Source organism: Triticum aestivum, chromosome 5A, assembly GCF_018294505.1.
Source record: "Triticum aestivum cultivar Chinese Spring chromosome 5A, IWGSC CS RefSeq v2.1, whole genome shotgun sequence".
NCBI lineage: Eukaryota > Viridiplantae > Streptophyta > Magnoliopsida > Poales > Poaceae > Triticum > Triticum aestivum.
Window position 1 is genome coordinate 311,800,513 of NC_057806.1, and position 70,655 is coordinate 311,871,167.

At 43.8% G+C, this 70,655-nt stretch overlaps 1 protein-coding gene across 1 annotated transcript; it reads left to right on the top strand.

The window, feature by feature from the left end:
• Nucleotides 1-33,443: 33,443 nt before the first annotated feature.
• Nucleotides 33,444-36,576, top strand: LOC123103094 (scarecrow-like protein 9). The gene is made up of 3 exons (XM_044524584.1): nucleotides 33,444-33,782; nucleotides 33,976-36,236; nucleotides 36,414-36,576. The coding sequence occupies exons 1-2, from the start codon at nucleotides 33,644-33,646 to the stop codon at nucleotides 36,165-36,167; spliced, it is 2,331 nt and encodes a 776-aa protein (XP_044380519.1). The 5' UTR covers nucleotides 33,444-33,643; the 3' UTR covers nucleotides 36,168-36,236; nucleotides 36,414-36,576.
• Nucleotides 36,577-70,655: the final 34,079 nt, after the last annotated feature.

Below are 70,655 nucleotides of genomic sequence, written 5' to 3' on the forward strand. Positions count from 1 at the left end.
TAGACTCCTGCAGATATTATTTGATCCTCTATTCGGCTTTTCTTTGTGAACACCAAACAAAGCATAAGGGGCTACTGTCTATGTGGTAATATTTTTCCTATATTTTAAATACTTACCTCAAAGCCTGTTAGAAGGTTGGCACAGGCTTCAGTCAGTCCGCTCTTGGCGGACTGAACCTTCTTTATCACTGCACTCATAATAGTGCGGTGCTCTTTGTCAATGGAAGTGCTGCGAAGTGCTCCCAGCAGGTTGTCCGGTGCCTCTGGATGGACAGAGGTCACTGGCATGGGCGTCTTGCCCCTTTGGGAAGGGAGCCGCCTGCCCGAGTCCGGAACCACTAGAGGTTCCGGCACGGTGTTCGGCTGTGAGCCGAACTTGGAGCCCCAGGGAGCCTTGCTCCCTTTGCTCCTGGAGTCCGGAAGGTCGCCTTGAGGCGCCTCCGGGACTGTCTCCCCCCGGCTCGGTGCCCCTTGAGACAATACCTCGGCATTGTCCGCGGGGCAAGGGGAGGAGGCGGTCGGAACTGGATCGATATCCATATCCGACGAATCCAAGGAGCCGTCCGACGAGGATACGTCGATACGGGCTTGGGGCGGTCTGCATAATCATATTCGGCGTCAGGAGAAGCAGTGCGACAAAGGTATGCTATGAGTTACTCTGGTATTCGAATACTTACGACTTTGCCAGGGGCTTGGCCCTGAGCAGCCACACGTCTTCGCCTTCGGCGGCGGTGGTGGAGCAGTCCGGAAGGAGAGTCCTTCCTTTTTTGGACCCTTCAGCCTCCCCGGTTGGGGCGGCCTTCCTTTTCTTGTCTCCCCTGGCTGGAGGGGGAGCATCTTCATCTTCCTCCTCGTCTTCATGGGAGGAGTGCATCACAGAGTTATCGGACGATGAGTCTGATACCACCTGGCGCCGGGAACTCTTTCGGATTTCCTTGGCCTTCTTCTTGGTCTTCTCCGGCACCTTATAAGGAGCCGGAGTCAGCATCTCCGTCAGGAGAGCATCCGCAGTGTCTTCGGGCAGAGGGGCCAGATAGTCGATCTGCTCTGATGCCTCCACCCAGTCCTGTCAAAGGCATGGGAGCTCAGCCCCCGTGCATGGTTAAGCTATGGGAAGTAAATATCCTACCAGATGTACAGAACTTACCGGATTCACAGGGCGCTTCACGCTTAGCCCGCGCTCCTCGGTGAGAAAGGGAGGGACCTCGGCGCCCTTGAACAGCACCCTCCAGACGTCTTTGTGCGTTGTGTCGAAGAGCTCGCTTAGAGTCTGGTCCCGGGCCGGGTCGAACTCCCATAAGTTGAAATCACGTTGTTGACACGGGAGGATCCGGCGGAAGAGCATGACCTGGAATATGTTGACAAGCTTAAGTTTCTTGCTTGTCATGTTCCGGATACACTTCTGGAGTCCGTCCAGCTCCACCGATGAACCCCAGGACAAACCCTTCTCCTTCCAGGAAGTGAGCCGCGTGGGGATTCCGGATCGAAACTCGGGGGCCGCCACCCAGTTGGTGTCGCGCGGCTCGGTGATGTAGAACCACCCCGATTGCCACCCCTTTACGGTCTCCACGAAGGAGCCCTCGAGCCATGCAACGTTGGGCATTTTGCCCAACATGGCTCCGCCGCATTCCGCTTGTTGGCTGACCACCACCTTCGGCTTGATATTGAAGGTCTTTAGCCACAGGCCGAAGTGGGGCCGGATGCGGAGGAAGGCCTCGCACACGACGATGAACGCCGAGATGTTGAGGATGAAGTTTGGGACCAGATCATGAAAGTCCAGCCCATAATAGAACATGAGGCCGCGGACAAATGGATGAAGGGGAAACCCCAGTCCGCGGACGAAGTGGGGGAGGAAGACCACCCTCTCGTGAGGTTCTGGGGTAGGGATGACCTGCCCCGTGGCTGGCAGCCGGTGCGCGATGTCCGCGGCTAAGTATCCGGCTCCACTCAACTTTTTGATGTGCCCCTCCATGACAGAGGAGGCCATCCACTTGCCTCCCGCTCGGGACATGTTTTGGAGAGAGTTGAGGAGGAGGATGCAGACTTGGGCGCTGGAGCTCGAGTGCGCGAGAATGGATGAGCAAGAAGGACGAAGGCGTGGGTAGAAAAAGGTGAGATCTTATCCCTTTATAAGGGCGGACTAAACTATGCGCCCCCAGTAGCTTGGTAAAACTCGCTTATCCACCAAGCGTCGTAATTGATGGCGCGGTTGGGTTACCCACATCCATATTGATGAGAATCTCGTAATAAGGGGAACACGATCTCTGCTTTGACAAGACGTGTCAAGAAACCGCCTCGAGTTATGTGCGGGGCTGGTTGAAGAAAAACGGTTCAGATAATTACCGGGCCGTGGCGTGATGTCATGCTGCTAAAATGTGTCAGTAAATTAGATTTGTGGAAATATTATTCTCTCTACGGTGGTATGTGGAACTTATTTTGCAGGGTCGGACACTATCCTTGTATTCAAAGTCTTCTGTGGTGTATTCGGAGGAGGAACCCGCCTTGCAATGCCGAAGACAACACTGCGCGCCAGACTCATTGTCATTGAAGCCTGGTTCATGGGCTACTGAGGGAGTCCTGGATTAGGGGGTCTCCGGACAGCCGGACTATATCCTTTGGCCGTATTGTTGGACTATGAAGAAACAAGATTGAAGACTTCGTCCCGTGTCCGGATGGGACTCTACTTGGTGTGGAAGGCAAGCTAGGCAATACGGATATGTATATCTCCTCCTTTGTAACCGACCTTGTGTAACCCTAGCCCCCTCCAGTGTCTATATAAACCAGAGGGTTTTAGTCCGTAGGACAACATACAATCATACCATAGGCTAGCTTCTAGGGTTTAGCCTCTCCGATCTCGTGGTAGATCAACTCTTGTACTACTCATATCATCAAGAATAATCAAGCAGGACGTAGGGTTTTTACCTCCATCAAGAGGGCCCGAACCTAGGTAAAACATCGTGTCCCCTGCCTCCTGTTACCATCCGCCTTAGACGCATAGTTCGGGACCCCCTACCCGAGATCCGCCGGTTTTGACACCGACAGTTACTGTCTCGCATAGTGGCGCGCCCTCGTGATCCGTAGATCGATCTTGCGTGATTTGCTTTGTCCTCCAATACGTCTCACAGGTCTAGCGTGTTTCCCCGTGCCTTGACATTTTCATTTGAGTGGCGTCGGGGTGCGGGCTGAGCTTTTGGCTGAAATGCCTCTCTGCCGCGGCCACGAGGTGGCCGATCAGCCACGTCACACGCTGGACATGTAGGTTTTAATGCTTCCTCCTCCAGTCGGGGTAGCAACCTGCGCTTTGGGTAACTCTTGGAGGGGCGTTCGAGTTCATATTCATCAGCCGCAAGGACTTTAGTCCATCTGTCAGCTAGCAAATCTTGATCAGCTCGAAGCTGTTGTTGCTTTTTCTTAAGGCTATTTGCCATGGCTATAAGCCGGCGCTTGAAGCGCTCTTGCTCGACGGGATCCTCAGGCACGACAAATTCGTCATCGTCGAGGCTTGCCTCATCTTCGGAGGGAGGCATGTAATTATCATCCTCCACCTCTCCATCTGCCGCTCTCTCGGGAGGGTTGGCTTCTCCATCCTCCTGCTCTAAATCTTGCTGGAGGGGATTGTCGTCATCTTCGGCACTGTCCGTAGTGCTATTATCTCCTGTCCCGATATCACCGCTTTTGCCTTGGCGAGACTTAGAGCAGCGCCGCTGACGTTGGCGCTTGCGTTGCTTCTTGGAGGGGTCATCCTCAGCTGTCCCGTCGTCATTGCCTTCTTTGGGTGTGTCCACCATATATATATCATATGATGAGGTGGCTGTCCAGTGCCCTGTGGGCAGTGGTTCTTGTTCGTCTCCTGCATCGCGTCCATACTGTCGATGTCTTCGAAGTCAAAGTCGAGCATGTCGGTCAAATTGTCGACAGTGGATACTAAGTGGGTGGTGGGTGGGCGGCGAATTTCTTCGTCATCCGCATCCCAATCCTGCCGGACATAGTTTGGCCAGGACTCTCCTGACAGGGAGAGAGACCTTAATGAGTTCAGTATGTCGCCGAATGGCGAGTGCTAGAAGATATCTGTGGAGGTTAACTCCATGATCGGCGCCCAGTCGGATTCGATAGGCACGGGCGCAGGCGGTTCGGAGTCTGTGGCCGGGGAAGAATCCGGCAGTTTGGCATCACGGCTCTCGTGAAGGGTAAGGTCGATACTCGGCTCGATCGCCGTTGAGAATGCGGCCTCCGTGGCGGGGTCTATCCACCCATCCATGGATGGCGCAATTGGCTCCGAATTGAGGGTCGGAGCGGTTGTCGGTGCGGTCTCCTGAACACTGTCCGATGGTAGAGCTAAATCATGCTCATCGTGACCGTGCGGCGCACTCGGCCGGGGCTCAAATCCGTCGAAGATCAAGTCTCCGCGGATGTCGGCCGTGTAGTTTAAGCTTCCAAACCTGACCTGGTGGCCAGGGGCGTAACTCTCAATCTGCTCCAGATGGCCAAGCGAGTTGGCCCGCGGTGCGAAGCCGCCGAATACGAAGATCTGTCCGGGGAGAAAATTCTCACCCTGGACTGCATTGCTATCGATGATCGAAGGAGCCGTCAAGCCTGACGATGACGACACAAAGGAACTCTCAATGAAAGCACCAATGTCGGTGTCAAAACCGGCGGATCTCGGGTAGGGGGTCCCGAACTGTGCGTCTAGGCGGATGGTAACAGGAGGCGGGTGACACGATGTTTACCCAGGTTCGGGCCCTCTTGGTGGAGGTAATACCCTACGTCTTGCTTGATTGTTCTTGATAATATGAGTAGTACAAGAGTTGATCTACCACAAGATCGAAGAGGCTAAACCCTAGAAGCTAGCCTATGGTATGATTGTGTGTTGTTGGTCCTACGGACTAAACCCTCCGGTTTATATAGACACCGGAGGGGGCTAGTGTTACAAAGAGTCGGTTACAAGGAAGGATATCTACATATCCGTATTGCCAAGCTTGCCTTCCACGCCAAGGAGAGTCCCATCCGGACACGGGACGAAGTCTTCAATCTTGTATCTTCAAAGTCTAACAGTCCGGCCAAAGGATATAATCTAGCTGTCCGGATACCCCCTAATCCAGGACTCCCTCACCTACCATAATCTCTTCATTTGTTCTCCGCTATTAGTGACTTTGGAGTGACTTTTTGTTGCATGTTGAGGGATAGTTATGTGATCCAATTATGTTATTATTGTTGAGAGGACTTGCACTAGTGAAAGTATGAACCCTAGGCCTTGTTTCAACGCATTGCAATACCGTTTGTGCTCACTTTTATCATTAGTTACCTTGCTGTTTTTATATTTTCAGATTACAAAAACCTTTATCTACTATCCATATACCACTTGTATCACCATCTCTTCGCCGAACTAGTGCACCTATACAATTTACCATTGTATTGGGTGTGTTGGGGACACAAGAGACTCTTTGTTATTTGGTTGCAGGGTTGCTTGAGAGAGACCATCTTCATCCTACGCCTCCTACAGATTGATAAACCTTAGGTCATCCACTTGAGGGAAATTTGCTACTGTCCTACAAACCTCTGCACTTGGAGGCCCAACAACGTCTACAAGAAGAAGGTTGTGTAGTAGACATCAAGCTCTTTTCTGGCGCCGTTGCTGGGGAGGTTAGTGCTTGAAGGTATATCTTTAGATCTTGCAATCGAATCTTTTTGTTTCTTGTTTTATCACTAGTTTAGTTTATAAAAGAAAACTATAAAAAATGGAATTAAGAGTACCTCATATGCTTCATCTTTTTAATATCTATCATGAAAATAAGGATTCCGATAATTGTGCTCAAGTGCTATAAGAAGAATGCATTAGAATGTTTGGCACTAAATTTTTGAATGATGAGCATGATTGCAATGTTGTTAGTATGAATTCCTTGAATATCCATGATGCTAATGATATGCAAAGCCACAAGCTTGGGGAAGCTATGTTTAATGAAGATGATATTTGTATTCCCCCAAGTTTTGATGAGCAAATTTATTATGATGAAAGCGTGCCTCCTATTTATGATGATTATATTGATGAAAGTGAATTTGGAGAGGTCATGACTTTATTTAGTAATGATTCCACTATTTGAGAAGAGGTTCCAGTTGATTATGAGAACAAAGTTGCTATCTATGATGATTATTGTGATGACTTGTATGCTATTAAGAATAATTATAACCATGAAACTTGTCATCATTATTTTAATTTTCAATTGGATTATGCCTCACATGATAGTTATTTTGTTGAGTTTGCTCCCACTATTATGAATGAGAAGAATATTGCTTATGTGGAGAGTAGTAAATTTTCTATGCTTGTAGATCATGAAAAGAATGCTTTATGTGATAGTTATATTGTTGAATTCATTCATGATGCTACTGAAAATTATTATGAGGGAGGAATATATGCTTGTAGGAATTGCAATAATATCAAGTTTCCTCTCTACATGTTGAAAATTTTGGAGTTATGGTTGTTTTACCTTCCTATGCAAGTTGATTCTTGTTCCCACAAGTTGTTTGCTCACAAAATTCCTATGCATAGGAAGTGGGTTAGACTTAAATATGCTAGTCATATTCTTCATGATGCTCTCTTTATGTTTCAATTCTTATCTTTTATGTGAGCATCGTTGAAATCATCATGCCTAACTAGGGGCGTTAAACGTTAGCGCTTGTTGGGAGGCAACCCAATTTTATTTTTGTTCCTTGCTTTTTGTTACTGTTTAGTAATAAATAATTCATCTAGCCTCTGTTTAGATGTAGTTTTATGTTTTAATTAGTGTTTGTGCCAAGAAGAACCGTTGGGAAGACTTGGGGAAAGTCTTGTTGATCTTGCTGTAAAAAACAGAAACTTTAGCGCTCACGAGAATTGCTGCCATTTTTTATTGGAAAGTGATATTTAGTTAATTCTTTTTGCAGATGATTAATAGATAAATTCCTCACGTCCAGAAATTTATTTTAGAATTTTTGGGGTTCTATAAGTTTGCGTTAGTTACAGATTACTACAGACTGTTCTGTTTTTGACAGATTCTATTTTCGTGTGTTGTTTGCTTATTTTAATGAATCTATGGCTAGTAAAGAGTTTATAAACCATAGAGAAGTTGGAATACATTAGGTTTAATACCAATATAAATCAAGAATGAGTTCATTACAGTACCTTGAAGTGGTGTTTTGTTTTCTTTCGCTAACGGAGCTCATGAGTTTTCTGTTAAGTTTTGTGTTGTGAAGTTTTCAAGTTTTGCGTAAAGATTCGATGGACTACGGAATAAGGAGTGGAAAGAGCCTAAGCTTGGGGATGCCCAAGGCACCCCGAGGTAACATTCAAGGACAACCAAAAGCCTAAGCTTGGGGATGCCCCGGAAGGCATCCCCTCTTTCGTCTTCGTTCATCGGTAACTTTACTTGGAGCTATATTTTTTCGCCACATGATATGTGTTTTGCTTGGAGCGTCATTTTATTTACTTTTGTTTTGCTTGCTGTTTGAATAAAATACCAAGATCTGAAATTCTTAAATGTTAGAGAGTCTTCATATAGTTGCATAATCATTCGACTACTCATTGATCTTCACTTATATCTTTCGGAGTAGTTTGTCATTTGCTCTAGTGCTTCACTTATATCTTTTTAGAGCACGGTGGTGGTTGTATTTTATAGAAACTATTGATCTCTCATGCTTCACTTAGATTATTTTGAGAGTCTTAAATAGCATCGCAATTTGCTTAAATAATCCTAATATGCTAGGTATTCAAGATTAGTAAAAAAATTCTTATGAGTGTTTTGAATACTAAGAGAAGTTTGATGCTTGATGATTGTTTTGAGATATGGAGGTAATAATATCAAAGTCGTGCTAGTTGAGTAGTTGTGAATTTGAGAAATGCTTGTGTTGAAGTTTGCAAGTCCCGTAGCATGCACGTATGGTAAATGTTATGTAACAAATTTGAAACATGAGGTGTTCTTTGATTGTCCTCCTTATGAGTGGCGGTCGGGGACGAGCGATGGTCTTTTCCTACCAATCTATCCCCCTAGGATCATGCGCATAGTGCTTGGTTTTTGATGACTTGTAGATCTTTGCAATAAGTATGTGAGTTCTTTATTACTAATGTTGAGTCCATGGATTATACGCACTCTCACCCTTCCATCATTGCTAGCCTCTTCGGTACCGTGCATTGCCCTTTCTCACATTGAGAGTTGGTGCAAACTTCGCCGGTGCATCCAAACCCCGTGATATGATACGCTCTCCTTATATGTTCCTCAAAATAGCCACCATACCTACCTATTATGGCATTTCCATAGCCATTCCGAGATATATTGCCATGCAACTTTCCACCATCCCGTTTATCATGACACATTCATCATTGTCATATTGCTTAGCATGATTATGTAGTTGACATAGTATTTGTGCCAAAGCCACCATTCATAATTCTTTCATACATGTCACTCTTGGTTCATTGCATATCCCGGTACACCGCCGGAGGCATTCATATAGGGTCATCTTTTGTTCTAGCATCGAGTTGTAATCATTGAGTTGTAAATAAATAGAAGTGTGATGATCATCATTTTATAGAGCATTGTCCCAAGTGAGGAATTAAAAAAATTGGAGAGAAAGGCCATAAAAAAGAGAAGGCCCCCAAAAAAGGGAGAGAAAAAGAGAGAAGGGACAATGCTACTATCCTTTGCCACACTTGTCTTCAAAGTAGCACCATAATTTTCATGATAGAGAGTCTTTTGTTTTGTCACTTTCATATACTAGTGGGAATTTTTCATTATAGAACTTGGCTTGTATATTCCAACAATGGGCCTCCTCAAGTGCCCTAGGTCTTCGTGAGCAAGCAAGTTGGATGCACACCCACTTAGTTTCTTTTGTTGAGCTTTCATACATTTATAGCTCTAGTGCATCTGTTGCATGGCAATCCCTACTCCTTGCATTAACATCAATCGATGGGCATCTCCATAGCCCATTGATTAGCCTCTTTGATGTGAGACCTTCTCCTTTTTTGTCTTCTCCACATAACCCCCATCATCATATTCTATTCCACCCATAGTGCTATGTCCATGGCTCGCGCTCATATATTGCGTGAAAGTTTATAGGTTTGAGATTACTAAAGTATGAAACAATTGCTTGGCTTGTCATCGGGGTTGTGCATGATGAGAGCATTCTTGTGTGACGAAAATTGAGCATGACCAAACTATATGATTTTGTAGGGATGAACTTTCTTTGGCCATGTTATTTTGAGAAGACATGATTGCTTAGTTAGTATGCTTGAAGTATTATTATTTTTATGTCAATATTAAAATTTTGTCTTGAATCTTATGGATCTAAACATTCATGCCAAAATGAAGAGAATTACTTAGAGAAATATGTTAAGTAGCACTCCGCATCAAAAATTCTGTTTTTATCATTTACCTACTCGAGGACGAGCAGGAATTAAGCTTGGGAATGCTGATACGTCTCCAACGTATCTATAATTTTTGATTGCTTCATGCTATATTATCTTCTGTTTTGGACATTATTGGGCTTTATTATCCACTTTTATATTATTTTTGGGACTAACCTATTGACGCAGAGCCCAGTGCCAGTTCCTGTTTTTTCCCTTGTTTCAGTGTTTCGAACAAAAGGAATATCAAACGGAGTCGAAACGGAATGAAACCTTCTGGAGAAGTTATTTTTGGAAGGAAACCAACCTGATAGACTTGGAGTGCACGTCATGAAAGAAGCGAGGGAGACACAAGGTAGGGGGCGCGCCCTCCACCCTCGTGGGTCCCTCGTGGCTCCCCTGACGTACTTCTTCCTCCTATATATACCCGTATACCCTAAAACGATCGGGGAGCACAATAGATCGGGAGTTCCGCCGCCAGAAGCCTCCATAGCCACCGAAAACCAATCTAGACCCGTTCCGGCACCCTGCCGGAGGGGGCAATCCCTCACCGGTGGCCATCTTCATCATCCCGGTGCTCTCCATGACGAGGAGGGAGTAGTTCACCCTCGGGGCTGAGGGTATGTACCAGTAGCTTTGTGTTTGATCTCTCTCTCTCTCTCTCTCTCTCTCTCTCTCTCGTGTTCTTGAGGTCGTACGATCTTGATGTATCGCGAGCTTTGCTATTATAGTTGGATCTTATGATGTTTCTCCCCCTCTACTCTCTTGTAATGGATTGAGTTTCCCCTTTGAAGTTATCTTATCGGATTGAGTCTTTAAAGATTTGAGAACACTTGATGTATGTCTTGCCGTGCGTATCTGTGGTGACAATGGGATATCACGTGATTCACTTGATGTATGCTTTGGTGATCAACTTGCGGGTTCCGCCGATGAACCTATGCATAGGTGTTGGCACACGTTTTTGTTGTGATTCTCCGGTAGAAACTTTGGGGCACTCTTTGAGGTTCAATGTGTTGGTTGAATAGAAGAATCTGAGATTGTGTGATGCATATCGTATAATCATACCCACGGATACTTGAGGTGACATTGAAGTATCTAGGTGACAGTAGGGTTTTGGTTGATTTGTGTCTTAAGGTGTTATTTAGTACGAACTCTAGGGCTGTTTGTGACACTTATAGGAATAGCCAAACAGATTGATTGGAAAGAATAACTTTGAGGTGGTTTCGTACCCTACCATAATCTCTTCGTTTGTTCTCCGCTATTAGTGACTTTGGAGTGACTTTTTGTTGCATGTTGAGGGATAGTTATGTGATCCAATTATGTTATTATTGTTGAGAGGACTTGCACTAGTGAAAGTATGAACCCTAGGCCTTGTTTCAACGCATTGCAATACTGTTTGTGCTCACTTTTATCATTAGTTACCTTGCTGTTTTTATATTTTCAGATTACAAAAACCTTTATCTACTATCCATATACCACTTGTATCACCATCTCTTCACCGAACTAGTGCACCTATACAATTTACCATTGTATTGGGTGTGTTGGGGACACAAGAGACTCTTTGTTATTTAGTTGTAGGGTTGCTTGAGAGAGACTATCTTCATCCTATGCCTCCTACGGATTGATAAACCTTAGGTCACCCACTTGAGGGAAATTTGCTACTGTCCTACAAACCTCTGCACTTGGAGGCCCAACAACGTCTACAAGAAGAAGGTTGTGTGGTAGACATCAATGATCAAGTTTATCTATGAACAAAATTTGAATCTTCTCTGAATTCTTTTATGTATGATTGGTTATCTTTGCAAGTCTCTTCGAATTATCAGTTTGGTTTGGCCTACTAGATTGATCTTTCTTGCAATGGGAGAAGTGCTTAGCTTTGGGTTCAATCTTGCGGTGTCCTTTCCCAGTGACAGTAGGGGCAGCAAGGCACGTATTGTACTATTGCCATCGAGGATAACAAGATGGGGTTTATATCATATTGCATGAGTTTATCCCTCTACATCATGTCATCTTACTTAAAGCGTTACTCTGTTCTTTTGAACTTAATAATCTGGATTCATGCTGGATAGCGGTCGATGTGTGGAGTAATAGTAGTAGATGCAGGCAGGAGTCGGTCTACTTGTCTCGGACGTGATGCCTATATACATGATCATACCTAGATATTCTCATAACTATGCTCAATTCTGTCAATTGCTCAACAGTAATTGTTTACCCACTATGATACTTATGCTCTCGAGAGAAGCCACTAATGAAACCTATGGCCCTCGGGTCTATTTTCCATCATATTGATCTCCCGTTAACAAGCTATTTCTGTGTCGTTTTTATTTTGCTTTATTTAATTTGCATCTTTATCATAAAAATACCCAAAATATTATCTTATCATATCTATCAGATCTCACTTCGTAAGTGACCCTGAAGGAATTGACAACCCCTTTGTTGCGTTGGTTGCGAGGATTTTATTTGTTTGTGTAGGTGCGAGGGACTCGTGCGTGGCACCCTACTGGATTGATACCTTGGTTCTCAAAAACTGAGGGAAATACTTACGCTACTTTGCTGCATCACCCTTTCCTCTTCAAGAGAAAACCAACGCAGTGCTCAAGAGGTAGCAAGAAGGATTTCTGGCGCCGTTGCGGGGGAGTCTACGCAAAAGCCAACATACCAAGTACCCATCACAAACCCTTATCTCCCGCATTACATTATTTGTCATTTGCCTCTCATTCCCCCCCCCCCCACTTCACCCTTGTCATTTTATTTGCCCTCTCTCTCCGCCCTCCTTCTCTTTCCCTATTTGCCTCTTTTTGTCCGTTTCTTGTTTGCTTGTGTGTTGGATTGCTTGCCTGTCACGATGGCTCAAGATAATACCAAATTGTGTGACTTTACTAATACCAACAACAATGATTTTATTAGCACTCCGATTGCTCCTCTTACCGATGCTGAATCTTGTGAAATTTATGCTGCTTTGCTGAATCTTGTCATGAAAGATCCATTTTCCGGCCTTCCTAGTGAAGATGCCGCTACCCATCTAAACAACTTTGTTGATTTGTGTGATATGCATCATATGCAAAAGAAGAAAGATGTGGATAATGATATTGTTAAATTGAAGCTATTCCCGTTTTCGCTTAGAGATCGTGCTAAAGCTTGGTTTTCATCTTTGCCTAAAAATAGTATTGATTCTTGGAATAAGCGCAAAGATGCTTTTATCTCTAAGTATTTTCCTCCCGCTAAGATCATCTCTCTTAGAAACGATATTATGAATTTTAAGCAACTTGATCATGAACATGTTGCACAATCTTGGGAGAGGATGAAATTAATGATACGTAATTGCCCTACACATGGTTTGAATTTGTAGATGATTATACAAAATTTTTATGCCGGATTGAATTTTGCTTCTAGAAATCTTTTAGATTCGGCCGCGGGAGGCACTTTTATGGAAATCACTTTAGGAGAAGCTACCAAACTCCTAGATAATATTATGGTTAATTATTCTCAATGGCACACCGAAAGATCTACTAATAAAAAAGTGCATGCAATTGAAGAGATTAATGTTTTGAGTGGAAAGATGGATGAACTTATGAAATTGTTTGCTAATAAGAGTGCTCCTACTGATCCTAATGATATGCCTTTCTCTACCTTGATTGAGAATAATAATGAATCTATGGATGTGAATTTTGTTGGTAGGAACAATTTTGGTAATAACGCGTATAGAGGTAATTTTAATTCTAGGTCGTTCCCAAGTAATTCCTCTAATAATTATGGTAATTCCTACAAAAATTCCTATGGAAATTATAATAAGATGCCCTCTCATCTTGAATCTAATATTAAAGAATTTATTACCTTGCAAAAGAGTTTCAATGCTTTGGTTGAAGAAAAATTGCTTAAGATTGATGAGTTGGCTAGGAACATTGGTAGAATTTCTCTTGATGTTGATTCTTTGAAACTTAGATCTATTCCACCTAAGCATGATATCAATGAGTCTCTCAAAGCCATGAGAATTTCCATTGATGAGTGCAAAGAAAGAACCGCTAGGATGCGTGCTAAGAAAGATTGTTTTATAAAAGCACCTTCTTCTAGTTTTCATGATAATAAAGATGAAGATCTAAAAGTTATTGATGTGTCCCCTATTAAATCTTTGTTTTGCAATATGAATCTTGATAATGATGGGACTGAATATGATCCACCTTTACCTAGAAGGCATTCCAAAAATTCGGAGTCTCTAGATCCTGATGCTAAAATTGTTAAAAGTGGGATTGAAGAGGTCAAAACTTTAAATATCAATGAACCCACTATTTTGGATTTCAAGTAATTTAATTATGATAATTGCTCTTTGATAGATTGTATTTCCTTGTTGCAATCCTTGATAAATTATCCACATACTTATAGTCAAAAATAAGCCTTTACCAAACATATCGTTGATGCTTTGATGCAATCTTATGAAGAAAAACTTGAGTTGGAAGTTTCTATCCCTAGAAAACTTTATGATAAGTGGGAACCTACTATTAGAATTAAAATTAAAGATCATGAATGCTATGCTTTGTGTGATTTGGGTGCTAGTGTTTCCACGATTCCAAAGACTTTGTGTGATTTGCTAGGTTTCCGTGATTTTGATGATTGTTCTTTAAATTTACACCTTGCGGATTCCACTATTAAGAAACCTATGGGAAGAATGAATGATGTTCTTATTGTTGCAAATAGGAATTATGTGCCCGTAGATTTTATTGTTCTTGATATAGATTGCAATCCTTCATGTCCTATTATTCTTGGTATACCTTTCCTTAGAACGATTGGTGCAATTATTGATATGAAGGAAGGGAATATTAGATTCCAATTTCCGTTAAGGAAAGGCATGGAACACTTCCCTAGAAAGAAAATTAAATTACCATGTGAATCTATTATGAGAGCCACTTATGGATTGCCTACCAAAGATGGCAATACCTAGATCTATCTTCGCTTTTATGCCTAGCTAGGGGCGTTAAACGATGGCGCTTGTTGGGAGGCAACCCAATTTTATTTTTGTTCCTTGTTTTTTATTCCTGTTTAGTAATAAATAATTCATCTAGCCTCTGTTTAGATGTAGTTTTATGTTTTAATTAGTGTTTGTGCCAAGTAGAACCGTTGGGAAGACTTGGGGAAAGTCTTTTTGATCTTGCTGTAAAAAACAGAAACTTTAGCGCCCACGAGAATTGCTGCCATTTTTATTTGGAAAGTGCTATTTAGTTAATTCTTTTTGCAGATGATTAATAGATAAATTCCTCACGTACAGAAATTTATTTTAGAATGTTTGGGGTTCCAGAAGTTTGCGTTAGCTATAGATTACTACAGACTATTTTTGATAGATTCTATTTTTCGTGTGTTGTTTGCTTATTTTGATGAATCTATGGCTAGTAAAATAGTTTATAAACCATAGAGAAGTTGGAATACAGTAGGTTTAACACCGATATAAATAAAGAATGAGTTCATTACAGTACCTTGAAGTGGTATTTTGTTTTCTTTCGCTAACGGAGCTCACGAGATTTTCTATTTTGAGTTTTGTGTTGTGAAGTTTTCAAGTTTTGGGTTAAGTTTTGATGGATTATGGAACAAGGAGTGGAAAGAGCCTAAGCTTGGGGATGCCCATGGCACCCCAAGGTAAAATTCAAGGACACCCAAAAGCCTAAGCTTGGGGATGCCCCGGAAGGCATCCCCTCTTTCGTCTTCGTCTATCGGTAACTTTACTTGGAGCTATATTTTTATTCACCACGTGATATGTGTTTTGCTTGGAGCGTCTTGTATTATTTGAGTCTTTATTTGTTAGTTTGTCACAATCATCCTTGCTGTACACACCTTTTGAGAGAGACTCACATGATTTGAAAATTATTAGAATACTCTATGTGCTTCACTTATATCTTTTGAGTTATATAGTTTTTGCTCTAGTGCCTCACTTATATCTTTTAGAGCACGGTGGTGGATTTGTTTTATAGAAACTATTGTTCTCTCATGCTTCACTTAGATTATTTTGAGAGTCCTACAAAACAGCATGGTAATTTGCTTTAATTATGATAGGCATTTAAGATTAGTAAAAAAATCTTATGAGTGTGTTGAATACTATGAGAAGTTTGATGCTTGATAATTGTTTTGAGATATGGAGATGGTGATATTAGAGTCATGCTAGTTGAGTAGTTGTGAATTTGAGGAATACTTGTGTTGACATTTGTGATTCCCGTAGCATGCACGTATGGTGAACCGTTATGTGATGAAGTCGGAGCATGGTTTATTTATTGATTGCCTTCCTTATGAGTGGCAGTCGGGGATGAGCGATGGTCTTTTCCTACCAATCTATCCCCCTAGGAGCATGCGCGTAATACCTTGTTTCGATAACTAATAGATTTTTGCAATAAGTATGTGAGTTCTTTATGACTAATGTCGAGTCCATGGATTATACACACTCTCACCCTTCCACCATTGCTAGCCTCTCTAATACCGCGCACTTTTCGCTGGTATCATATACCCATCATATACCTTTCTCAAAACAGCCGCCATACCTACCTATCATGGCATTTCCAAAGCCATTCCGAGATATATTGCCATGCAACTTTCCACCGTTCCGTTTACTATGACACGCTCCATCATTATCATATTGCTTTGCATGATCATGTAGTTGACATTGTATTTGTGGCAAAGCCACCGTTCGTAATTATTTCATACATGTCACTCTTAATTCATTGCATATCCCGGTACACCGCCGGAGGCATCCACATAGAGTCATATTTTGTTCTAAGTATTGAGTTGTAATTGTTGAGCTATAAGTAAATAAAAGTGTGATGATCATCATTTTTAGAGCATTGTCCCAAGTGAGGAAAGGATGATGGAGACTATGATTCCCCACAAGTCGGGATGATACTCCAGACTAAAAAAAGAGGCCATAAAAAAGAGAAAAGGCCCAAATAAAAAAAGGAGAGAAAAAGAGAGAAGGGACAATGCTACTATCCTTTTACCACACTTGTGCTTCAAAGTAGCACCATGATCTTCATGATAGAGAGTCTCCTATGATATCACTTTCATATACTAGTGGGAATTTTTCATTGTAGAACTTGGCTTGTATATTCCTGTAGCGACCCGACCCGAATGGATCAAGTGCTCTGTGCTCAGGTGTCATCCCTGGATCAGTAATGCTGACACCACACAGTACATCGAAGGATTTATAGCAGAGTGGCAATCACACACTTATTACATCGTTGTCTCAAAAGAGAACTTATTACAATAAGTATGGCTTAAGGCCATCTAATGTCGATAACAGCGGAAGACTCGGAAGATAAATGGGTCCATCAACTCCAACGGCATCACTGAGTATAGAACCACGACCTAAAAGCACCTTACTCGTCGTCTGAAAAGTCTGCAACATGAGAAGTTGCAGCCCGAAAACGGGTCAGCACATGGAATATGCTGGCAATGTAACACATAGAGAGTAATGGAATGAAACAGCTATACTATATGCATATATGGCTGGTGGAAAGCTCTATGGTTACAGTTTTGCGTAAAGCCAGTTTTTCCCTACTGCAAAGGAATAAATTTATTTAACTATCATGGTGGTTGTGAAACATCGAGAATGGTTGACAGCATTCCGATCCCAATTAAGTGAACAATTAAAACCCAACAACATTAATTAGAAGTAACATGTTGAGATTCACATGATATTCAAGTACTAGATACTCAAGTTGTCCATAACCGGGGACACGGCTAATCATGATTAGTTTGTACACTCTGCAGAGGTTTGCGCACTTTTCCCCACAAGACTCGATCGCCTCCGTTTGGTTTCTCGCACTACATGGTGTTTGAGAAACGGATGACCGAGACACAGTCTTTCAGAAGCGCTAGCACCTTACATGTGGGTAGACCGTACCACCTACTAACCCCTACATCTGCTAGTCTACCCGTAAGAGTTCGCACAACTTAGTCAACTATGCCAGAGCCCATAATGGCTTGTGGCTGCACACGGAAGTTTCTAGCATGAAAGATCTTATGATCCCTTTGAGCCTGGGTGGCGGTCCGAAAAAAACAGGCAAGTCCTGATAGACATCAGGTGCCTCAATCCACCCAGATGTGTGTTTAAGTTGCCACCTTAGATAAACCATTAAAATTATCAACTCACATCTGTCATGGATATCACTCACCCAATCCACGTCTACTAGCATAGCATGGCATAATAAGCAAACGTAGAAGTAACTCCCAAAGGTTTCATAATAATACAGGTAATAGGTACTACCTCATCTACTTCCCATCCCACAATTTAATTAGATCCTAATCATGCAATGTGTGAGGATTGATCTAATGCAATAAAACATGGGTTGTAGAAAAGGTATGATCAAAGTGTTACTTGCCTTGCTGATGATCCGCGAGACCTAGGGTTTCGAAGTAACAAGCGGCGCAATCCGGGTGATCTATCGCAGACAAACAACAAGCACACAATAAGTACTCATCTAATGCACAGGTAAAACTCGAACAAGGGAACGAACCAGAAAGTTCAACTTAAGAACTCCGGTTGCAAAGAAAGAACGAACCGAACAAAGAAACGGAAAACAAACGGCGGAAGAAAACAACTTGGTTCTAGCAAGTTGAAACTAGGTCAAATTTTACCGGGGAAAAAACTTGTTTAAGTTGATTAGACGGAACCGCGGTTTCGCAACGAAATTCCAGGCGCTTGAATCACCTGATTCCGATAAACGAGCGAGAAGAAAGACTAGAACGAAGATCGGATCTGAGATCGCGATCGCGGAATAAATCCGACGAGAAGAAAAAAGAGAATGATTAAACGAACGGGCGTCGTTAACCGGGGAATAATCAGTGATCACGTTCGTTGAGACGAACGGTCCGAAAGAAGAATGAAAACCGATCTAGGATTTTCGGAAAAGAAACCGAAAAGAAACGGAAAACCGATCTAGGGTTTCGGAAGAAAACCGAAACAAAACCGGAAGAAAAGAAAAGAAATCGGAGAGAAAACGGAATGGTTCTTTTAGGAAAAACCGGACCGGGGAAGAAAAAGAGAGGCGCGGCTACCTCGGGAGGCGGGCTCCGGGCGGCGGCGGCTAAGGGCGGCGGCGGTGGCTTAGGCGCGGGGCAGCGCGGCTAAGGCGGCGGCTTGGGGCTGCGCGCTGCTGCTTGCTGCGGCTTAGGAGGAGAGAGGCTTGGGTTTTTGATGTGAGGAGAGAGGGGGTGCTTGGGTATTTATATTGGTGAGGGGAGGGGGTTTCTTGGGGTAGGGGACAAGAAATAGAGTAGGAATAGGAAAGAAAAAGAGGAAACGGAGTAGAACTAAAGTCCTACTAGGACTCCAAAAGGGCGGCGGCGGCGGCCTCCTGGCGCCTGGCGCGCGCGGCGCGGGCGATGGCCTGGCCGGCCGGCTGCTGGCTGGGCCTTGGCCCAGGGCGCTGCAAGAGTTCCTTTTTTTAAAACGGTTACGCGCGCAGAAAAACACAGAAAAGAAAATCTAAACGAACTCCGAAAAATCTAAAGTAAATTTTCCCCGACTCCTAAAAATGAGTCGAACAAAATGAACTTTTCTTCGGGCCTAAAATGCAATTTTCGAAAACGCGCATTTTCCCTATTCAAATGAAATGCAAATAAACTCCGGCAAAACCAAAATTTGACTTATTCATTAAATCTTCATTTTTCCTCAATTTTGGGAAAGTCATATTATTCCCTCTCTTATATTTTTTATATCGGAAAATTATTGAAGATGAAATAAATAAATCAAATGATCCTCTTTTCAAAATTTGAGAAAACTCTCAAATATGAAAATAACGAAATCTCCAACTCTCTCCGAAGGTCCTTGAGTTGCGTGAAATTTCTAGGATCAACCAAAAATGCAAGAAAATATGATATGCATGATGATCTAGTGTATAACATTCCAAATTGCAAATTTGGGATGTTACAAACCTACCCCCCCTTAAGATGAATCTCGCCCTCGAGATTCGGGTTGGCTAGAAAATAGGTGAGGGTGGTCCTTGAGCAAATCTTCTTCTCTCTCCCAGGTGGCTTCATCCTCTGGGTGGTGGTTCCACTGAACTTTGCAAAACTTGATAACCTTGCTGCGGGTAATTCTGCTGGCATAATCGAGAATCTTGACTGGCTTCTCCTCATATGTTAAGTCATCCTTCAACTGAATCGCTTCGAGTGGCACGGTATCTCTTAGCGGTACCTCCGCCATCTCGGCGTGACATTTCTTCAGCTGAGAAACATGGAATACATCATGAACTCCTGACAGTCCCTCTGGTAATTCCAACTTATAAGCGACTTCTCCCATACGTTGCAAGATCTTATACGGTCCAACGAAACGCGGTGCTAACTTTCCCTTAACTCCAAAGCGCTTAACTCCTCGAAGTGGGGATACTCGAAGATAAACTCTGTCTCCGGTTTCGTAAACTGTCTCCTTGCGTTTAGAATCTGCGTAGCTCTTCTGCCTGGACTGGGCTACCTTGAGCCTATCGCGAATCAACTTAACTTTCCGTTCAGACTCCTTAATCAAATCTGGTCCAAAGAATTGACGGTCTCCAACTTCGTCCCATGACAACGGTGTCCTGCACCTCCTTCCGTATAAAGCTTCGAAAGGTGCCATCTTCAAACTGGTTTGGTAACTGTTGTTATAAGAAAACTCCGCATACGGCAAGTTATCGTCCCAGCTAGATCCATAATCTAGTGCACAAGCTCTCAGCATATCTTCCAAAATCTGATTGACTCTCTCGGTCTGTCCATCTGTCTGCGGATGAAAAGCTGTGCTGAACTCTAGTCTGGTTCCTAAAGTTTCATGCAACTGATTCCAAAACTTTGAGGTAAATTGGGTTCCTCTATCTGATACGATACTCCTCGGAACTCCATGCAAACAAATGATCCTAGTCATGTATATCTTGCCAACTTAGCACTGGTGTAAGTGGTCTTAACTGGAATAAAATGTGCTACCTTCGTCAAACGATCAACTACTACCCATATCGAGTCATAGCCTGCTTTCGTCCTGGGTAGTCCTGTGATAAAATCCATGCCTATCTTATCCCACTTCCATTCGGGTATCGGCAATGGTTGTAACAATTCTGCTGGCTTCTGATGCTCTGCCTTTACTCTCTGACATACGTCACAAACTGCTACATATGCTGCAATATCCTTCTTCATTCCGGTCCACCAGAATGTTTCCTTTAAATCCAAATACATCTTGGTATTCCCTGGGTGAATCGAATACGGTGAATCATGTGCCTCTTGCAAAATCAACTTCCTGATCTCCGGGTCATTTGGCACATAAACACGGTCCTCAAACCATAGGGTATCGTGCTCATCCTCACGAAATCCCTTTGCTTTTCCTTTGCTCAATTTCTCTTTTATAGCAGCAATCTCCTTGTCAGATTTCTGAGCTTCTCTGATCTTATCCATCAATGTTGACTGAATCTCCAATGCTGCTACATAGCCTCTCGGAACTATTTCCAAACATAGCTCACGAAGGTTTTCTGCTAACTCCTTGGGTATTTCCCCGTCATTAGGGTGTTGACATGGCTCTTACGGCTCAATGCGTCAGCTACTACATTAGCTTTTCCGGGATGGTAATGCAATCTCATGTCATAATCCTTGATGAGCTCCAACCATCTCCTTTGTCTGAGGTTCAACTCCTTCTGCGTGAAAATGTACTTCAAACTCTTGTGATCCGTGTACACCTCACAATGATTTCCAATGAGGAAATGTCTCCACGTTTTCAATGCATGCACTACGGCTGCTAACTCCAAATCATGCGTGGCATAATTCAACTCATGAGGCTTCAGTTGTCGTGAAGCATACGAAACAACTCTTCCTTCCTGCATAAGCACTGCTCCAAGTCCTCGACGTGAAGCGTCGCAATACACCTCATAATCCTTGGTCTGATCTGGCAAAATCAATACTGGTGAGGTAACCAAACGTTTCTTCAACTCCTGGAAACTAGCCTCACACTCCTCAGTCCATTTGAACTTAGTATCCTTCTTCAACAACTCCGTCATAGGCTTCGCAATCTTTGAGAAATTCTCAATAAATCTCCGGTAGTATCCTGCGAGTCCAAGAAAACTCCGGATCTCTCCAACTGTTGTTGGTGCTTCCCATTCGGTTACGGTCTCAACCTTAGTGGGGTCAACTGCTATACCTTCTCCGGATATAACGTGTCCGAGGAATCCAACTTCCTTCAACCAAAACTCACATTTGCTGAATTTGGCGTATAACTGATGTTCCCTTAGTTTCTCCAAAACCAAACGCAAATGTTCCTTATGCTCCTCTTCATTCTTTGAATAAACCAGGATGTCATCAATGAACACTACGACGAACTTATCCAAAAACTCCATAAACACTTTGTTCATCAGGTTCATAAAATAGGCAGGTGCGTTAGTCAATCCAAATGACATAACGGTATACTCATACAGTCCATATCTCGTGGTGAATGCTGTCTTAGGTATGTCCTGCTCCCGAATCTTCAATTGATGGTACCCTGATCGCAAATCGATCTTGGAAAACACTTTAGCTCCTTGCAACCGATCAAACAGATCGTTGATCATTGGCAGTGGGTACTTGTTCTTGATGGTTACTTCATTCAATCCCCGATAATCTACAACCATCCTTAATGATCCATCCTTCTTTTCCACTAGAAGTACGGGTGATCCCCAAGGCGAAGAACTTGGGCGAATGTAACCTTTATCCAATAACTCCTTAATCTGATTCTTAATTTCCACCAAATCCTTTGCTGGCATCCGGTACGGTCGCTTCGATATTGGGCCTGTACCTGGCAATAACTCAATCAAAAACTCAATGTCTCTATCCGGTGGCATGCCTGGTAATTCCTCAGGAAATACATCAGGAAAATCCTTTACCACTGGTACTTCCTCTTGCACAACTCCTGTTAGGCAGTTTACTTGTGTCCTGTTTGGCACATGCCGGGATACATACTTGATCCTTCTTCCTTCTGGTGTGGTAAGCAAAATTGACTTACTAGCACAATCGATGTTTCCTCCATACATCGACAACCAATCCATGCCTAATATCACATCCAATCCTTGAGATTCCAATACTATTAGGTCTGAGGGAAACACATAGTTACCAATCCTTAATGGTAACCGATCACACCATCGTCTAGCCATAAACTCCGCTCCTGGCGAGCTTACTAACATGGGTGACCTAAGGGCTTGGGTTGGCAGGTTATATTTATCCACAAATCCCCTTGATATGTATGAATGCGATGCACCAGTGTCAAAAAGAACAAGTGCGGTAAATGACTTAACCAAAAACTTACCGATTACTGCATCGGGCTGATCTTCAACCTCCTCCACATTAACGTGGTTCACCTGTCCCCTATTGAAAGGGTTCGGCTTCTTCCCAGAGCTTCCATTGCCATTTCCATTCTGGCCTTCAGGACATTCATTGGCATAATGTCCGGTCTTGGAACACTTGAAACAGGTGACTTGACTCAGGTCTCTCTTGGTTGGGGTCGATGGGGTGGTCCGGTTCTGGCCGTTGCTTCCTCCATTCCCATTACCATTCTTGTGGCCATTATGGTTGTGCGAGCTACCTCCTCCATGGGTATGCTGAAACTGAAATCCCGGTTTAGGGGTAAAACGGGGCTTCTGCTGGGCTCCAGAGTTATACTTCCCCTGTCCATACTTCCTCTTACGGTTCTCAATCTGCTGTTGCTTTCCTTCAATCATGATGGCACGATCTACCAACTCCTGGTAGTTGTTGAAACTTGCTACCATCAACTTCATGCTTAGTTCATCATTCAGTCCTTCCAGAAACTTCTCCTGCTTAGCTGCATCCGTAGCAACGTCATCTGGGGCATAACGTGCTAACTTGCTGAAATCGTCAACGTACTGGCCAACTGTCCTTCCTCCTTGGCGTAAGTTGCGAAACTCACGCTTCTTCATGGCCATAGCTCCTGCTGAAACATGGGCAGTGCGGAAAGCTTGCTGAAACTGATCCCATGTGACAGTGTCAACTGGGTAAGTGGCTGTGAAATTCTCCCACCATGCTGCCGCGGGTCCGTCAAGCTGGTGAGCGGCAAACTTCACTTTCTCACCATCCGTGCATCCTGCAGTGGTCAACTCCCTTCCTATCTTGCGGAGCCAATCGTCTGCTACTATTGGCTCGGTGCTACTGGAAAACACCGGCGGATTCAGCCTAAGGAAACGGGCTAAGTGGTCAACAGGTGGTGGTGGTGGTGGGTTGTTGTTGTTGTTCTGCTGGTTCTGGACTAACATCTGCATCAATTGATTCTGCTGCTGGATCAACTGAGTGAGCTCCGGTGGGAATCCATTGTCACGTCTCGGAGGCATCTGAGGGTTTAGAAAAGACGAGAATTAAGAATAGAGTGAGGTCTAAAGGGAAAACACTACCCCAATGCACATGAGCAAATGCACACAAAATCACTTCATTCAATCAAACAAGGGCTTACAATCGGTCTAAACTATCGCAAAAGTGCTCGAACTATAATGTTTACATGGGGGAATACTACTACTATCTGGTGGTCATCTAGAAATTTGAACCGGTGGAAGACTCCATGATATCTGCTCCAGCTTCGTCTTCAAAGTCGGGTTCACTTGGATCCGAATCGGTGTCGTCGATGATGATGTAGTTGTCCGGACATGCGACGTACTCGTCTTCCTCCTTGGATGCTAACTTCCTCTTGAGTTCTTCAATCTCCTGCTTAAGATCGCCATTGTGTCTCGCTAGAGCTACGATCTCGTCCATGTAGTCCTTGCGTGTAGACTTCAGTTCTCCTTCTAGCTCGATGATCCTTGCCTTCGCATTCTTCAACTCTATCATATCATTGCACATCTGGTTCTCGTGGCGTCGAATGTGCTGGTTTAACTCCTGGATGAAAGATGCAATGGATCTATCCTTCTTGGTGCTGACTAACTCCCATTGTTCATCTCGGCGTCCGCAAATCTGGTAGATAGTGTCCTTGAGGTCTTCTTGATAAACTTCTCCAATGCGTCCTATGGTGATATGAGCTGCCATGCTCCTTCCCAGACTCCAGGTTGGTGCATTGAAAACACTATCTATAGGCTTCGTGATTGGCGCGAATGTTCTTCCCGGAACGTGAGCTTGAATCTTCCAGCGCTCCTCTTCAGGCAGAGTGGCGTTGAAGGTTCCCGTGAAGCTTGGTAATCCAATGTTCAGGTACTTGGTGACTTCCTTCAGGTGAAATCCAAATGGTGTGCCTTCATCCGGTTGAGCGTACTTAATCTTCGCGTTCGTCATCCTAAAAGAGTAGAAAAGATGAGGAGTTAGAAAATGAGAAGAGAATGGTGATCTATGGCTTTAACTTAGTGGTCGTGTCCTACAGTCAGCGTGTGCTCTGATACCATCTCTGTAGCGACCCGACCCGAATGGATCAAGTGCTCTGTGCTCAGGTGTCATCCCTGGATCAGTAATGCTGACACCACACAGTACATCGAAGGATTTATAGCAGAGTGGCAATCACACACTTATTACATCGTTGTCTCAAAGAGAACTTATTACAATAAATATGGCTTAAGGCCATCTAATGTCGATAACAGCGGAAGACTCGGAAGATAAATGGGTCCATCAACTCCAACGGCATCACTGAGTATAGAACCACGACCTAAAAGCACCTTACTCGTCGTCTGAAAAGTCTGCAACATGAGAAGTTGCAGCCCGAAAACGGGTCAGCACATGGAATATGCTGGCAATGTAACACATAGAGAGTAATGGAATGAAACAGCTATACTATATGCATATATGGCTGGTGGAAAGCTCTATGGTTACAGTTTTGCGTAAAGCCAGTTTTTCCCTACTGCAAAGGAATAAATTTATTTAACTATCATGGTGGTTGTGAAACATCGAGAATGGTTGACAGCATTCCGATCCCAATTAAGTGAACAATTAAAACCCAACAACATTAATTAGAAGTAACATGATGAGATTCACATGATATTCAAGTACTAGATACTCAAGTTGTCCATAACCGGGGACACGGCTAATCATGATTAGTTTGTACACTCTGCAGAGGTTTGCGCACTTTTCCCCACAAGACTCGATCGCCTCCGTTTGGTTTTCTCGCACTACATGGTGTTTGAGAAACGGATGACCGAGACATAGTCTTTCAGAAGCGCTAGCACCTTACATGTGGGTAGACCGTACCACCTACAACCCCTACATCTGCTAGTCCACCCCGTAAGAGTTCGCACAACTTAGTCAACTATGCCAGAGCCCATAATGGCTTGTGGCTGCACACGGAAGTTTCTAGCATGAAAGATCTTATGATCCCTTTGAGCCTGGGTGGCGGTCCAAAATAAAACAGGCAAGTCCTGATAGACATCAGGTGCCTCAATCCACCCAGATGTGTGTTTAAGTTGCCACCTTAGATAAACCATTAAAATTATCAACTCACATCTGTCATGGATATCACTCACCCAATCCACGTCTACTAGCATAGCATGGCATAATAAGCAAACGTAGAAGTAACTCCCAAAGGTTTCATAATAATACAGGTAATAGGTACTACCTCATCTACTTCCCATCCCACAATTTAATTAGATCCTAATCATGCAATGTGTGAGGATTGATCTAATGCAATAAAACATGGGTTGTAGAAAAGGTATGATCAAAGTGTTACTTGCCTTGCTGATGATCCGCGAGACCTAGGGTTTCGAAGTAACAACGGCGCAATCTGGTGATCTATCGCAGACAAACAACAAGCACACAATAAGTACTCATCTAATGCACAGGTAAAACTCGAACAAGAGAACGAACCAGAAAGTTCAACTTAAGAACTCTGGTTGCAAAGAAAGAACGAACCGAACAAAGAAACGGAAAACAAACGGCGGAAGAAAACAACTTGGTTCTAGCAAGTTGAAACTAGGTCAAATTTTACCGGGGCGAAAACTTGTTTAAGTTGATTAGACGGAACGGCGGTTTCACAACGAAATTCCAGGCGCTTGAATCACCTGATTCCGATAAACGAGCGAGAAGAAAGACTAGAACGAAGATCAGATCTGAGATCACGATCGCGGAATAAATCCGACGAGAAGAAAAAAAAGAACGATTAAACGAACGGGCGTCGTTAACCGGGGAATAATCGGTGATCACGTTCGTTGAGACGAACGGTCCGAAAGAAGAACGAAAACCGATCTAGGATTTTTGGAAAAGAAACCGAAAAGAAACGGAAAACCGATCTAGGGTTTCGGAAGAAAACCGAAACAAAACCGAAAGAAAAGAAAAGAAATCGGAGAGAAAACGGAACGGTTCTTTTAGGAAAAACCGGACCGGGGAAGAAAAAGAGAGGCGCGGCTACCTCGGGAGGCGGGCTCCAGGCGGCGGCGGCTAAGGGCGGCGGCGGCGGCTTAGGCGCGGGGCGGCGCGGCTAAGGCGGCGGCTTGGGGTTGCGCGCTGCTGCTTGCTGCGGCTTAGGAGGAGAGAGGCTTGGGTTTTTGATGTGAGGAGAGGGGGGTGCTTGGGTATTTATATTGGTGAGGGGAGGGGTTTCTTGGGGTAGCGGACAAGAAATAGAGTAGGAATAGGAAAGAAAAAGAGAAAACGGAGTAGGACTAAAGTCCTACTAGGACTCCAAAAGGACGGCGGCGGCGGCCTCCTGGCGCCTAGCGCGCGCGGCGCGGGCGATGGCCTGGCCGGCCGGCTGCTGGCTGTGCCTTGGCCCAGGGCGCTGCAAGAGTTCCCTTTTTTTTAAACGGTTACACGCGTAGAAAAACACAGAAAAGAAAATCTAAACGAACTCCGAAAAATCTAAAGTAAATTTTCCCCGACTCCTAAAAATGAGTCGAACAAAATAAACTTTTCTCCGGGCCTAAAATGCAATTTTCGAAAACGCGCATTTTTCCCTATTCAAGTGAAATGCAAATAAACTCCGGCAAAACCAAAATTTGACTTATTCATTAAATCTTCATTTTTCCTCAATTTTGGGAAAGTCATATTATTCCCTCTCTTATATTTTTGATATCGGAAAATTATTGAAGATGAAATAAATAAATCAAATGATCCTCTTTTCAAAATTTGAGAAAACTCTCAAATATGAAAATAACGAAATCTCCAACTCTCTCCGAAGGTCCTTGAGTTGCGTGAAATTTCTAGGATCAACCAAAAATGCAAGAAAATATGATATGCATGATGATCTAGTGTATAACATTCCAAATTGTAAATTTGGGATGTTACAATTCCAATGATGGGCTTCCTCAAGATGCCCTAGGTCTTCGTGAGCAAGCGAGTTGGATGCACACCCACTTAGTTCTTTTGTTAAGCTTTCATATACTTATAGCTCTAGTGCATCCGTTGCATGGAAATCCCTACTCACTCACATTGATATCTATTAATGGGCATCTCCATAGCCCGTTGATATGCCTAGTTGATGTGAGACTATCTTCTCCTTTTTTGTCTTCTCCACAACCACCATTCTATTCCACATATAGTGCTATGTCCATGGCTCACACTCATGTATTGCATGAAGATTGAAAAAGTTTGAGAACACCAAAAGTATGAAACGATTGCTTGGCTTGTCATCGGGGTTGTGCATGATTTAAATACTTTGTGTGGTGAAGATAGAACATAGCCAGACTATATGATTTTGTAGGGATAACTTTCTTTGGCCATGTTATTTTGAGAAGACATAATTTCTTAGTTAGTATGCTTGAAGTATTATTATTTTTATGTCAATATTAAACTTTTGTCTTGAATCTTTCGAATATGAATATTCATACCACAATTAAGAGCATTACATTGAAATTATGCCAAGTAGCATTCCACATCAAAAATTATATTTTTATCATTTACCTACTCGAGGACAAGCAGGAATTAAGCTTGGGGATGCTTGATACGTCTCCAACGTATCTATAATTTTTTATTGTTCCATGCTATATTATATTCTATTTTGGACATTATTAGGCTTTATTATACACTTTTATATTATTTTTGAGACTAGCCTATTAACCGGAAGCCCAGCCCAGAATTGCTGTTTTTTGCCTACTTCAGAGTTTCGCAGAAAAAGAATATCAAATGGACTCCAAACGGAATGAAACCTTCGGGAATGTGATTTTTGGAACGAACGTGATCCAGAGGACTTGGACCCTACGTCAAGAAAGCTACCAGGAATGCACGAGGTAGGGGCGCGCCTACCCCCCAGGCGCGCCCTCCACCCTCGTGGGGACCATGTTGCTCCACCGACGTACTTCTTCCTCCTATATATACCCACGTACCCCCAAACTACCAGATACAGAGCCAAAACGCCGCAACCTTTCTGTACCCGTGAGATCCCATCTTGGGGCCTTTTCCGGAGCTCCGCCAGAGGGGGCATCGATCACGGAGGGCTTGTACATCAACACCATAGCCTCTTCGATGATGTGTGAGTAGTTTACTTCAGACCTTCGGGTCCATAGTTATTAGCTAGATGGCTTCTTCTCTCTTTTTGGATCTCAATACAATGTTCTCCCCCTCTCTTGTGGAGATCTATTCGATGTAATCTTCTTTTGCGGTGTGTTTGTTGAGACCGAAGAATTGTGGGTTTATGATAAAGTTTATCTATGAATAATATTTGAATCTTCTCTGAATTCTTTTATGTATGATTGGTTATCTTTGCAAGTCTCTTCGAATTATCAGTTTGGTTTGCCCTACTAGATTGATCTTTCTTGCAATGGGAGAAGTGCTTAGCTTTGGGTTCAATCTTGCGGTGTCCTTTCCCAGTGACAGTAGGGGCAACAAGGCACGTATTGTATTGTTGCCATCGAGGATAACAAGATGGGGTTTATATCATATTGCATGAGTTTATCCCTCTACATCATGTCGTCTTACTTAAAGCGTTACTCTGTTCTTTTCAACTTAATACTCTAGATGCATGTTGGATAGCGGTCGATGTGTGGAGTAATAGTAGTAGATGCAGGCAGGAGTCGGTCTACTTGTCTTGGACGTGATGCCTACATACATGATCATACCTAGATATTCTCATAACTATGCTCAATTCTGTCAATTGCTCAACAGTAATTTGTTTACCCACCGTAATACTTATGCTCTCAAGAGAAGCCACTAGTGAAACCTATGGCCCCCGGGTCTATTTTCCATCATATTGATCTCCCGTTAACAAGCTATTTCTGCGCCATTTTTATTTTGCTTTATTTACTTTGCATCTTTATCATAAAAATACCAAAAATATTATCTTATCATATCTATCAGATCTCACTTTCGTAAGTGACCGTGAAGGGATTGACAACCCCTTTATTGCATTGGTTGCGAGGATTTTATTTGTTTGTGTAGGTGCGAGGGACTCATGCGTGGCCTCCTACTGGATTGATACCTTGGTTCTCAAAAACTGAGGGAAATACTTACGCTACTTTGCTGCTTCACCCTTTCCTCTTCAAGGGAAAACCAACGCAGTGCTCAAGAGGTAGCACCTCGCTCGACGGATAGGGCCTGCGGTAGGACAATGATTCTTGATGCAGGACTCGTGCCAGTCAAGATGTTATTTGGACACACTCCCCCACTTCGATTCGTAACAAGCACATCTCGATGGGTGACTTCCAGCGTACAAATTAAGATCATATCTGGTCCAAACATAAATACATGGTTGTAAGCATTAAGACCTCATACCCGTACATCTTTTTATTATAAGTGTTTGAATCACTATTTGCTTGCTTGATCCGGTCAAAAGCTGGATTTGACACTTTAACATAAGCTTACTAGAGACCATTGCTTCAAGGGAATCTTCCTCTCGTGGGTTCGGTAACCCAGGGTCACCTCTCGGAAATAGGTGCGGATGCACTTTTCTGTTCCATTACCGGATCAATAAAAGGAGGTATTAAGCACTTTTTCTGGCGCCGTTGCCGGGGAGGAGTTTAGTATTCCTAGTATTTGTGTTTAGTGTTTTTGTTAAAGTTAGTTTTTTAGTTTTTACTTTTCTATTTTTAGTTTAATTTTTATTTTTGTTGCAAGTTTTGTCAGTTGAGAAAAAACAAAAATATTACTATGGCTCATAATCTTGGGAGTTATGCTACTCCCAACAACAACTTCATGCATCTACCTATAACACAACATGAGGTTGCAGCCGCTGAGTATGAGATTGAACCAAACTTAGTTTCCATGGTTCAAGGGGTCCAATTTGGAGGCTACACTTCTGAGGATGCCAGTATGCACTTGCATAATTTTACTAAATTGTGCAACATGACACACATTAAAGATTATGACCCTAACGCTCTAAAGTTGCGTCTATTTCCTTTCTTTGAGAGGAAAAGCTAAGGAATGGCTTCTAGCTCTACCCAGAGGTAGTATTACTTCTTGGGATGATTGTTGCAATAAATTATTATCTAAGTTTTGTTCATCTGCAAAGATTATGCAATTACGTTCTCAGATTACCAGTTTCAAGCAAGAAGAACGTGAGCCACTAGCGCTTGCGTGGGATAGAATGAAAGAAGCTATATGGAATTCGAGGGCCGACATGAATGATCGAACTCGCCTACAAAGCCGGAGACCAAGATAATGAAGCTATCCCGAGGAAGGAGCTCGTATCCTCGGTTTGGAGACAAGTTCAGGGCTACTGACGATGTCCTGAAATAGGGGGTGCACACCGCTTCAGCCTACTGTTCATGGGCGAGGCCGACAAGCCACAAACAATTGAAGAATGAGATCCACATGCCCTGGCCCCTGGCATAACCAAGATGGAGACCTCCGAAGAGTTGGCATACACTTCAAGGCGTGTTTGAATAATTGGCATGTTTATCCCCATGTCGTAACCGACCATATGTAAACCCTAGATGCCTCTGGTGCCTATATAAACCGTGGGGTTTAGTCTATAGAGGCAAGCTTTTCAAGGTTTAGAGGTTAGAACCCGTTCATACTATCTCGAGGTAGATCATACTGTACTTTATACCCCATCCACAATCAATATAGAAAGAGGGCCAAACCTGGGTAAATATCGCGTCCCTATTCTTCCTGTTACCATCGTTCCCAGCTCACCGACTCGGGATCCCCTACCCGAGATCTGACGGTTTTAGCACCGACATGCACTAGGACAAGAGCGTCATGTATATTGTCTCGTATTAATAGACTTCCTAGTTTTATCTATTTTCAAGCAATTTATCGTCAAAGGAGTTTTTGGATAAAGACAAGACAATAAGGGGACTTCCTCTCATTTCCTCACATAACGCTAAGCGGTTAAGGCAAACTTTCCCATCCAGACTTCACCGGCGAGCTTGTGGATTCTCCTCCCCTCTGTGTGCCACTTCGACAGCCGATGGCGGGAAGGAGAATCTCGGTGCCTCCGCTCCAGTTAGTAGTTTAAGTTAGTTTTTTTTAGTCCTCACACGTGCGGCGCTCGGACGGATGGTGGCGCTTCTTCTTTGAGTTTGTCTTCCGAGGTTCGATTCTTCTTGAGTCCGTCCATTTGGATGTAGTCGACAGAGCTCTGGCATAGATTCATGACGCCTCCTTGAGGTGGTGATGTTAGGGTTTGTCGTCATGTGGCCAGATTTGGTGTTAAGTGCTTTAGATCTATACAAGGGTTCAACGACGACGACTGCGACTCCAGCGCGCTGGTCCTTAGGGGCATGTGCATGAAGACTTTTCGGATCGCATCAACAAGGTCAAACTGACTCCGATAGGGCAGCGCGTTGACAGGCCCGGCCCTGATGGGGGGGGGGGGGTCAGGGGCCGGCCGCCCCGGGCCCCCGAAAGGTAGGGGGCCCCACGTATGTGTGCTCTGTGTATTAGGCCCGTGAAAAAAATTGACCCTGCGCTAATGTAGGTGTAACATGCCTTGTACGTGAAGGATTCTAAAAAAAATGCCTTGTACATGAAGGTGCAGTAGTGGGCAAGTAAATCAACGATTCCCTGAATTAGTGGAATTTCCGTTTCCCACGTGTAGGCCCACTGGCCCACACACAACAACATTAGCGATCGACCTAGCCTCAAACAAATCCCTTAAGCACACATCAGGCACAACTCCCGCCGCCACAACATCCTCCCGCTGAGGCCTCACCGATGCTTCCTCCTTCAACGGCGACTCGGGTGATTTCATGTTGGTCGGACAGGAGCAACAATACCCCAGTTTTGAACAACAGAATAGGTAAGCATCTTCTTGATTCATCATCCAAGAGCTATCTAGGTTCTGCTAGATAGGAGTAGCTGGTGAATTAGCGAAGAAGAGTAGGGTATAGTTGTCCGGCTTTCTGATTAATGAATCTGGCTGTGTTGGTAGTCGATGAAACACAATGGGGGAGAATGACTACTAGGATCCATGGAGTAGTGATACTAATAGCTGAGATGAATTAATTAGAGAATGCATGATCGATTTAATTTATTTAAGTGGCTAAATTAATTTTAGCATTGTAAATTATAAAGTAATTCTAGCTGCGTGATAAGGATCCGTTCAAATATTATTTTTGTGTGTGGCACACTATATATGAAATATACACTGCGCGCAACTTCCTTGGCAAAATTTAAAGAAAGATAGAATTAATATAATCATATTCGGTTAAATTACAAAACTAAGTCGACATGCCGTTTTTTCACTCCATCGATAAAAAGTTAAGAGTAACCCCTTTTAAAAAATATCAAAACATGCATGATGCATAAAGGGCCCCCGGTTTTGTTTTTTGCCCCGGGCTCCCGAAATCTTAGGACCGGCCCTGCGCGTTGATGACTCGTTCTAACATCGTTCGGTGGTCTTAAAATCTTGATATATTTTCTATTATGTTTGAGATTCTCTGCATTTTGATAAACTTTTATAATATATCTAATCATTTAGGAAAAACAAGAGTTTTCAGATCACGGCACAGATGAACGACGGTGTACGTGCGTGCGTGCCTGCCCATCAGCACACGTGCCAAAATGTATTTTGCTCACGAGAGGGAGGGTGTTTCTCCAACTCTTGCGTGGCGGGTGTAATCAAAGCGTAATCCTGCGGAGGGGGCGTCGCATTCGCGGTGCTGAAAAGAAGAAAACCCTCGCATGCAGGAGCCACCATCATCGAGGTTCTGGAAATCTCTGAGACCTCGATTATCTTTTACTCGACTTACTTATTAGCCAGCCACCATCACGGGACGCGATTTCTTTTTTCCTTTTACCAGCTCCGGGTCCAACTCCCGAGAGACCTCGCCGCTGGGGAACTGAGCAAAAGGAGGAATCCCTCTGCCCAGCCGCGCACACTTGATCCGCCTCCCCAATCAAATCACCCCTCTCTCCCCCCCTCTCTCTCTGTCTGCCCCTCGCCGCGCCCCCCTCTCTCCTCCCCCGCCGATCCCGCGCGGCTACCGGAGGCCCGGCTGCGGCGGCGACGAGGCGGCAGGCGATGACATCGACCCCGCAGCCTCCCCGCGATCTCGCGCACGCCGCCCCACCCGCGCAGGACCTCACCGGCCTCGGCCTCGGCCTCGCGGCCGCGAGGTCCCTCCGCCACCGTCCGCCTCGCCAAGGATCGATGCCTTCAGGTGAGCATGGTGCCAGCGTCAGTCCGTGATCCGCCTGTCATCGCCACCAGCCTGCCAAGTCCGTGAACTGCAGCGCTTTAGTCAGTGTGTTCCTTCCTGTTATTTTCTGCTCAGAAATCAAATAGATGGTTCACCCCAAACTCAATCGCTTGACATCTTCTCTCTGACTGAAGAATTCCATGATGTTTCGCAGGTTCTGTGGAGCACCAGACCATTTCAGGCTCACTGATCCACTCAATGATTCAGTTCTGCGGAGCACCAGAGTACTTCATGTTCAATGATCCGCAGCCGGTGATCCCACACCATGCGGCCGCGGAACCCAGTCCCAATGCTCCCGTGGCCACCCTCTCCAGGGCCACCAACACAGAGACCGACAACCCCGAAGACTGGGAGTTCATCTCCGACGAGTCGCTCAACTACATCAGCCGGATGCTCATGGAGGAGGACATTGATGAGAAGGTCAGCGTGTACCAGGAGGAGTCCGCCACGCTCCGTGCCACCGCAAAGCCCTTCTATGACATCCTTGGGCACAAGTTCCCGCCGTCCCCTGACCGCACGCTCACCACTTGGTCCCTGGACAGCCCCAGTGAGAGCAGCAGCAGCGGTCATGCCCAGTCCTTGTCCAGTGTGGGTACTAGCGGCAGCATCGGTGGTGCTGTTCATAGCAACCAGTGCCATAATGTTGGACACTCTGAGCAGCTGGAAGCTTATCGCGGCTTCTGTGGCCGATCTTCTCAGCCACTGGTTGCCTCATCAAGTGGTGTTTCTGATGCAGCAGAGTCACTAGAAGATCCTTTGATCACCAACGGCAGGATCCCCGAGTATTTGTTCGAGAGCCTTCCAACTTGGGATTTCAGGAGAGGTGTCGAGGAAGCACAGAAGTTTCTCCCTGGTGGTGATAAGCTAGTGATTGATTTAGAAGCTGCTGGTGTCTCAAAGCCTCAAGAAGCAGTGAAAGACATTCCTTTCAATGTCAGCAGGACAGAGGTCTTGAAGGCCAAGAAAAACAGACAGAGCGAAGATCTTGACTTGATAGAAGGACGAAACATTAAACAATCTGCATTCTGTTCCGATGAGCCTGATGATTGGGTTGAGATGTTTGATGATTTGTTTCGTCAAACTGAAAAGAAGGCTACAGTTCTGCGAGAAAAGATGCGCAGCGAAGCTTCCAAGAATTCTCAGGTCATTCAAACGAAAGGAACAACTGGGGTGAAGACACGGGGCAGGAAGCCGACAAAAAATGATGTGGTGGACCTTAGGACCATCCTCATCCACTGTGCACAGGCAGTGGCAGCTGATGACCGCCGAACTGCTAATGAGTTGCTGAAGCAAATAAAACAGCATTCTAAGGTAAATGGGGATGGCAGCCAGAGGCTGGCGTTTTGCTTTGCACAGGGTCTCGAGGCTCGCTTGGCTGGTACAGGGAGCCAGCAGTACCATAGGCTTGTAGCAAAGCGGACAACCGCGTCCGACATGCTTAAGGCGTACCATCTTTACTTTGCAGCATGCCCATTCAAGAGGCTCTCACATTTCCTCTCCAATCAAACAATCTTGAGCATGACAAAAAATGCAAAGAAGGTGCACATAATTGACTTTGGCATTTATTTTGGCCTCCAATGGCCATGCCTCATCAGGCGTCTCTCCAAGAGGGAAGGTGGTCCACCAATTCTTCGCATCACGGGAATTGATGTACCCGAGCCTGGTTTCCGCCCTACCGAGCGCATCGAAGAGACGGGACAGAGGCTTGCAGAGTATGCCAAGAAGTTTGAGGTGCCTTTTGAGTACCATGGCATAGCATCAAAGTGGGAAACCATCCGTGCTGAGGATCTCAAGGTTGGCAAAGACGAAGTGGTGATTGTTAATTGCCTGTACCGTTTCAGAAATCTTATTGACGAAACAGTGGCTGTAGACAGCCCTAGGAATAGGGTGCTCAACACTATAAGGCAAGTGAATCCAGCAATTTTCATCCATGGGATTGTGAATGGGTCATACAGTGTTCCTTTCTTCATCACACGTTTCCGTGAGGCATTGTTCCATTTCTCTGCATTGTTTGACATGCTTGAGGCAACTGTGCCGCGGGATGATGACCAGCGTAGGCTCATAGAGAGGGATCTCTTTGGCCGAGAGGCACTCAATGTGATTGCATGTGAGGGCTCAGACAGAGTCGAGAGACCAGAGACATATAAACAGTGGCAAGTCAGGAACCTGAGGGCTGGATTTGTTCAGTCTCCGTTAAACCAGGACATTGTGATAAAAGCCAAAGACAAAGTGAAAGATATATATCACAAAGATTTTGTCATAGACGAAGACAGTGGATGGCTCCTCCAAGGGTGGAAAGGAAGGATAATTTATGCTATAACTACATGGAAGCATAATAACAGTTAGGTTCTTCGTCTGCATGTCTCTTACACCATTGTTGAAGGCAGAGCTTGGCCAAGTCACCAGTATTCCAAGGTATGCACTGGGCTATTCTTAAGTACAATAGTATTAGTAAGTGGTTGTTTAGGTGCAACAATATTTGTAATAATTGATGGTGTAACTCTATGTATCTTTGGCACTGTGGTTTTCAAGAACGTGCAATAGATTCTTGGAGCAGAAATTTGACAATGTCGTAAAATATTTTTTCTCCAGGAATTGGCTTGAAGAATGACAGGACTCTTGTCACACTGCACCGGATTAATGTGGGTGCTTGTATACGAATTCAGTGTAGTTGCATCTATGACTATGTAGCCACTAGGCAGTACTAAGATAAGCTAGAGGAAAGGAGCAGTGGTTGAGCTCTCCCTTGGCCATGGTACTGTTACTTTATTTAATTCCTACTTTTCTTCATTCTAGTTACTTCTATGACCATCCTAATTAGTAGTAACCAAATCACAGCTTCTATATTAGTTAATCAATTAATCAAGTGCCCAGTATCATAAGGTTTCTACTTTTGACTTCCTTGAGTGTATGATATCTATGCTAATAAGAACGAGTTTGGGTTCAGCATCATCAATTCAATGGGTATATATGTTTTTTGTAGCAGTCATTTTATCATCATGAGCCTAACAAAGGTCAGAGCCATGTCTGGTTCTTGTTGTTTGATGCCCATTGTTGTAATCTGATCAGACAACTAACTGAAGCACCCAATTGCATTGTTGTATGAAATAATTAAGCAAGACATGAGATTACTTGTGAATTTTCATGACTAATAGTTAAGTAGGTAAGTTAATAAGGCTCATGAGCTTGTCAACTAAATTGGCATGATCCTGTTTCACACACTTCGGGATTCACAGTTTCATGCCGCTAATTTATTTTAAGATTATGTGTTGTCACAACTCAAGGGCTTTGATACCTGTACTTAATCTCTCTAGGGTTCTATTAGTTTACCCAGTCAGAAACTTCCGAAACTCACGTCATCGTGTTTCTAGAAAGCTGAAAAATAGGGGTGCTGACATCCATATGTGCTATGTAGATTGTGTTCCATGGTTATTGTATTTTATGTATGGAAACTAATTTGTGCTAGTCTGGTTGTACCATAGGGAAAATGGTAAATAAATACCAACGTTTCCTGATGGAAAAACTCAAAAAAGAACATTGATCTTTCATCATCACTTGTCTGATGCCACTGGAAATTACATGTTGTTTGGCAACTATAATTGATGGCGTAAATGGATATGTATTCTTTGGTAATGTCAGACCGTTGGCATGTTCTTTCGCAGGGATGTCGATCCTTTTAGAAACACAGGATGTTCTTGGAGCAGTTATTTGAAAATGTCATGAAATGTTCTTCTCTTTCTCTTTCCAGAAAATAACCTGAGGAGTGAACAAGATTGTTGTTGCACTGCACCAGATCAAGATGCGGGGGTGCCTGTGTAAGAACTGAGTGTCAATTGCGTCTGTGCAGTAGCCGCCTTCTCTACTACTACTAGTTAATTGTTTAGCCAACCACCTAGGACCTTAATGTTTGTACTCTTGACTTTCCTGGATCCACTATGTTAGCAAGCATGAGTTGGATTCAGCATCAGCATATGCATTGTCAAATCAAATATGATCCAGTATCCACATTTCATTTGGTTACTTCCGCAGTGTGCGTTGCATGCTGTCGAGAAACGGCGGTCCTTGGGCTTCAGTGGGGGACTTGTTTGGAGCATTTGAGAAAACATGCAGTGCTACAACTTTCCATGGCACCACTTTGATTTTCTGTCTAAAAAACCAGTTGACGGTGCTAATATAAGGATAAGATATCGGTGGATAATGGTTGATGCGGGCATGCAATCGCTGTCGCCATCTCTGCATTGAATATTTATTGGCTTTCTTTGGCTGCCAATGCCGACCTCTTTTTAGTTGCGCTTGCAACTCACAAGCTGACTTTGTTGGTCAGTTGCCCTGCTGTTTTCAGCTCAACTGTTGATATGCGTATTTTTCTTTGTTTCATTTTTAGCCATCGCGGACTGGATTGAATTGAATCTCTACTCTGGCAAAAGTTAAGTAGAATTTGGTAAAGAAAATAAGTATAGGGTCACTGCTACTTACTCATGTACATTGTTGCCCCCATAATAACGCTTCTCAAGTCGAATCTAGTGGAAACTAGAATATACTTGATAAAAAAATCAAAAAAAAATGGGTGGCAAATAATTATAAAGTCTAAATGAGCTGAAGTGACATCTTCTAGTGATTATTGGTGGGTTGGAAACGAACAACCTCGCCGAATCTTTATGTCGTTGGATCTTTTCCGTGACTTCAAATATTGTCTCACATACTTGTTCTTCACGTTCACGGTATCATTCTTCAAAATGATGATGGGCGATGAACGAATTGGTGGCGGCACGGGATGGGCGGCGCATGTGAACCGGGGGAGAGAAGATAAAGCTGATGTGGACATGGAACCAACCGCCGAGGTTTCCTGTGTGCGCTCAATGAAAAGAAGCTCACTACCATAATGATGATGGGGTGACGCCTCTCTTGTCCTTGAGATTGACTTCACTAGTGGTGTTCTGCCGGAGGAAATTGCACAAACCATCAACTATTGTTGTTGATTTTGCAGAGAACACCTATCTTACGGGTTTGTTGCACAAAACATCACATATTGGTGTAATCTGTTGCAGCTAAGTCTAATCTGGCATTTAGGTTTTACATGATTTCTGATGAGTATATCTGGTGGTAAGTGCACGGGTGACAAAATATCGGCCACATCAGCAGGCCAACTAAGTGAGGAATTTTTTGACCTGTTTATCTTCAATCATGGCAATACAACGGAACAGAAGAAATAATAAAAATTATATCCAGATCCGTAGACCATCTAGTAATGACTACAAGCACTGGAACGAGCCGAAGGTCCGTAAACCTTTCATCCAATTGTGCTGAAATTTCCCCGGATTAGTATTGAGTATGGTATATCATGCTTTTATTTACTTTTTCTGAAAATGATGAATTTCATAAAACAGAAAAGGGGCTAACTAAACATTCCTGTGCTAATCTGGTCGATTGATGGCCGGTTTTCTTTGTCATGCGTGCATTTATAAGTGGGATCCACCTATAAAAATATCAAATCAACATACCTAGCTGTGAAGGATTACATGTGGTGTTTTATGCAACAAACCCGTAGAGTAGATGTTCTGTGCTAAATCAGCAATAATAGTTAGTGCTTCGTGCAATCTCCTTGTTCTGCTGTTATCCCCGTCTAGATTCCTTGGTGTAAAAGGGGAAGCAGGCGTGAGAGGTCCATGGATTTATTTTCTCTCCTCCCCATTGCATAATGTTTATTCATCTGCTTAATTCTTATGGGTGTTGTAAGGTGAGTCTCTCAGTCATCTACATCGACAAATGCACACTCCAAATGCCAATGATTAATTGATGGATGCGGCTAGATCTCAGCCAAGTGAGATTTGTATTTTTTTCACTTACTTTTCTGTTTCTCTTTCCCCACCTTTTCTATTGCATCTTTTTTGGAAAACACGTAGATGTAATCACATGTGTTTGATGGATGTGTAATTGTAGTTGTGCGCGATTGGTGAGTGGGCAAATATAGTTGTGCCTGAAAAATAAATTTAAAACATAACATAAATCAATAAAACAAAAAAGGAAAATTTACAAAAAAAATCTCAGTGTAAAATTAGACGGTAAAAACCGTTTTTTTTTTGCCTTAACTGAGACATGATAAAAGCTTCCTTTGTTCAAAGTTTAAGTCCGCCCTGTAAAATTTACGTGAACTTTCTACGAATCAAATAGGAGTAGACCTTCTTAGGAACCCTTCTTCAGTTGATGCGCAGACAACAATGTTATTAGGAAGGTAAAAGTACTATGGGGATGTAGTGCTCGTGGGTCGATTTATGATGAGCACAGGGAGGGTGGTGGGCAACAAAAAGATGGAAAATCGCAAATGCCAAGGAATTATAACTTGGATGATGCATGTTTTTTATCTTTTGAGAGAAGGAATTATAGCTTGGATGATGCATGTTTTTCCTTGTGCTAGCAGAGGATGATGATGCGTGTGACAGGTGCTTTCGAAAGATTTATTTCCGTTTTTTTAGTGGGCAAAAAAGATTTAATACAGTTGTCAGCACGAGCAAATCTCCACGATGAGGCCCAAGCCCAACAGCAGGTTCTGCGTTGCTTCTGGCTCGCAACTGCGTCACGCAAAGGCTATACCTCGCCTATAGCGAGTCCGATGGAAGACTCGACCGCGCGGGAATGGATCCTATAGTACGGTTCAAGTAGTTATGTCGCAACCTAGTTGAAGGAAAAGAGCCGGTCTTCTAATTGTGTTTCGGGTTTTTTCTGTTTTTGTCTTTTCTTGCTTTTCACCTTTTTTTCTTCGTTTCTTTTCTCATTTTTACTAGTTTTCTTTTCTTATTATTTGCTTTCTTTTTGTTTGGTTTTCTTTGTTTCTTTTTCATTTTTCACTAGATTTTTTAGTTTGTTTCTTTTTTATTTACTTTGGCTTTGTTTGTTTATTTTCTCATTTTTCATTGGTTTCCTTTTTTTTCTCGGTGTTTCATTGTTTTTTCATATATTTGATATATTATCTAATACATATTTAATAATTTTTAAATACAAGATTAAAATTTATTCAATACATGGTCAATATTTTTTGTATACACATTGAATATGTTTTCCAAATGCTTAATTCAGAATTTTCAAATACAAGTTTAATATTTTTTCAATGCATGGTAACTATTTTTTATACACATTTAACATTTTTTAAATGCATGATTAACATTTTTTGCATACAAGTCAACAATTTTCCTTTACACATTTAATAATTTTAAAATACTTGATTTAACAATTTTCAAATACAAGATTAGCATTATTTTTTCAAATGATTTGATTAACATTTTTTTAAATACATGATCAACTCTTTTTATAGACATTTGTTTTTTTCTGTATACATTTTTTATACGTGAGAAACATTTTTTCTATATGCATTTAACATTTTTCAAATGATTGGTTAATTTTTTCTCAATTTTTTTTACATAAAGTGTTTTTAATATATTTATTTATAATATTTGGAAGTATAAACAAAAGAAAAAAAGAAAGCAAAAGACAAAAGTAAAAAAGTAAAAAAAAGGAGGTTGTGGCCACCCACGCGCCTGGGCCAGCCCATCTGGCGCCTCCCTTGAGGCGAGTCTTCCATCGATCTCGCTAGAAGCAAGGTGCCGCGCTCCGCCATGAATCCTTGCGGCCTGTATCATCTCGATGGGCTTGAAATTCCTGATCACTGAGCATGATGCATCAGGCTCAAGCTCTAGGACACCGTCACGAGTTAAATAAAAGCTTCACGAGATTTTTTAAGAATGGCTCAAGCTCTAGGGCAGAAGACTTTACTTGTTTTTTATGTTGAGTGGCCAACAGTGAAGCCCATAGCTTAGCAAATTTTGCTCTTTCTTTTGATCAGAGGCATCATGTGTGGCTAATTCAACCCCATGACCAAACGTGTATCTCATAGACTGTGGATTTTGATGAATAAAGTTTGGTTTTACCCTTAAAGAAAACACGCTCGAGCTCGACCTATGTAGTGTTAACCTACTTTCATTAATAATCAATAATAAGGTATATAGTCCTTTAGGTGAAGCTCAAATATAAGAGGTGGTGCATAAGGATCCAGATGGCCCTGTTGGCACTCCCATCAGCAACATGTGCTAGCGCATGAGCTACCTTGTCCGCCCCCATTGGCATATGCGTCGCGCGCGCACTACAGTGGCGCCATGCGTCGCCGTTTGCTGAAGGAGGAGGAGGAGGCGTGTCGCGCCCTGCCCATGCGCCATGCGACGACGGAGGCGGCAGGGGGCGGGAAGGCGCTGGGGCGTCACTCGCGGTGCTGACGAGCTCAGTGATGCACACGAGCCAAGCGTCATAGCCAGCCACGATGGGGTGTTAGCCCATTACCTCTTGCGCCATGAGTAGCGCATCTTGAGAAGCCGGCAGATCGCGGCGGGCGAGCGAAGATGCGGTGGCGGTGTGAGCAGGTGGATCCTTCTGCGACTGCTGGTGTGCCCGGGCCGGCGGGTGGTCAGAGGAAGCCTCCGCCTCAGGTGTCGCGCCCTCGGTGGCCGAGCGAGCTCGGCGGCGACGGTTGCCGACGATGGGCTCCATCTGGACCCGGGTGGTCGTACGCAGGGCGCGCTCGCATCGGCGTCGATCATGTCGATGTCGAGGTTGAAGACGCAAAACCAAGAACCCTACCTGCACCAAATGTCCGGGGATTGATTCTGAGCTACGAAAATCCACCAAAACCCTTGTTCAAACTCTGGGGCTCTAGTTAGCGACCTAGCAACTAGACGATGAGCTTGGCGGGGATGCAACAAGATAGCACGATGGAAGGACGCAAGACACGATGGGGACACGGCGAGATACCTAGGTTCGGGCCACCGTGCGTGTAAATCCCTACTCCTGCTTGGTGGGATTGCTTGTGGAGACAACGCTCGAGAACTACAAGGTGAAGCTTGCAAAGACCAAATGCATGAGCCCCCCTCTACGGTGGTGGCGCTGCCCCATTTATAGGCGCATCGGTCCTCTTCCCCGAAAACATTGGCGAGAAGGGCTACCACATGGCGGCAATTTGAAAGGGGACAGACACCCAGGCTTATCCTAACAAAAGGTGGACTTTGTCTGTTAAAGTCATCATCTATGACGCGTAGGGGGCTCCACGATGGCCTGCATCCTGGCGCGCCACTCTGTCCTAGCCTTCTTTCACCAAAGCGGAAAGCTCTGGGACTTGCTTTGGGGGAGACAGACGCCGTTGTTCCCTTAGCACCGAAGAGGAAACCGTCCTGGCCTTGCCTGCTGGCACGGCCCCGCTGTCGTCACCTGCCGAGGTGACATCATCCATGTGATGAGCACGTGGTCGCGTGACGCGCGCCATGTGGGCCCTTGAGCGGGAGGGCGCCTCGCGAGGGAGGAGCCTCAGGAGGCCGCTTGCCGCTTGCTGTTGCCTTCAGTAGAGTCCTGCCTCATGGCGGGGGCCCTCATGAGGTGACTTGCTTCGCAGTGCCCACGGCTGAGCCGGCTCTTGCGTTTGGGCCGGGTCACTTCCTAGGCCGCAGATAGATGGCCCGTGGTGAAGGAAATATGCCCTAGAGGCAATAATAAAGTTGTTGTTTATATTTCCTTATATCATGATAAATGTTTATTATTCATGCTAGAATTGTATAAACCGAAAACTTAGTACATGTGTGAATACATACATAAACAGAGTGTCCCTAGTATGCCTCTACTTGACTAGCCCGTTTATCAAAGATGGTTAAGTTTCCTGACCGTAGACATGTGTTGTCATTTGATGAACGGGATCACATCATTAGAGAATGATGTGATGGACAAGACCCATCAGTTAGCTTAGCATAATGATCGTTTAGTTTTATTGCTATTGCTTTCTTCATGACTTATACATATTCCTCTGACTATGAGATTATGCAACCCCCGAATACCGGAGGAACACTTTGTGTGCTATCAAACGTCACAACGTAACTGGGTGATTATAAAGATGCTCTACAGGTGTCTCCTATGGTGTTTGTTGAGTTGGCATAGATCAAGATGAGGATTTGTCACTCCGGGTATCAGAGAGGTATCTCTGGGCCCTCTCGGTAATGCACATCACTATAAGCCTTGCAAGCAATGTGACTAATGAGTTAGTAACGGGATGATGCATTACAAAACGAGTAAAGAGACTTGCCTGCAATGAGATTGAACTAGGTATGAGGATACCGACGATCGAATCTCAGGAAAGTAACATACCCATGACAAAGGGAATGACATATGTTGTTAGGCGGTTTGACCGACAAAGATCTTAGTAGAATATGTAGGAACCAATATGAGCATCCAGGTTCCGCTATTGGTTATTGACCGGAGATGTGTCTCGGTCATGTCTACATAGTTCTCGAACCCGTAGGGTCCGCACGCTTAACGTTTGATGACGATTTGTATCATGAGTTATGTGATTTGATGACCGAAGTTTGTTCAAAGTCCCGGATGAGATCACAGACATGATGAGGAGTCTCCAAATGGTTGAGCGGTAAAGATTCATATATTGGAAGGTTGAATTTGGACATCGGAATGGTTCCGAATGGTTCGGGCATTTTTTCGGAGTACCGGGAGGTTATCGGAACCCCCCGACAGAAGTATTGGGCCTATTGGGCCTTATTGGAGGAGAGGAGAAAGGCCATGTGAGAGGGGGCGTCCCCCCCTTGCCCAAACCGAATCTCTACTCCTAATGGACGAGTTGGTGAATCGTCTCCGCGGTTTATTTTTGCTGGTTTTTTTGTCTCTCCTCCCACCACCCCTCCCACCCTGGTCTGCGGTTTATTTTCGCTGGGTTTTTTCCCGTCTCTCCTCCCACCACCCTCCCACCCTGGTCCATTGGTTTATTTTTCTCTCCACTCTTTATTACAACCAGAACTTTCCTAACGTATAACAAAATCACGGATCTAACTTCCTTAAATTATACAAATCAATCGATTCCTTTTATTGGTTCAATTTGTCTTAGGAAACAAATAACAAATTTTCAGGAAACAAATAATACATTTTAATCTAACTTCCTTAAATTATGCAAATCAATCGATTCCTTTTATTGGTTCAATTTGTCTTAGGAAACAAATAACAGATTTTCAGGAAATAAATAATATGTTTTAATCTAACTTCCTTAAATTATGCAAATCAATCGATTCCTTTTATTGGTTTAATTTGTCTTAGGAAACAAATAACAGATTTTCAGAAAACAAATAATACATTTTAATATAACTTTCCTAACTTATCTAAATCAACCCATTTCTCTTATTAGTGAAATTTGTTTTAGGAAACAAATAACAGATACGTCACAACTTTCCTCCCAATAAATAGTTTCTTAACATTTGCAAACTTTCCTAATTAGACACGTCACAAACGGGCATGTACTGATATCACGTTACCAAACAATAAAACCCCATTTGCATAGAAATCAGTTCAAAAATCCTAACTTTCCTAAATTTTTACCTTTCCTTGATAACAACCAATATTTCCTATGTTTTCCACCTATTGAAGGAAATCACCCCTCCATCGATATTAGCATTTTTTTTTGAACTAAGATCTCCGGTTTATGATTTTTTTTGCGATTCTTTCCAATTGTGACCTCTCCTTCCACTCCGGCTCCTCGCATAAACACCTCCACCACAGCCAGGTGACACCACCCCAGACCTCCTGCCTCTCCACACCTTCTCCGCCACCTCCTTCTCGTACTCCATTAACAATCCCTCCACCACTTTTGTCCACGGCGGTGTCGAGGGCATGGCGCAGCAGCGTACCAGTGGTAGAGCAGCGCATAGCAGCAGGAAGCAACACGCAGCAGGCGAGGCGAGCTGCCGACGGTGGAGGGCAGAGATGCGACCGGCGTGGCTGAGGGGGCGGCCGGCAGAAGATGACCACGACTGGAGGCGGCGCGAGGCCGGGGCGCGACAGTGGGGCGAGCGAAGGGATAGGCGGCAGCAGACGGGGCGAGCGCAGCCAGCAGGAGTGTGGCGCGCGGCCAGGGTGTGTGTCGCGCGGGGCACAGTGGTGCGGTGGCTGCGGCGAGCGCGAAGGCAGCGGCGGGCGCGACCGACGCGGTGTAGCATGGGCGTGGGCATGGAGAGGGAGTGGCCCCACGGGCGCGGAAGAAGAGCGGCAGGCTCGTGCATGGGCGTGCATAGGAGCGGGCATGTGCCATGGGGTCAATCCGAGGATCTCGGTGGCTACCCTTGCAATGGCCATGGTGGACAGCGGTTCTCGGCCACGGCGAAATACCTAACGAGAGCAAATGAGAGGGGAAACAGGGGAAAGGCAAGAGGAGATCATGGCGGTGTCAATGGCGCCCTAGGGGAAGACATGGGAGATCAGGGCGGCGCAAATCGAACGGCAATGTCACGGTGGCCCAAGGTTGAGGAAGACGGCAGCGGCGTCGATGCGGGGGTGTTGGACTTGATCTCATGCACAGACGAAGTAGCGAAGGCGTTCGAAGCTCCTCGACAAGCTCCTAGCCCGCAGGGAGGGCAGTGGCCATGTGGACGGGGTCGGCCATGGTGGCCGTGGCGTCTGACTTCATCCAGATCGACGGGATCGAGCGAGCAAGGAGGAGAAGTAGATTTGGGAGGGGGCGTCGAGGAGGAGTGAGGCCATGGGGGCAAGGAAGGAAGGGCGTCACCCTTATCCATTCCCCTTCGATGCCAGCGAGGTGGTCAGGCGGGAGCCCGGCTCTGTAGCGACGCGGCTCGGGGAACAGGAGAAGATGACCGCGCGGGGATTGGACCGCTGAGCCGGTTCGGTGGCAAGGCCCGGGGGGCAGGCCGAATCCCCTTTTACATCGTCCTTTTGGTTTTTCAATGTATTCTAATCTGCTTCTCCTTTTTAACACCGTTTTCTATTTATTCTTATCAACTAAATGATCTCTACTCCTAATGTCTTAGGTGGTAGTCTCTGTTCTGGGTTTATTTTCGTCCCACCTCCTGAGTGAGGGAGAGGGGGAGAGAGAGTGAGGAAGAGGGAGGGAGAGGGTGTGTGTGTGAGAGAATTTGATGGTAAAAAAGGTCATCAATGTCATTTAATATGTTTGAGAATATTAACATAATTGAAATTGAACTTTTAAAGTTAATGTGGCCCCGTTGCAACGCACGGGCATTCTTCTAGTTGGACTAGGGGAAGGGGCCAGCCCCCCTCTTTCCTTCTCCCTCTCTCTCCCTTCCCCTTTTCCCTCTCCGGTGGAAGGAGGGGGGGGGGAGAATCCTACTTGGACTAGGAGTCCAAATAGGACTCCCCCCTTATGGCGCGCCCCCTTAGGCCGACCACCTCCTCCTCCCCCTTTTATATATGGAGGCAGGGGCACCCCAAAGGCACAACAGACATCTCTTAGCCATGTGCGGTGCCCCCCTCCATAGTTTACCACCTCGGTCATATCATCGTAGTGCTTAGGCGAAGCCCTGCGCCGGTAGCTTCATCATCACCGTCGCCACGCCATCATGCTGATGAAACTCTCCCTCGTCCTCAACTGGATCAAGAGCTCGACGGACGTCATCATGCTGAACGTGTGTAGAACATGGAGGTGCCGTACGTTCAGTACTTGGATCGGTTGGATCGTGAAGACGTTTGACTACATCAACCGCGTTACTAAACGCTTCCGCTTTCGGTCTATGAGGGTATGTGGACACACTCTCCCGTTTCGTTGCTATTCATCTCCTAGATAGATCTTGCGTGATCGTAGGTAATTGTTTTTTGAAATATTGTGTTCCCCAACAGTGGCATCTGAGCTAGGTCTATGCGTAGATGTTATATGCACGACTAGAACACAAAGAGTTGTGGGCAATAATTGTCATGCTACTTACCACCAACGTCTTACTTTGATTCGGCGGTATTGTTGGATGAAGCAGCCCGGAGCGACATTACATGACCGTGTTCATGAGACTAGTTCTACCGACATGCTTCGCACATAGGTGGCTGGCGGGTGTCTGTTTCTCCAACTTTAGTTGAATCGAGTTTGACTACGGCCGGTCCTTGTTGAAGGTTAAAACAACACACTTGACAAAAAATTGTTGTGGTTTTGATGCGTAGGTAAGAACGGTTCTTGCTAGAAGCCCTTAGTAGCCACGTAAAACTTGCAACAACAAAGTAGAGGACGTCTAACTTGTTTTTGCAGGGCATGTTGTGATGTGATATGGCCAACACGTGATGAGATATAAATTGTTGTATGAGATGATCATGTTTTGTAAAAGTTATCGACAACTGGAAGGAGCCTTATGGTTGTCGCTTTATTGTATGAAATGCAATCACCATGTAATTGCTTTACTTTATCACTAAGTGGTAGCGATAGTCGTAGAAGCAATAGTTGGCAAGATGACAACGATGCTACGATGGAGATCAAGGTGTCAAGCCGGTGATGATGGAGATCATGCCGATGCTTTGGAGATGGAGATCAACGGTACAAGATGATGATGGCCATATCTTGTCACATATTTTGATTGCATGTGATGTTTATCCTTTATGCATCTTATTTTTCTTAGTACGGCGGTAGCATTATAAGATGATCTCTCACTAAATTTCAAGGTACAAGTGTTCTCCCTGAGTATGCACCGCTGCTGCAGTTCGTCGTGCCAAGACACCACATGATGATCGGGTGTGATAAGCTCTACGTTCACATACAACGGGTGCAAGCCAGTTTTGGACGTGCATAATACTCGGGTTAAACTTGACGAGCCTAGCATATGCAGATATGGCCTCGGAACACTAAGACCGAAAGGTCAAACATGAATCATATAGTAGATATGATCAACATAGTGATGTTCACCATTGAAAAACTACTCCATCTCACGTGATGACCGGACATGGTTTAGTTGATATGGATCACGTGATCATTTAGATGGCTAGAGGGATGTCTATCTAAGTGGGAGTTCTTAAGTAATATGATTAATTAAACTTTAATTTATCATGAACTTAGTACCTGATAGTATTTGCATGTCTATGTTGTTGTAGATCAATGGCCCGTGCTACCGTTCCCTTGAATTTTAATGCGTTCCTAGAGAAAGTTAAGTTGAAAGATGATGGTAGCAACTACACGGACTGGGTCTGTAACTTGAGGATTATCCTCATTGCTGCACAGAAGAATTACATCCTGGATGCGCCGCTAGGTGCAAGACCCGCTGCAGGAGCAACTCCGGATGTTGTGAACATCTGGCAGAGCAAAGATGATGACTACTCGATAGTTCAGTGTGCCATGCTTTACGGCTTAGAATCGGGACTTCAAAGACGTTTTGAACGTCATGGAGCATATGAGATGTTCCGGGAGTTGAAGTTAATATTTCAAGCAAATGCCCGAATTGAGAGATATGAAGTCTCCAATAAGTTCTATAGCTGCAAAATGGAGGAGAATAGTTCTGTCAGTGAACATATACTCAGAATGTCTGCGTACCACAATCACTTGACTCAACTGGGAGTTAATCTTCCTGATGATAGTGTCATTGACAGAGTTCTTCAATCACTACCACCAAGATACAAAATCTTCGTGATGAACTGTAATATGCAAGGGATGGATAAGATAATTCCCGAGCTCTTCGCAATGCTAAAGGCTGCGGAGGTATAAATCAAGAAGGAGCATCAAGTGTTGATGGTTAACAAGACCACTAGTTTCAAGAAAAAGGGCAAAGGGAAGAAGGGGAACTTCAAGAAGAACGGCAAGCAAGTTGCTGCTCAAGTGAAGAAGCCCAAGTCTGGACCTAAGCGTGAGACTGAGTGCTTCTAGTGCAAAGGGACTGGTCACTGGAAGCGGAACTGCCCCAAGTATTTGACGGATAAGAAGGATGGCAAAGTGAAAGCTATTTGATATACATGTTATTGATGTGTACCTTACTAATGCTCGTAGTAGCGCCTGGGTATTTGATACTGGTTCTATTGCTCATATTTGCATCTCGAAACAGGGGCTACGGATTAAACGAAGATTGGCTAACGATGAGGTGACGATGTGCGTGGGAAATGGTTCCAAAGTCGATGTGATCGCCGTCGGCACACTACCTCTACATCTACCATCGGGATAAGTTTTAGACCTAAATAATTGTTATTTGGTGCCAGCGTTGAGCATGAACATTATATCTGGATCTTGTTTGTTGCGAGAAGGTTATTCATTTAAATCAAAGAATAATGGTTGTTCTATTTATATGAGTAATATCTTTTATGGTCATGCACCCTTAAAGAGTGGTCTATTTTTGTTGAATCTCGATTGTAGTGATACACATATTCATAAGCCAAAAGATGAAAAGTTAATAATGATAGTGCAACTTATTTGTGGCACTGGCGTTTATGTCATATTGGTGTAAAGTGCATGAAGAAACTCCATGCTGATGGGCTTTTGGAATCACTTGATTTTGAATTACTTAATGCTCGTGAACAATGCCTCATGGGCAAGATGACTAGAACTCCGTTCTCCGGAACAATGGAGCGAGCAACTGACGTATTGGAAATAATACATACTGATGTATGCAGTCCGATGAGTGTTGAGGCTCGCGGCGGGTATCGTTATTTTCTGACCTTCACAGATTAATTTGAGCAGATATGGGTATATCTACTTGATGAAACATAAGTCTGAAACATTTGAAAAGTTCAGAGAATTTCAGAGTGAAGTGGAAAATCATCGTAACAAGAAAATAAAGTTTCTACCATCTGATCGTGGAGGTGAATATTTGAGTTGTGAGTTCGGTCTTCATTTGAAACAATGTGGAATAGTTTTGCAACTCTCGCCACCTGGAACACCACAGTGTAATAGTGTGTCTGAACGTCATAATCGTACTTTATTAGATATGGTGCGATCTATGATATCTCTTACTGATTTGCCGCTATCGTTTTGGGGTTATCCTTTAGAGATAGCTGCGTTGACGTTAAATAGGGCACCATCTAAATCCATTGAGACGATACCATATGAACTGTGGTTTGGCAAGAAACCTAAGATGTCGTTTCTTAAAGTTTGGGGCTGCGATGCTTATGTGGAAAAGGTTCAACCTGATAAGCTCAAATCCAAATCAAAGAAATGTGTCTTCATAGGATACCCAAAAGAGACTGTTGGGTACACCTTCTATCATAGATCCGAAGGCAAGATATTCGTTGCTAAGAATGGATCCTTTCTAGAGAAGGAGTTTCTCTCGAAAGAAGTGAGTGGGAGGAAAGTAGAACTTGATGAGGTAATTGTACCTTCTCCTGAATTGGAAAGTAGTTCATCACAGAAATCAGTTCCAGTGATTCCTACACCAATTAGTGAGGAAGCTAATGATGATGATCATGAAACTTCAGATCAAGTTGCTACCAAACCTCGTAGGTCAACCAGATTACAATCTGCACCAGAGTGGTACGGTAATCCTGTTCTGGAGGTCATGTTACTTGACCATGACGAACCTACGAACTATGAGGAAGCGATGATGAGCCCAGATTCTGCGAAATGGCTTGAGGCCATGAAATCTGAGATGGGATCCATGTATGAGAACAAAGTGTGGACTTTGGTTGACTTGCCCAATGATCGGCAAGCAATAGAGAATAAATGGTTCTTCAAGAAGAAGACTAACGCTGACGGTAATGTTACTGTCTACAAAGCTCGACTTGTTGCGAAAGGTATTCGACAAGTTCAAGGAGTTGACTACGATGAGACCTTCTCACCCGTAGCGATGCTTAAGTCTGTCCGAATCATGTTAGCAATTGCCGCATTTTATGATTATGAAATTTGGCAAATGGATGTCAAAACTGCATTCCTTAATGGATATCTTAAAGAAGAGTTGTATATGATGCAACCAGATGGCTTTGTCGATCCTAAAGGTGCTAACAAAGTGTGCAAACTGCAGCGATCCATTTATGGACTGGTGCAAGCCTCTCAGAGTTGGAATATTGATACGTCTCCAACGTATCTACTTTTCCTAATGCTTTTCCTCTTGTTTTGGACTCTAATTTGCATGATTTGAATGAAACTAACCCTAGACTAACGCTGTTTTCAGCAGAACTACCATGGTGTTGTTTTTGTGCAGAAATAATAGTTCTCGGAATGGAACGAAACTTTGCGAGGAATTTTTACATAATATATAAGTATTTCTAGAGCCAAGACCTACCGGAGAGGGGCCCCTGGGTGGGCACAACCCACCAGGGCGCGCCCCCTCTCCTGGCGTGCCCAGGTGGGTTGTCCCCACCTGGTAGCCCCGCAGACCCTGAAACCAACGGTATAAATTCCTATTTTCAGAGAAAAAAATTAGGGAAAAAGAATTATCATGATCCACGAGATGGAGCCGCCGCCAAGCCCTGTTCTTCCTCGGGAGGGCAGATCTAGAGTCCGTTTGCGGCTCTGGAGAGGGGGATCTTCGTTCTTCATCATCACCAACCCTTCTCCATCGCCAATTCCAAGATGCTCCCCACCGGGAGTGAGTAATTCCTTCGTAGACTCGCTGGTCAGTGAGGAGTTGGATGAGATTCATCATGTAATTGAGTTAGTTTTGTTAGGGCTTGATCCCTAGTATCCACTATGTTCTTAGATTGATGTTGCTATGACTTTGCCATGCTTAATGCTTGTCACTTTGGGCCCGGGTGCCATGATTCCAGATCCGAACCGTTTATGTTATCACCATTATATCCATGTTCTAGATCCGATCTTGCAAGTTATAGTCACCTACTACATGTTATGATGAGGTAGTATGACCCGTTGTGCAGATTTTTGCTGACCACAAAAGGTCCTTCCCAAGGTGGGGATAACTTGTGCATATCAGTCTGATCCTGGATGAGCCGGAGCACCAGATCACCCTCTTGAAAAGTTTTGGTCTTAACCCGGCGGTTGTGATAACATTGGAGATCTTGTTGATAAATCGCCAAACATGCTGCTGCAAGATCACGCTCCTCATCTAGCAGGTCCAGTGAGTCCTGACGTGCCTTCTCATTGTCAGCTTCAACATAAGCCGCGACACGGGGCGAGTCGTGACGGATGTCACTACGAAGAACCGCCTCTTCTCCATAAACCATGAAGAAAGGCGTGTAACCCATAGATCTGTTAGGTGTGGTGTTGATGCTCCATAACACAGAAGGTAACTCCTCCACCCAACAACCCGGTGTCTACTTTAAAGGAACCATAAGCCGGGGTTTAATACCTCTCAAAATTTCTTGATTTGCCCTCTCTGCTTGACCATTAGACTGGGGGTGAGCCACTAATGCTACATCAAGCCGGATGTGCTCTCGTTGGCAAAATTCCTCCATCTCACCCTTTGACAGATTAGTACCATTGTTAGTTATAATGTTGTGTGGGAAACCAAACCGGAATATCACCTTTTTGATGAATTGAACCGCCGTGGCTGCATCACACTTACTGATTGGCTCTGCTTCCACCCACTTGGTGAACTTATCCACTGCCACTAATAGGCGGGTCTTTTTGTCTTTGGATCTTTTAAAGGGTCCAACCATATCAATCCCCCAAGTTGCAAATGGCCAAGTTATTGGAATCATCCTCAACTCTTGAGCTGGAACATGAGCGCGACGTGCAAAGTTTTGACAACCGTCACACCTTTTGACTAAATCCTCAGCATCAGCATGGGCTGTCAACCAATAGAAACCGTGACGAACAGCCTTAGCCACCAAGGATTTTGAACCGGCGTGGTGACCACAATCTCCTTCGTGGATTTCTCGCAAAATCTCACAACCCTCTTGAGGAGATACACAACGCTAAATTGCCCCTGTGATGCTGTAACGATGTAACTCCCCATTGATTATGGTCATTGACTTGGAACACCGAATTATCTGCCGGGCCAAGGTTTCATCCTCAGGTAACTCGCCCCGGTTCATGTAAACCAAGTACGGTACTATCCAATCCGGTATAACATGCAAAGCTGCCACCAACTGGGCCTCCGGGTCAGGAATAGCCAACTCCTCCTCTATTGGTATCTTAACCAACGGATTGTGTAGGACGTCAAGGAAAACATTAGGTGGGACCAGTTTACGCTGAGAGCCAAGGCGACTTAAAGCGTCCGCCGCCTCATTCTTTCGCCGGTATATATGGTCAACTTGATAACCCTTGAATGGACCAGCCACTATGTCCACCTCTCGTCGATATGCATCCATGAGTGGGTCCTTAGAATCCCAGGTGCCAGATACCTGTTGAGCCACCAGGTCTGAGTCACCGAAGCACTTAACCCGTCTTAAGTTCATCTCCTTAGCCATCTGAAGACCATGGAGTAAGGCCTCGTACTCAGCTGCATTGTTAGTACAAGGGAATATTAAGCGAAGAACATAACAAAACTTGTCACCTTGTGGGGAAGTTAATATAACTCCAGTTCCCGAGCCCTCCAATTGCTTGGACCCATCAAAGTGAATAGTCCAATACGTGTTATCTGGCTTTTCCTCTGGTGCCTGCAACTCTGTCCAATCATTGATGAAGTCCACAAGTGCTTGAGATTTGATTGCTTTGCGAGGTGTATATTTGAGCCCGTGAGGTCCAAGCTCAATAGCCCACTTAGCAATCCGGCCAGTTGCTTCTCTGTTTTGAATGATATCTCCCAGAGGGGCGGAACTGACCACTGTGATAGGATGACCCTGAAAATAATGTTTGAGCTTCCAGCTTGCCATAAACACCCCATACACCAGCTTCTACCAATGTGAATACCTCTGCTTTGATTCGATAAGCACCTCACTGATATAATAAACCGGCCGTTGAACCGGATATTCCTTTCCAACCTCCTTGCGCTCCACAACAATGGCCACACTAACAGCCCTGGCATTAGCAGCCACATATAGCAGTAAAGGCTCTTTATCGATCGGAGCCGCAAGCATAGGCGGTTCAGCTAACTGCCTCTTCAGATCCTCAAACGCTTTATCGGCTGCATCGCTCCAGATAAAGTCATCTGTTTTCTTTAACATATGGTATAAAGGGATAGCTTTCTCTCTAAGACGACTGATAAACCGGCTCAAAGCCGCAATCTAGCCGGCCAAACGTTGAACGTCATTGATACACGCCGGTTTAGCCAAAGACGTGATTGCTGAATTTTTTTCCGGATTAGCCTCAATGCCCCTGTTTGATACCAGAAAGCCCAAGAGTTTGCCCGCCGGGACACCAAAGACACATTTGTCCGGATTGAGCATCATCTTATAAACCCGGAGGTTGTCAAAGGTTTCCCTCAAGTCATCTATCAATGTTTCCTCTTTCCTGGACTTTATCACAATATCATCCACATATGCATGAACATTGCGCCCAATCTGCTTATGAAGACAATTCTGAACACAATGTTGATAAGTCGCCTGGGCACTCTTGAGCCCAAAGGGCATGGAGACATAGCAGAAGGCTCCAAAGGGAGTTATAAAAGATGTCTTCTCCTGGTCCTTAACTGCCATTTTGATCTGATGATAACCGGAATAAGCATCGAGAAAACACAAGCGGTCACAACCCACCGTAGCATCAATAATCTGATCAATACGAGGGAGGGCAAAGGGATCCGTTGGGCAAGCCTTATTCAAGTCTGTGTAGTCCACACACATACACCAAGTGCCGTTTTTCTTGAGAACCAGCACCGGATTTTCCAACCACTCCGGGTGAAAGACCTCCACGATAAACCCTGCGGCCAACAACCGAGCTACCTCTTCACCAATAGCCTTGCGCCTTTCTTCGTTGAAGCAGCGGGGAAACTGTCTGACCAGTTTAAACTTAGGATCAATATTAAGTGTGTGCTCAACGAGTTCCCTCGGTTCACCTGGCATGTCAGAAGGCTTCCATGCAAAGATGTCCCGGTTCTCACGGATGAACTCGATGAGCGCGCTTTCCTATTTGGGATCCAGGTTAGCGCTGATGCTGAAATGCTTGGATGAATCGCGAGGAACAAAATCAACCGTCTTAGTGTCTGTGGCTGATTTAAACTTCAACGCCGGATCGTGCTCCATAGTTGGCTTTTTCAAAGAAGTCATGTCTGTCGGATCAACCTTGTCTTTGTAAAACTTCAGCTCTTCCGTGGCATAAACCGACTCAGCGTAAGACGCATCACCTTCCTCACATTCCAAAGCAATTTTCCCGCTCCCATGTACTATGATGGTCCCCTTATGACCTGGCATCTTAAACTGCAGATAAACATAACACGGCCTCGCCATGAACTTGGCATAAGCCGGTCGCCCAAACAGAGCGTGATACAGACTCTTGATTTTCACCACCTCAAAAGTCAATGTTTCTGACCTTGAATAAATGATCATCTCCAAAGGCCACTTCTAGGGCTATCTTGCCCACTGGATATGCAGATTTACCGGGCACCACACCATGAAAAACGGTGTTCGACGGTTTAAGATTCTTATCTGTCAACCCCATGCGGCGAAAGGTATCATAATATAGAATATTGATACAGCTTCCCCCATCCATGAGCACCTTGGTGAACTTATACCCCCCCCCAACTTGAGGTGCCACCACTAAGGCCAGATGACCCGGATTGTCAACCCGGGTGGGTGATCCTCTCTACTCCACAAAATGGGTTGCTCAGACCAGCGCAAATATTGAGGCACAACCGGTTCGACAGAGTTCACGGCCCTCTTGTGAAGCGTCTGATCACGCTTGCACAAGCTAGTGGTGAAGACATGATACTGCCCACTATTTAACTGCTTCGGATTGCTCTGATAACCTGACTGCTGCTGTTGCTGATTCCCCTGATGGTTATAACCTCCCTGGTTGCCCTGGTTCCCTTGATTGCTATGTCCGGTTTGATTGCCCTGAAATCCTGAACCGGAGCTGCCGCCTCCATAACCCGACCCATGAAAACCACCTCCTGAACCACCGGGAGGGCCATTGTCATACTGAAACATATTGGAGTTCTTGAATTCTCGCATGATATAACAATCCTTCCAAAGATGTGAAGCCGGCCTCTCCTTTGATCCATGCTTTGGACAAGGTTGATTTAACAGGCGCTCCAGATTGGGGCCTGAACCTCCGCCCCTCTGGGGCTGTTTACCCTTACGACGCTGACCGTTATCCTGAGCATTGGTGTTAGCCACAAAGTCCAAACTATTGTCTGCCTTGCGCTTACCATTGTTCCCATGACCTGCCGGGTTATGCTGCTATCCCTTGGTGTTGTCGTTCTTCTTCCCTTTCCCCGGTTTGTCCTCCTCTAACTCAGGGTCTTTGGTATTATCTGAATCGGCATATTTAACCAAAGCAGCCATAAGCGTTGCCATATCATTGCAGTGACGTTTGAGCCTTCCTAACTTTTGTTTTAGCAGTAGAAACTGGCAATTTCCCTCCAACGTTAACACTGCTGTGTCCGCATTGATGCGATCCGACGAATGTAGAATAGCTGAGACCCGCTTCACCCAATGGGTTGTAGACTCTGTATCCTCTTGGACACAAGCGGCCAGGTCCACAATCGACATAGGCTGCTTACAATTATCCTTAAAATTCTGGATAAACCGGTGCTTTAACTCGGCCCATGATCCGACGGAGTTAACTGGTAAACTCTTTAACCAAGTACGAGTTGTCCCCTCCAACATCATGGTGAAGTATTTAGCACACACCGCTTCATCCACATCCAACATCTCCATTGCCATCTCATAACTTCCAACCCATGACTCTAGTTGCAAATCAGTGGTGTAATTGGGCACCTTACGAGGGCCTTTAAAATCCTTGGGCAGTCACACATTACGTAAAGCGGGGGTGAGACACGACACCCCTAAGGAACTGAAGACCACACCTGGCTCCACTAAAGCGGTAAGGTGAACCAGAGTAGGTTGACGAGCTGCATGCAGAGCTGCTAACTCAGCCTCTCGACGCGCACGACCATGATCCACCTCATCTTGCGCATTAGCACCTCCGCCTGCTGGGTTGTGCCCTCGCAGCGAGTTACGGCGACGCACACTGCTTGATACGGCCAGTTCATCCTCAACGTGCCTGTTGTAGCTCTGGCTCGGGTGGGGGGTGGAATGAATCCTCTCGCGACTATGCGAATAAACCCGCTGGTGGTTTAAAGCTGTTTGAAGGAGCTCTCTGGCCCGTCGTGCCTCAATCGCAACTGGTAACTCGCCATCGGTTGGGAGGGCTGCCAATCATGAAGCGACGGCCACAATGTTGTCCAACGGGTTGGAGTAATGCCCCGGGGGCGCCGGAACATACTGCGGCACAATGTTGTTTTCACGAGGCGGGTCCATCGCACGCGGCTGAACTGGTGCCCCTGTTCCCGGTGCCTCCGTCCGGTTTAACACTTGCTGGTTGCTGGTTCCTGCTCCCGACATGTTGAAGAGATTTCTTGGCTCGTAACCCGGCGGGAGGTGCGACCGGTATCTTCTTCTCATGACTTCATCTAAGGCATTCTGATCCAGCCTAAGCCGGTAGGCTCGAGCTTCCAACTCGGCTCGTTCTGTAGCCATCCTAGCGTTCTCTGCCGCTAGGTCCGCTTTAGCCTAAGTTATCTGATCTTTTACCTTTGCAATCTCCGCATTGTGCTGATCCCGGGCTGCTGCGTCCACCTCTGCGGCCATCAATGCTGCCAAAGCGTCGAACAAATCAGGTAGAACTTGAGCCGGAGGCGGCACAGAGCCCCCTGCTCCCGCTGGCATAGCTATCGCTGAACCGGAGAGCATCGCCGCGGCGATTGACGAGTGGTGCGCTGATTGTGTACCGGCCATGAAGATTGTGACCTGGTTTGGCAGATCAAGGGGGTCCGGAATACTGTTGCCATCGGAACCTCCGCTAATCCGGCCGTCCTGCAATTGATACAGCGATTCAGTCTCTCCAGTTGAAGACTCGTCATCAGAACAAATAACGGTTTCTCCATCAGATGCCGGTCCATCCTCATATTCCACTCCATGGATGACACCTACGAAAACCCGCCTTGCTGCAGGCTGAACCAGGGAAGGGCTTGCACGCTGAGCCGTCTGGATGATGTCGGTGCAGATGTACGGCTCAGGGCCCGGTTCGCTGATCTTGCCGATGAAGACGTGAATCCCACCAAAGGGGACTCGGTACCCGTATTCAATTGAACCGGCCTCGGGACCCCATCCTACGCCGTCGATGTAGAGCTTGCTGCGACGACTCTTTGTCATCTGGCCCACAGCGTATCCCCTGAGTCCATCAAAGCTGCCCTTCAAGAACTCGAAACCATCGTGCGATAGCCCCATGGTGGGCACCAACTGTCGTGGGTTTGTCACGGCAGATGTCCTCGTGAAAGGACTTAGTCGTGGAGCCATCGCTACGGGTTAGCTTAAAGGGGTTAAACCGGACAAGGGGACACAAGGGATTTTATACTAGTTCGGCCCCTTCGTTGAAGGTAAAAGCCTACGTCTAGTTGTGATTAGTATTTCTAGGGTTTCGATGACCAGGGAACGAATCCACTTTGCCTGGCTCTCGAGTAGTTGTCTGTTGTCCCTAAACCGTGGCTGGGTCGTCCCTTTATATACATAGGTTGACGCCCGCCGGTTTACAGAGTCTCGAGGCCGGATCATAAACGTGCACGGCTCGGTCTCTATTCCTTTAACTTACAATACAAGTTACATGAAAGAATCGGTTTACATCTACAGGCCTTAACCCGCCTATGGGCCTTGGGCCTTCGTAAAGCGCCACCATCCTCATGTCTTCATGGGCTTCTATCTTCATGGAGCTAACCCGGCCACTCCTAGTCGGTTTACCTCCAGTAATCATATCCCCAACAGTTACTGTTACTATTGATGTTGTCACTACTATCAAAACTATCATATTATTGTGCTACCGATTACTTGCTACAGATAATTAATCTCCAGGTGTGGTTGAATTGACAACTCAACTGCTACTACCTTCAAATATTCTTTGGCTCCCCTTGTGTCGAATCTATAAATTTGGGTTGAATACTCTACCATCAAAAACTGTTGAGATCCCCTATACTTGTGGGTTATCAAGACCTTTTTCTGGCACTGTTCCTGGGGAGCATAGCTATATTTGTTGAGTCACTTGGGATTATTATCATATTATCACTATGAAGAATCTGAAGGATGCTAAGACTAAGATATTTCCCTCAAAGACGAGGGGAGGTAAGGAACTGCCATCCAGTTCTGCTTTAGATTCACCTTCTGTTATGAGTAAACTTGCAACACCACCACATACTATTAATTCTGATATGTCGCAAGTTATTGATGATGCTACTTCTACTATGAATGATGCTTATGATGATGCTAGTACCTTTCTTGATAATGATGATGTGCCACTTGGTGATTTTCTTGATAAACAAATTGCTAAAGTTATACAACATGATGTTGTTTAATCTGATGATGAGCTTAAAACTGAAACTCCTGAAGCTCCTACTAGAACTAGGCCTCCTAGATATGAATTGCCTAAGACGAGGGAAGGTTATGTTATGAGTGAAGAAACAACTGGAGATATTCTTTCTTGCAATGATAGAGATGATCTAGAGAAATTACTATGCAAGTATAAAGAAAAATCTCTGAATGCTAGAATGAAATGTGATCCTAAGTTTGCTACTTCACCTATCTTTATTGATGATAAGGATTATGAATTCTCTATCGACCCAGAGTTAGTTACTTTGGTTGATTCTGATCCTTTCCATGGTTATGAAACTGAAACTGTTGTGGCACATCTTACTAAGTTGAATGATATAGCCACCCTTTTTACTCATGATGATAAATCTCGCTATTACTTTATTCTCAAATTATTTCCTTTCTCATTAAAGGGTGATGCTAAAGCTTGGTACAATACTCTTGCTCCTGGTTGTGTGCGTAGTCCCCAGGATATGATTTACTACTTATCTGGAAAATATTTTCCTGCTCATTAGAAACAAGTTGTGTTACAGGAAATATTTAAGTTTGCTCAAACTAAAGAAGAGAGTCTAAAACAAGCTTGGGGAGGCTTTGCCAGTTACTTAATGCTTTATCTGATCATCCTCTTAAGAAAAATGAAATACTTGATATCTTCTATAATCTACTAACCGATGCTTCTAGGGACTTCCTAGATAGTTGCTGGTTGTGTTTTCAGGGAACGAACTATTGGACAAGCTGAAGAATTATTGAATAACATATTGAAAAACCATGATGATTGGACTCTTCCTGAACAACCGGATAAACCCACTCCGAAGAAGAGGGGATATTATATCTCAGTCCTGAAGATATGCAAGAGGCAAAGAAATATATGATGGAAAAAGGTATTAAAGTTGAGGGTGTTAAAAATTTACCTCCTATTGAAGAAATACATGGGCTTAATACACCACCACTACCTAAGGTGGTAGAGGTAAATTCTCTTATGAAGTTCAATGATAGTGATAATCCTCACAATATGCATCCTAGTCAATGCCTTTATGAGTTTGAAAACTATATGAGAAAACAAGATCACTTTAATGGAAATGTTATGAAACAATTGAAATATAATTCTGATATGATTGCTCGCTTGAGTGACTTGTTATTTAGAATATCAAATGATGTTAGAGGTGTTGGAAAACATGCTTCTATGGTTCAAACTCGGTTAGAACAACTTGCTAAATCTCAAAGGGAATTGCTTGATGAAATGAATAATAATATGCATGACTTTGCTGTTAGAGTTGCAACTAGAGGAGGTAAAATGACTAAGGAACCACTTTATCATGAGGGACACCCAAAAAGAATTGAACAAGATTCACAAAAGCTAACACTAGTGCACCTAGTTCTTCCAGAAAGAAAAAGAAAAAGAAAAATGATAGGACTTTGCATGCTTCTAGTGAACCTGAAATAGAAAAACCTCCTGACAATGATAATTAAGTTTCTATCTCTGATGCTGAAACTCAATCTGGTAATGAACACTCACCTAGTGATAATGAAAAAGATAATGATGAGGTTCATGAAGACTCTCAACCAACCAATGATAAAGAACCAGACAATGACGTTGAGATAGAACCACCTGTTGATCTTCATAACCCACAACCTAAAAATAAAAGATATGACAAAAGGGACTTTGTTGCTAGAAAACATGGTAAAGAAAGAGAACCGTGGGTTCAAAAACCTATGCCTTTTCCACCTAAGTCAACTAAAAAGAAAGATGATGAAGAATTTGAACGCTTTGCTGAGATGCTGAGGCTAGTCTTTTTGCATACTCGCTTGACTGATATCTTGAAAATACCTCCTTATGTAAAGTATATGAAACACATCATCACAAATAAGAGAAAAATTCCAGAAGCTGAAATCTCCACTATGCTTGCTAATTACACTTTTAAAGATGGAGTACCTAAAAAACTTAGAGATCCGGGAATACCAACTATACCTTGCTCTATTAAAAAGAATTATGTGAAAACTGCTTTGTGTGACTTAGGAGCTGGTGTTAGTGTTATTCCTTTCTCTTTATATAAAAGACTTGACTTGAGTAAACTCACACCTACTGAAATATCTTTGCAAATGGCTGACAAATCAACTGCCATACCTATCGGTATCTGTGAGGATGTGCCCATTGTTGTTGCTAATGTTACTATTTTGACTGACTATGTTATACTTGAGATGCCCAAGGACGACAACATGTCGATTATACTTGGTAGACCCTTCTTGAATACTGCAGGGGCTGTTATTGATTGCAATAAAAGTAAGGTCACTTTTCATATTAATGGTAATGAGCATACGACGTACTTTCCAAAGAAACAATTCCAAGTGAATGGTATTAGTGTTATTGAAAAATCTCCGACAATCACTATTGGAAGTTTTCAAATACCTCTACCTATTGTTAAAAAGAAATATGAAATACTTATTGTTGGGGAAATGCATATCCCCATTGAGGTAACTTAGTGATTTACGAAAATTCTTCGGTTTCATGCTAATCGAAAGTGGTTGTTAATAAGACCTGATCAACCTTATTAATGGATCATTTTTGAACGGTATGAAGTTGATGAATTTAGTAAGCACTACTTTCTATCCCTACTTTTACCATCTGTTTTTATTAGTTAAATAAAATAAAATGCCATGTTTTGAATGTTTTCTGAATTTCTCATACAATAAAAAAATGACCCAAAAATAAAAGTTCTCAGAATGCCCTGAAAATTTTATACGATTTTTCTGAATATTTAAGAATTTTTGGTGCAAATAATACCAGAGGGAGGTGCACCATGTGGGCACAACCCACCTGGGCACGCCGGCACCCCCAGGCACGCCCTGGTGGGTTGTGGTCCCCACGTGGGCCCCCTCACTTACCTTTTCATCGCACATCATCACTTACCTCCAGAAAAAAATTCTCCATTGCTCTTTGTCCCGTGTTCTTGAGCTCAAACCCGCGGATTTCAATCTCTTTGCTCGAAGCTCCGTTTCCGAAACTGGTTCAGGGGATTGTTGCTTGGTATGTGACTCCACCATTTGTCCAATTAGTTTTTGTTTTAGTGGTTTATGTTTTGAATAATTAGCTACTCTTGGTGCTGCTGTAGATGTGCTTGCAAGTTAAATTCTTAGTGTTCTAAGTAGTTTAAATGCTTGCTATGGCTTCTATGTATCCCTATGAGTAGTTGCAATCAATTTTATAAAGTTCTGTTAACAAATTTTTGTCACCCCAAAATTTTTATTTTCAGAAAATTGTACGCGGACATGATGAACCTATTTGAAGGATTTCATCGAGGAGACAATCCTCGGGGCATCTTCTAGTGACAGTTCTGCTCGTCGGTCTTATGTTGAACTAAGTGAAAGTTCCACGCGGAATGCCGCCACCCAAACATGCTTATGGCCTTGCGATGAGTATATGGTGTGTGTGGGCATTAAGGAGGAATTTGAGTAATATATTCACAATGCTGGTCTCGGTCCCTACCTTTCAGATAAGTGTGAACAACAAAAAATTCTCACTGAATCATTTGTCAAAGGATTGAAATATTTTCCACGTGAGTCTAGAGTGTCGTTTATGCTTTATGGTAGTCCATTTACCATCTCACTAGAGAATTTTGCTTATCACTGTAAGCTTCCATTTTGGGGTTCGCTTGACGAACCACCAAAGGCTGAGTTTGAAACATTCTTGATGAACCTTTGTTACGGTGAAAGGAGGGGAGTGACTCAAGGTAGAATAAAGAGCATTCATTTTCCCGTAATTCAGTACTTTGCATTATTTAATGGTAAATGTATAGTAGGCAAGCAAGATTGTAGTACACTCTATGCTCCAGACTTGAGCGTCATCCACACTGCTCTCACCGGTGAAAGGAATTATAACCTTGGTGCAATTGTTGCATGCAGCCTTCAGCATAACGCTAATAGTGGTTGGTTCTATGGTGGAATTTATGCCACACATTTAGCTCGAGGGCTTGGTGTTTCACCTTTGCCCTTTGATCTTGTCCTACCCATGTAGTATTTAGATTTTAACACCTTAAAAGAGCATAAGATTCTCAAGGGAAAGGTTGATAACTTCACTTATAGTCTTTTGTTTAACCAAACATCTCCCATGCAAACATATTTTCCTGCGCCTGCTCTTTTTGATTATCACGGCAAGGGAAGATATTTTGTTCTTGAGAGCGAGGCCCGAGATCACAACACAGCAGTACAGGCAGCACGGCAGGCCGAGGCATCCGCACCAAGAGCCTCCGTGAGCTACCACGCTGACTACTACCCTCCAGGCTACTGATCGACAACCAAGTTGGGCCAAAAGCCTAAGCTTGGGGGAGTACGTGTTTCCACCATCTTTACATTCATGTTCATTTATTCCATTTGTCGGTGTCCACAATTTTTCATTATATCATCCATGCTTAGATTTATTTTCTTGCTTTCTTCTTGTGTGTTTGAAAAACGTTAGAAAAAAAACCAAAAAAATAGTTATAGCTAGTTTACTTTCTATGCATGCTTAGCTGGAGTATTAAAAAGAAAACCCAAAAAGATTTCCTTGTTCTTCTCTTGCTTGTTGGGAGCTTTCCCGTGTAAATAGTTATTCTTGTTTTTTCTTTTCCCTTATTTGCTTGTTGAAGAAAACCAAAAACTCCAAAAATATTTCAGTGTGTTTCTTTGAATTTCTTTTCTTTTTATTCGAGTTGTACCAAGGAGAAGACCACGATGAAAATGTTGAGTGGCTCTCATTTGAATAATTGTTGAACTAATAAGGAGCACATTTTACCTTGTCTTCTCCTGTTGAATAAATTGTTTGCAGATTCCAGCTTAGTCCATGGCATTCTTGCACTGTTATTATTTTCATATCATTCAGTCGTGCAAGTGAAAGGCCATAATGACGACATTCGATGAACTGGCCGTGGCAGAGAGAAACTGGTATGAACTCAACTCGTTCTGACTGTGTAAATATGTTTATCCTAGTGTCCATGATTCACCCCGTTATGGTTAAACATGTTTGCAATGACAATTAGAGATTATAGTTTCTCATGCCATGCATAAGTAGCTGGGAGTTGATAATGATTTATCTTGGATATCAACATAGCGTTAAAATGATTGTGATGTGGTATGATGATATGGTATCCTCCTCTGAATGTTCAAGTGGCTTGACTTGGTACATGTTCATGCATGTAGTTGAATCAAAACCAACATAGCCTCTATGATATTTATGTTCATGGTGTTCATATCCTACTCATGCTAGTGTCCAATGTTACTTATGCATAATGCATGGTTATCATCGTTATTGCTCTCTAGCTGGCCGCTTCTCAATCTAATTGCTGGCGTTCGCCTGTAATAAGTGGGGATTCTGCTTGTACATCAAAAACCATGAACCCAAAGTTATTCCAGAAGAGTCCACCATACCTACCTATATACGGTATTACCCTGCCGTCCTAAGTAAATTTGCATGTGCCACCTCTAAAAAGTTCTAAAAAATTATCCGTTTTGTGTGCCTGGATCGTTCATGGAACGACAGGAGTTGGTCAGTATCTTCCATGCTAAGCGGGTTATTCTCAAGTCGAGTGTTTATTCACTCGCCATCGCACGAGAAAAGGGCGGTAATAGGGATGCCTAGTCCCAAACTGCAAAATACAAAAAGAGTTAATCGCTCGAATAATCAAACAAAACTCCCAATGGAGTCAAAACCTTTACTTTTATCGCTTGGGAACCGCCACTAGCCTATTTAGCATGGGAGATATTGATAACTGATGGTCGTGAAGTAAATGAGAAGGGTGCATGTCCCAAAATATCATTTATCTCTGTTTTAAAAACTTGAGCTCTGGCACCTCTGCAAATCGCTGCTTCCCTCTGTGAAGGGACTATCTATTTACTTTTATGTTGTGTCATCACCGTCTAAAACAAGCGCCAGAAACTGAGAAGAGCACAATTGTCATGATTTATGCATTGTGTATAGCTAATGTTGGGTGCATCATGACTGGATCTTTTCTACCATGAATTACAATGTTTAGTCGCTGCTTGAACTTTGGAGGTGCTTTGCATTTATGTTTTGCAGTCTCAGAAAGGGCTAGCGAGATACCGCTATTGTCATATTATATCATTGTTGTTTTGACAACGTGTTGCCGTTTGAGATATCTTATTATTGCTCGCTAGCTGATTATGTCATTGATATGAGTCATTATTATGTTTAAGAGTTATTGTCGACATGGTTAGTTATAATGTTGGCTGAAAACATGGGTGTTGTTTAAGCTTATTTATGCAAGCAAGAACAAAAGAGTTTGTAAAAGTTTTTCTTTTTCACTTTCAGTTTATCAACTGAATTGCTTGAGGACAAGCAAAGGTTTAAGCTTGGGGGAGTTGATACGTCTCCAATGTATCTACTTTTCCTAACGCTTTTCCTCTTGTTTTGGACTCTAATTTGCATGGTTTGAATGAAACTAACCCCAGACTGACGCTGTTTTCAGTAGAACTACCATGGTGTTATTTTTGTGCAGAAATAAAAGTCCTCGGAATGGAACGAAACTTCGCGAGAAATTTTTATATAATATATAAGAATTTCTGGAGCCAAGACCTACCTGAGAGGGGCCCCTTGGTGGGCACAACCTACCAGGGCGCGCCCCCTCTCCTGGCGCGCCCAGGTGGGTTGTCCCCACCTGGTGGCCCCACAGACCTTGAAACCAACGCTATAAATTCCTATTTTCAGAGAAAAAAATCAGGGAAAAGGAATTATCACGATCCTCGAGATGGAGCCGCCGCCAAGCCCTGTTCTTCCTCTGGAGGGCACATCTGGAGTCCGTTTGGGGCTCCGAAGAGGGGGATCTTCGTTCTTCGTCATCCCCAACCCTTCTCCATCACCAATTCCATGATGCTCCCCACCGGGAGTGAGTAATTCCTTTGTAGGCTCGCTGGTCGGTGAGGAGTTGGATGATATTCATCATGTAATCGAGTTAGTTTTGTTAGAGCTTGATCCCTAGTATCCACTATGTTCTTAGATTGATGTTGCTATGACTTTGCCATGCTTAATGCTTGTCACTTTGGGCCCGGGTGCCATGATTTGAGATCTGAACCGTTTATGCTATCACCATTATATCCATGTTCTATATCTGATCTTGCAAGTTATAGTCACCTACTACATGTTATGATCCGGTAACCCCGGAGTGACAATAATCGGGACTTCTTTCGGTGATTACCGTAGTTTGAGGAGTTCATGTATTCACTATGTGTTAATGCTTTGTTCTGGTTCTCTATTATAAGGAGGCCTTAATATCCCGTAGTTTCCAATATGGACCCCGCTGCCACGGGAGGGTAGGACAAAAGATGTCATGCAAGTCTTTTAATAAGCATGTATGACTATTTACGGAATACATGCCTACATTATATCGATGAACTGGAGCTAGAACCGAATAGCCCTAGGTTATAACTGTCACATGATGAATATCATCCAACAAGTCACCGATCCAATGCCTACAAACTTTTCCATATTGTTTCTGCTAAGTTACTACTGCTATCATCATTGTTACACTTGCTACAAAATTACTGCTACCACTGTTACTGTTACTATTGCTGCTGTCACTACTATCAAAACTATCATATTACCGTGCTACTGATTACTTGCTGTAGATAATTAATCTCCAGGTGTGGTTGAATTGACAACTCAGCTGCTAATACCTTCAAATATTCTTTGGCTCCCCTTGTGTCGAATCTATAAATTTGGGTTGAATGCTCTACCCATGAAAACTGTTGCGATCCCCTATACTTGTGGGTTATCAAATGTACACTTTTATAGTGTGATCAAAGCATATGATTTTATACAGACTTTTGGAGAAGCCTGTATTTACAAGAAAGTGAGTAGGAGCTCTGTAGCATTTCTAATATTATATGTGGGTGACATATTGTTGATTGGAAATAATACAGAATTTCTGGATAGCATAAAATGATACTTGAATAAGAATTTTTCAATGAAAGACCTCGGTGAAGCTGCTTATATATTGGTCATCAAGATCTATAGAGATAGATCAAGACGCTTAATTGGACTTTCACAAAGCACATACCTTGATAAAGTTTTGAAGAAATTCAAAATGGATCAGTCAAAGAAAGGGTTCTTGGCTGTGTTACAAGGTGTGAAGTTGAGTGAGACTCAATGTCTGACCACTGCAGAAGATAGAGAGAAAATGAAAGTCATTCCCTATGCCTCAGCCATATGTTCTATCATGTATGCAAGATGTGTACCAGACCTGATGTGTGCCTTGCTTAGCAGGGAGGTACCAAAGTAATCCAAGAGTGGATCACTGGACAGCAGTTAAGAACATCCTGAAATACCTGAGAAGGACTAAGGATATGTTTCTCGTTTATGGAGGTGACAAAGAGCTCATCGTAAATGGTTACTTCGATGGAAGATTTGACACTGATCCGGATGACTCTAAGTCACAAACCGGATACGTATTTATATTGATTGGTGGAGCTGTAAGTTGGTGCAGTTCCAAGCAGAGCGTCATGGCGGGATCTACGTGTGAAGCGGGGTACATAGCTGCTTCGGAAGCAGCAAATGAAGGAGTCTGGATGAAGGAGTTCATATCCAATCTGGGTATAATACCTAGTGCATCGGGTCCAATGAAAATATCTTGTGACAATACTAGAGCAATTTCCTTGGCGAAGGAATCCAGATTTCACAAGAGAACCAAACACATCAAGAGACGCTTCAATTCCATCCGCGATCAAGTCAAGGAGGGAGACATAGAAATTTGCAAGATACATATGGATCTGAATGTTGTAGACCCGTTGACTAAGCGTCTTTCACGAGCAAAACATGATCAGCACCAAGACTCCATGGGTGTTAGAATCATTACTATGTAATCTAGATACTCTAGTGCAAGTGCGAGACTGAAGGAAATATGCCCTAGAGGCAATAATAAAGTTGTTATTTATATTTCCTTATATCATGATAAGTATTTATTATTCATGCTAGAATTGTATTAACCGGAAACTTAGTACATGTGTGAATACATAGACAAACAGAGTGTCCGTACTATGCCTCTACTTGACTAGCTCCTTAATCAAAGATGGTTAAGTTTCCTGACCCTAGACATGTGTTGTCATTTGATGAACAGGATCACATCATTAGAGAATGATGTGATGTACAAGACCCATCCGTTCGGTGCTGGATCGGTTGGATCGTGAAGACGTTCAACTACATCAACCGCGTTACTAAATGCTTCCACTTTCGGTCTACGAGGGTACATGGACACACTCTCCCTGTCACGTTGCTATGCTAGATAGATCTTGTGTGATCGTAGGAAAATTTGAAAATACTGCATTCTCCAACAATGGCATCCGAGCCAGGTCTATGCGTAGATGTTATATGCACGAGTAGAACACAAAGAGTTGTGGATGAAAATAGTCATACTGCTTACCACCAACGTCTTACTTTGATTCGGCGGTATTGTTGGATGAAGCAGCCCGTACCAACATTACATGACCGCATTCATGAGACTGGTTCTACCGATGTGCTTCGCACACAGGTGGCTGGCGGGTGTCTGTTTCTCCAACTTTAGTTGAATCGAGTTTGACTATAGCCGGTCCTTGTTGAAGGTTAAAACAACACACTTGATGAAAAATAGTTGTGGTTTTTGATGCATAGGTAAGAACGGTTCTTGCTAGAAGCCCGTAGCAGCCACATAAAACTTGCAACAATAAAGTAGAGGACGTCTAGCTAACTTGTTTTTGCAGGGCATGTTGTGATGTGATATGGTCAAGATGTGATGAGATATAAATTGTTGTATGAGATGATCATGTTTTGTATAAGTTATCGGCAACTAGCAAGAGCCTTATGGTTGTCGCTTTATTGTATGAAATGCAATCACCATGTAATTGCTTTACTTTATCACTAAGCGGTAGCGATACTCGTAGAAGCAATAATTGGCGAGCCGACAACGACGCTACGATGGAAATCAAGGTGTCAAGCCAACGACGATGGAGATCATGACGGTGCTTTGGAGATAGAGAACAAAGGCACAAGATGATGATGGCCATATTATGTCACATATTTTGATTGCATGTGATGTTTATCCTTTATGCATCTTATTTTGCTTAGTACAGTGGTAGCATTATAAGATGACCCCTCTCTAAATTTCAAGGTACAAGTGTTCTCCCGGAGTATGCACCATTGCTACAGTTCGTCGTGCCGAGACAACACGTGATGATCGGGTGTGATAAGCTCTACGTTCACATACAACGGGTGCAAGCCAGTTTTGCATGTGCAGAATACTCGTGTTAAACTTGACGAGCCTAGCACATGCAGATATGGCCTCGGAACACTGATACCGAAAGGTCAAACGTGAATCATATAGTAGATATGATCAACATAGTGATGTTCACCATTGAAAACTACTCCATCTCACGTGATGATCGGACATGGTTTAGTTGATATGGATCACGTGATCATTTAGATGACTAGAGGGATGTCTATCTAAGTGGGAGTTCTTAAGTAATATGGTTAATTGAAATTTTATTTATCATGAACTTAGTACCTGATAGCATTTGCATGTCTATGTTGTTGTAGATCAATGGCCCGTGCTACCGTTCCTTTGAATTTTAATGCATTCCTAGAGAAAGCTAAGTTGAAAGATGATGGTAGCAACTACACGAACTGGGTACGTAACTTGAGGATTATCATCATTGCTGCATAGAAGAATTACG

Coding starts and splice junctions, on each gene's coding strand:
- LOC123103094 (XM_044524584.1), top strand. CDS start 33,644: ATGACATCGACCCCGCAGCCTCCCCGCGATCTCGCGCACGCCGCCCCA. Junction 33,783..33,975: donor CCAAGGATCGATGCCTTCAG/GTGAGCATGGTG, acceptor GATGTTTCGCAG/GTTCTGTGGAGCACCAGACC.